Raw genomic sequence first — 70,277 nt, forward strand, 5'->3', positions numbered from 1 at the left:
TCCCACGTGTCCCGAATAAACAACCTCCGGGACGACTGTTCTCAGGGCTGAGCGGCCCGGCCCGGCCCCGCCTCCAGACCTGCACGAGGCCCCGCCCCCTGCCTCCCGGTGGCCCCGCCCCGCGGCCAACGCCGCGCCTGCGCACAACCCCGGGAGGGGCCCCGCGCGCGCAGCTTCCCGCCGCCCGAGCGCGCGCAGGGCCGAACCGGCCAGCCCGCTGCGTGCCTGCGTGCGTGCGTCGCTGCGTGCGTGCGTGCGTGCCGTGCGCTCGCCGGGCACCGCGGCCTCGCCCTCGCCCTCCGCCCCTGCGCCTGCACCGCGTAGGCCGCCCCCCCCCCCCCGCGCGCACCCCGTGGACGACCCCCGCCCGCATCCCGGCCGGCCCCCCCTTTCCAAATTTAAAGGGGGCGCAGCATTAAGGCCTCCCGCCTCAGGTGACCTCTTAGGGGTCTCCCCGCCAGAGGTGCCCCGCCGCTGAGGAACATGGCGAAGGTGGAGCAGGTCCTGAGCCTCGAGCCGCAGCACGAGCTCAAATTCCGAGGTAAGCCGGAGGCCCGCCATGTTCGGCCGCGGGCCCGGCCCCGCCGCCCCGCGCCCCCGCCCGCAGGCCCCGGCGGCGCGGCGGTGACGTGGGTCCCCGCGCGGCCCGCGGTCCCCGCCCCGCCCGACGGCGCGTCCGCCCCGCGCACCGAGCCCGTCGGGCAGCCGGGGCCTCCCCGTGCACGCCGTCCGGTCAGGGGCTCTTCCGGCCGAGGGTCAGCTGTTCCCCCCCCCCCCCCCCCCACACACACACCCCTCCCGCGGGGCCGACCTGCCCGGGGTTCGCCCACCTGTCGCCGCCCCCGAGAGGCCCGCTCCGACGCCCCCCTTCCCCCGCCCCGCGGCGGACACCTGCAGCCGTTCCCCGTCACACCCCTGCTCCGCGTCTGCACGGCGCTCACACCATCTCCGAGGGCAGTTTTACGCACTCGTGTGCTGCGTTCCCACGCTAGAAGGGAAACTCCATGAGGACAGGACTTGGCCGTTTCTCCGCTGCGTGCCCGGCGCTCGTCGGGAGCCCGGGGGACAGGGACGTCTGCTGCGCAAATGAATGAAAAGCCCCTCGGCGGTTCTGATGGGACGTGGCCCAGCTTGCCTGCCTCTGCCTTCCTCGTGCCCGGGGCTCACGTCCGTGCAGCGGGGGGTGGGGGGCAGGGGCGAGCCGGAGGAAGCCTAGTGCGCCACGTGTGCCTGTGGCCAACCGGGGCCCTTTGGATCGCCAGGCTTCACGCCGCCCGTGTGTTTTCTCCACTGCAGTGTAAGCGTCGTGGGGCAGAGGGGGCCGCGTCAGGCTTGCCCGTTCCTACTTTTCAGAGGTGTTGAGTAAACCGTGTGTGCTCGCTCCGTGCTGAGCCCCGGAGAGACCAGGAATGGACCGCAGACAGGTCCCGAGCTGTCATAGTGCTTACCTTCTCGCGAGGGGAGACGAAGCCGCAAAGCAAAACTCTTTTCAGGTAGTGCTGAGGTCTGGGAAGGAGATCCAGCGGGTGATACGGGGAGAGGACACCTTGTGCGGGGTGGCGAGGGCGCGGCTGGAGCGCCAGCACTCGGCCCGCGGTCGGAGCTCAGGCGGAGTTTGTGGAGCCAATGCTGACCGGAGGCACCCTGCTTCCTGTGCGTTGGCAGGAGGTAGTTTAGGGTCACTCTGACTTACCCAGAGAGACCCTGTTGGCATGTGACACATGTGAACTCAGACTTCAGAGCTTAGACTCTTTTCTTGATTGATTGATTGATTTATTATTTATTATTTATTTATCTAGAGGGAGAGCACGCAGGGGAGGGGCAAAGAGAGAGAGAGAGCATTCCAAGCAGGCTTCGCACTGCCAGCGCAGAGCCCGACGTGGGGCTCGAACCCACAAACCATGAGATGACCTGAGTGGAAATCAAGAGTTGGACCCTTACCCAGCTGAGCCACCCCGGTGCCCCCCAGAGCTCACAGTCCTTCACGATTATGCTGTCTGACCCCTGGGAAATACTCCCGAACTGTGGCTGTCACTTTGCCTCCCAAAATAACAATCGGAAACGATTCTAAATGTGTAAAGAACCGAAGGGTTTCCGGCTGAAAAGAACATCAGACAAAAACAAAAAAGCCCCACGAACCCAACGTGGATTGCCCTTCGGTGACAGTGCTTCGGCTTGCGTGGTGTTCTCCCGGCCTCATTCTAGAGCAGCCAGGCTGGGAAGGGAACCCGAGTAGCTACAGTGAATGTGGAGGGCGACGGTTTCCACTTGAATTGTCTGAGGTTCTGTACCCCAGAAGCAGGGGCTGGCTACTCCTGAGTATTGGCCCTTTGATTCATCTTGTTCACACACGTTTACTGAGTGCCTGTTCCACGTGTCAGAAACCAGGGGAGATGAGTCACCTTCTCCCTCAGCCCCTCACTCCAGGACTTAAGGGAAGGGGGCAGATGACAGAATCAACCAGGACAGTGCCATGATCTCAGGTGATCGTAGAGCTCCGAGAGCACCAGGGAGGTCCGCTCCTGAACAAGATGTCATTTGAGCTGAGTTGAAAGGTCAGCTGGAAGCAAACTAGAGGAAGAAATGGGTGGGGAGTGTGTCAGGCAGAGGGAATGCCATGTCTGGAGGCAGGAAGGCCGAGTGAGCCCCTTTGGGGTGCCACTGGTAGTTCTGAGTGACAGCAGCAAGCGGCATTCGCTGGGGTTGCAGGGCAAGGTAGGGCATGAGGCTAGCTAGGAGACAGGAGTAAGGCTCAAGGCCTGTGCGCAGACACAGCCAGGATCCAAATTCAAATTCTGTTGCTTCTCCTTAGGTAGTCCCTTGATTGATTCCCACCCCCCGAACCTGCCCCCGGTACATAACACTCCTGTAATGTTGTGTCATGGAAAGAGGCACTGATTTGAGAAAATTGAAGTTTTTGTTCTGGTTCTTTCACTTAAAGATGTTTGATATTGGGCTGGCAACTTCACTGCACGAAGTCTGGGGTGAACTCAGTCCGTGGGATGGAACTCACATCTACCTAGCCTCCCGTAGAAAGTTTTGTTGTTGCTTTGGAGTGATGTTATGGCTGTTCAGCAGCTTTGTAAATGCACAGTATTTTACAGAGCTTGGTGGTTGTATTTAGACAACTGGTTTCATCATTTCAACTTCTTTACCTGCGAGGTGTAGCTAGAGAAACAATGACCCTTCTGGCCCTAGGTTGGCCAAAGTCATGATGGCCAAAGTCACTGGATATTTGTGCTAGGAGAGTGGTCCAAGAAAAGTCAGGGTGTCAGATTGTTGAAAAAGCTGTTGGCTCATGACTTCAGAAAAGGCCATCTGCAGGCATATGTAGATACTGCTTTATGAGATTGGTTTATTTGCTTTAAGCTGAGGGCTAAGACAATTTAGAATAGAGACTCTGTCCTCTGGCTTGCTGTATACAGTTCATTCATTCCAGGATGAGAATTGCCACTTTTAACAGATGTCTTCCAAGTTACTTAGGGTAGGACTCTGACTTCAGGTGGTTTACTTCGATGACTCAAACCTGCAAGCTCACTTAATAAGGCATTAATTAAAATGCCTAAAATAACACAAATTATCATCCAAAGGAAAACAGTTAATTATCTTTTATTTTTATTTTTTTAAAGTTTATTTTGAGAGCGACAAGGAGAGAGACCAGGCATGGGAGAGCAGGGGAGGGGCAGAGAGAGAGGGAGAACGAGAATCCCAGGCTGTCAGCACAGAGCCCAATGTGGGGTTCACGCCCATGAACTGTGAGATCATGACCTAGGCAGAAACCAAGAGTTGGACGCTTAACTGACTGAGCCATCCAGGTGCCCTAAAAGTTAATTATCTTTTAAAGGAATAAAAGAATCATCTTTTATTTATTTTTTTAAAAATATTTATTTACTTAATTATCTTAGAGAGAACATGTGCACACATGTGCACGAGTGGGGAGGAGCAGAGAGAGGGAGACAGAATCCCAAGCAGGCTCCGTACTGTCAGCACAGAGCCCAGTGTGGGGCTCGAACCCACAAACCATGAGATCATGACCTGAGCCGAAATTGGGAGTCTGACACCTAACCAGCTGAGCCACCCAGGTGCCCCAAGAGTCATCTTTTTTTTCTTTTTTTAAATTTTTCATGTTTAGTTTTGAGAGAGAGAGAGCGCAAGCAGAGGAGGGGCAGAGAGAGAGAGGGAGACACAGAATCCAAAGCAGGCTCAAGACTCTGAGCTGTCAACATAGAGTCTGATGCGGGGCTGGAACTCATGAACCGTGAGATTATGACCTGAGCCAAACTTGGAGGCTTTAAGCAACTGAGCCCCCCCAGGAACCATCTTTCAGATTCAGCCTTAGATGATATGGGATTATATATGTTTGAATCTTTTTCATTTTGGACATTTTTTTTCTTTCTTTTTCTTTCTTTTCTTTTTTTTTTTTTTTCTTGAGTTTGAGAGGGGTGTGTGTGTGTGTGTAGGGGAGGAGCAGAGAGGGAGAATCCCAAGCAGGCTCCAAGTTGCCCGTGCAGAGCCTGATGTGGGGCTTGAACTCAAGAACTGTGAGATGATGACCTGAGCTAAAACCAAGAGTTGGACGCTGAACCGACTGAGCCATCCAGGAGCCCCACATCTCGGACATCTGTGTGATTATGTTGAAGTTAAGGATGTTACAGAGGAAAAGAGCATAGACTTATGTGACTTCTTGTTCAGACTTCCAGAAAGTGCCGGGCTGCCGGTGTTAAGTATTAGAAGGAGAAGGACTGCAGGCTTCCTGGAAGAAGCGTGGCACCGTGACATCTGCCGTGTTGAAATAGTAGAGGCTCATTTGGACTGGAGGACCTTTCTGAAAGAGTTGAGGGTCTTCGGAAACCTGTCAAGTGTGTGCTTTGCATCGTGGCTCTTTCTGTTGATCTCATTTCTTTCAAGGCCTAACTACTTTCCTGTGCGGCTCCCAACTCTGAGGTCCCACTCGTTGCCCAGCTCAGAGGCAGCTTTCTGAACAAGTCACTTTCAGGGCGTTTTGGTCTCTTATTTTCTTTCTGTTCTCTATCCCCTTCTATCGGATTCCGTCTGCGGTAAATAGTACGTCTTGTGTTTTTTTGGTCATTGTCCAGGACTCTTAATCCTTCACATCCTAGCCCATGATACCGTCACATGAGAGTGGTCTGTTAACCGTCCTCATGGGTGATTAGTTAAGGTTTAAACCCTCTGTGGATCTTTGCTTTAGTCTGAGACTAAACCCCTGGCCTTCAAGAAGTCTCGCTGTTGGTCAGTAGGGATGGTGCCAGTAGACTGGTTGGTTAATTACCACCTTGGGGAGAAAACAGGAACCTGGGCACAGTGGATGGAAGATAGGTTCGGGAGCCTGTCTTTTGTGTGAAGAAAGCATGCTGGGAATCACTAGTCCATCCCCTTAAGTTAATGTGTAATTCAATATTGTTTAGGAAGCCAAAAAATACAAAACCTTGTAGATATAGTCAGTTCGATGCAGTAATTATCTTTCAGATGCTAAGTACAACATTAGTTCTTTTGCTTTAGTATAGCACTGATTTCCTTAACATTTCTTGATCACGTAGAACAGACTGTGTTTTACAGCACAACAAAATGTCAGCAGTGTGCTTAAGATTCTTTATGGTCGTGGTTTCAATCCATCCTGAATAGATTATCTTCATTTATTTAATTATTAACCAGCTTGCTCATCAAAAGCAAGTGGCATTAAACTTACTAAGCTTTAATCAAACTTAAGTCTTCTTAGATTGTACTATTTACTTCTGACTTTATGTTCCTGGGGAAAAATGTGAACCAGAAGTTAACTTTCTTTTATTCGCTTACTTACCGTCTTCGTGGTTAACTCCTTAAGTGGAAAAAATGGGTAGACTTGGCCATGTCCTCGTATCTGGAAAATGGTGATAGTTCCTAGATGTGTGTGGTTGTAACTTGCATCATAGTTATCTTCATAATTACCTGGTAGCTTTGCATCTGTGTGTGGATTTATTAAAATAATTAGTCTGAGCTGATGCTTATTAAAGACATGAAATCTTAAACATTATTGTCACTGTCTGTTATTTATTACAATGGGATAGCGTCTTTTTTTCTAATGCTGAGGACAAAATACTGAGAACTTTGACCCTGCGATAGGACCACTGCGTAGTTGAAAATTAGGGGAAGAGTCAAGGGAGTAAACTATGTTGGTTACTCCTGGTAACTCCATGCAAACCATAATAAACTGCACATAACTCCATGGATACTCCATGTAACTCCATGTAAACTATGTTGGTACTCCCCTGAGGCTCGGTTTTTAAAATCTGAAACTTGAATTTTTACATAAGGAATCATCTCCAAAGAGCGCCTCATCCACTCCCCATCTGTACTTGAAAAATTTGCCGTCTGAAGGCTGACCATGATTTGGAACAAATGAGCGCAGCTTTCAGCAAGGTGACAAGAAAGAGTGCTGAGTTCCATTAGTCAAGACAAGGTTGCCATAGAGTGTCTTTAATAAAATAAAATAAAAGCCTTCCGCGCAGTAATTTTGCAGCAGGGATTGTGTTAAAAACAAAGTTACATTATGCTTTCTAGGCTCGCTTCCTCGTTTTCTATCCTTTTAGGCCCCTTTCAGGCTGTCACCAGCATAGCGTATCTGCGCTTGCTTCGGCCCTTGCTCAGTGGCTGTGTGCCTTCTTTGAAGTTTCTACCTGACAGACCTGGGCTGCTGGCTTTACAAAAACAAGAGTCGTTTAAAGAAGCTTTTTTTTTGTTTATGGAAACAAAGTTACCGGACTTGACAGACATTTTAAGATTTTTTTTTTTTTTTAAATCAGCGGGGCATTAAAGTGTCTCTAGAATATCTGTTTTTCAAAATGTTAAATGTGTTAACAGAAGCTGTTGATGTTTAGATACAACTTAAAGTGCTTTAGCGTTTCTTGCCTTGCCTGGGAAAAAAAGTCATTGAGAAAATGGCACGGTTCCGTGGGAAGCACTCCTGAAGTGCTTTCTTTTCATAACGCTTGAGACAGAACTGTAAAGCTGTAGAAACACCACCTTAGAGTTTTCCTTTATCCTCTCAGAGGGTTATCATCAGTCTTTGACTAGTAGGTTAGTTTTCCTTTTCATCGGTGTCAGATAATGTCTTCATCAGACTCTGTGGTTTATGGGCATGTGTCCACGTCCGCGTGGGCAGCCGTGTTGCTGGTGGGTCCACATTGTTGCAGATAACCTGTGATAATGTTTGAGTTTGTATACGGTTGGCAGGTCAGTAGGCTCCTGCAGCGTCAGCCTATCTGGGAAGGGTGGTTAGGGAAATACATATTTGGGGGAGAGATAGAGACTGATGTTTGTGCCTTTTGGATTGTTCTCCAAGGCAACAATGGACCCCGGGACCATTTACCTCCATGTAAATTGCTCGTGATGCGGCTTGGAACCTTTACAACTCTGAGTCGCTTGGATTGTCTAAGGCTTGGAGAGTGCCAGAGAACGGCGGAACGGAAAGCTGAACCTAGCGAGCGTATTTACTTGTAAGGGGCTGAGTGGGCGACTCCCCCTGCTGCCCCTCTGGGTTGGGCGTGGAGTCAAAAGCAGTGGCCGTATGCGGATGTTCATTTGGAAGAGCAAAGGTGGGGGAAGGACGAACATTTCTGGAAGGTGGATGTTTAATTTCCAGGAAATAGTGCACAGAGTGTAAGGACTGTCCATAGATGCTTTCTGTTTTCTATCTTGTTTAACCCGCGCCACAGTCCCGTGAGGTCAGTTACTCGGTGGTTAGACAGCGGGCCCCTGAAGGAGGCTGCGGTGGTAAATGGTGGTGCAGGGATTTCACCCTGGCGTGCCTGGCGCTAAAGCCCGTTTCTTTTCGGTACGTCCCCGTCAGCTCTTTAGAACGAACTCATAAAGGGATTCGTTCCTGGGGGAGGAATGCAGAGGATTCATAACCGTTAAGGAAGTGTTAGTAGCTGTCAGGATAATTTCTTAAGAACGTTAATTAATTAAAAATTATTCTTCGTGGAGTTTTTTATGGAGGATTCTGGACCGTACTTTTTATTTAAAAAGTTCATGTCGATGACTGTGTAGCATTCTTTGGTTTACCTTGTGAATATTCACTTTTTATATCAGATCTCGATGGTACTTAATGATTCTGTGTATGTAGAAAACATTAGCTTTCGAGTAATTTGCAGCTGTGTTATTGAGTCTTTGGATGGTAGTGTGAAATGTGTGCGTGATAGGGAAGTCACAGGTTTGCAGTTTTGCGAAGTGGCTTCATAGAAGGTAAGATAGGAATATCTAACATAAATGACCCTTCAGGTGCCACCTTCGGCTCTGCTGGTGGGGCTATAAACCCTTTAGTCCCGATGCTCCTGCTAGGCCCCTGCCTTCAGCCGGAAGCGAAAAGGTAAGTTAATAGATAACCAGAGGTTTCTCGACTGCCGAAAGCGACTGCTTCACGGGGTATAGTAACAGAAAGTGCTGTTTTATTCTGTACGAGGTGTGCTTTGGGAAGCCTCGCTCCCCCGCGTGATGACCTACACGCAGACACGTCCAGCTGGAGAGGGTTTGGAGACCTGCACGGATATGATGATTGTGTGCGTAACAGACGATCGTCCAGTTGTGAATATTTTGGGTGTCTTCCTTTTCCACAGCTCATCCTTTGAGGTTTTCTTCATGGACAGACCACGCCTTCTTGTCTGGTGGAAGGAACAGAACATGGCTGATGGAGGGTGGGTTCCACCACCACATAGTGAAAGCTTCCTGTGGACCAGGCATTGGGTCGGGGACTGAGGAGTCCTGGCTCACAAGGTTCCCAGCCTGTAGGTGGTAGAGGGCAGGGCAGACCCTGGAGACCGCGCACTTACGGGCCGTCTCCACCTGGGAGCTTAGACGAAGCTGTGCGGGTTCCTCTTTGGGGTTTCGATCTCACAGGGAAGGGGGCATCTGAGATTTGTGACTTGGTGGGCTCTTACTGTGTGCGAGGCATTTTTCTGTACCTGCTCATTCATGTAGTTCTTACAACAGCTTAGGAAGTGGAAACGGTTAGGATGTTCAGGTTCAGGAACCTGAATTAGGGGTGGAGCTGGGATTTGAACGAGATCTGCCCGCAAAGCCCGTGTCCTTTATCCTTATGTTGGCTGTATCTGTTCCCTTCGCGACCAGTGGGCGTGTGGCTGAGTAGGAAGGCCCTAGGTTTTCTTACTTATTATGTTGTTAGGAAGATGAAAGGGGGTCTGGAAGTAGGACAGTGGGCCTCGAGAAGGAGAATTGAAAGAGAAACGAGAGAAAAAGAAAGGAAAGGTGCTTCCTTGTAATCTCGGCCCGTAATGGCCTCCTTGCATGCTGACATGAAGCGCAGAGTTGTTCTGGAACCTTGGAGTGCCTGACTGACGTTAAACATACCTTTCTTCCAGTTCTCTTCTCCCCTAAGAACTCACGTTCTAACTCGATCACTTCTGACCGTGTCATTAATGTGTTAGCGTTAAAAATTGTGTCCTGGTATTATCACCGCATCTTCCCTTCTGCCACCCGTCGGCCTACGTGGAGCCCTTTATTTTCTAGTGCCTGCGACCCCCGTATGATTGTCGCTTAGCTGCTACTATTTTCCTTCGGTTGCATCATTCAGCAGCTATGGTAGAGTAGAAAAAAAGGGAAGGAAAGGAATGGTACCTGCCTGAGAAGTCAGTATCATCATCATCTCCGGTTTAGAAGTGAGAGGACCTAGGCCTGGACTCTGAAGAGGTGTAATTTGCACCAGAGTCTCTCAGCGGCACAACGTGTGTGTTTTGTATTACGAAGGGAGGCTTTGTTGCCTCTGGCGCTCTCACTTGGGAGACCCTCCGCTAATCTCACTGGCTTTGATTTCCTCTTCTGTTGGATGAGGGGGCTTGACCTGAACATCACTGGCTGTTCCATCCAGCTCTAGCCTTGAGAACGGGACATTCGAGTCTATTTTAGCTGAAGCAGAAAGATGGAAAGCCCCTTGAGGGCAGAAACTGGGGCTTGTGTCTCCCATAGAACCTACTCGTGCCTTAGTGGGCGCCCGGGTATTTAATTAACAAACCCTCTTGGTCCTGTTTAAAAGTTCAGTCAGTGTCAGGATTCTGTCAACCTTTCCTGAGTATTCTTAGACCTTTTCTCATCTAGCTTTTTTCTGCATCTCCTCAGATGGCACAGATTGTATATCATTTGCATATTTTATGTCTTACCCTTGGGTGCTTCATTTTCTAACTGCTTTATTTTCTCTTCTAGAATGCAAACTCCTGTAGGTTTTGTTTCTTTAGTTTTTCCAGCAATGACTAATAGAATATGCCTTCTTTTTTTCCAGGTACTTTTTAAGACCCTCACCTTTCCTTTTTTGTTTGTTTTTTTTGTTTTGTTTTGTTTTCTTTTTTTTTTTTTATGGAGCAGTTTTAGATTCCCGGTAAAGGTAACAGGAAGGTACAGAGATTTTGTATATACCCTTTGTTCCCACAGGCATAGCCTCCCCCGTTACCAACACCGCCCATGGGAGTAGCACATTTGTCACAATTTATGAACCTACACGGCTACATCATAATCACCTAAAGTCCATAGCTTGTATTATGGTTCACACTTTGGGTTTGGACAACGTATAATGATACGTATCTACCGTAATAATATTATGAAGAGTAATTTCATTGCCCTAAAAATCCTGTTTTCAACCTACTCATCCCTCTCTTCTCTCCAGCCCCTGGCAACTACTGATCTTTTTACTGTCTCCATAGTTTTATCTTTTTCAGAATATCGTGGAGTTGGAATCATGGAATATGTAGCTTTTTAGATTGATTTCTCTCACTTAGTAATGAATATATTCTTTTCCTATGGTTTTCTTCCACTAACCCCAAATAAAGGACACAACCCTGGACATGGTCATCTTTTTAGTATTCGGTAGGACCGTTTGAAATAGAAGCATACATAAGACTAGAAAGAGAGATTTGCTGAAAAACCAAAGGTTTGTCCTTGTGGAGGCTTATTTGAATTCTCATTCTGTTGGTTGAATTGATTTGTTGGCATATAAATGTATCCTGATGGACTGCTCTGAAAATCTAAGTCCATGCTTTTTGACCTTTTTAAAGTCAGACGCTGCTTTACTAATTGGATGAAGGAAAGCCATGAATCACTCCTTAGAGAATCTGCAGGTGTATTCATTCAGAACTTCTCGTGTAATTTGGGGACAGAAGGATCGCAGTTCCCGTGGGTGTCTCGTTGACCTCCGGTGTCAGAGAATGGCGAAGGGGGAGAAACGTGCGAGGTGGTCTGGAGAAGTCCCGAGGAACTTCGTCAGTTCATTTGGGTCTTTTTGTTTTCTCCTCTCGTTATTTTTTTAAACGAACGCGTCTGCTGCCTTTCTCCCGCAGAGATAGTTTCTGTCTTTCTTTACTGTCCGACGCTGAGCGCGGTGCTGGGTGCTGGCGGCTTAGTCATTTGCGGTGCGCACCTGAGCGTCGTCTCGTCCACCTCGGTCTCGGTTGCCCTCCCTTACTTGTTCCCCCTTCCCGTTCCTTCTTTTCCTCACAAGCTCCTGGATGTCGCGGTCCTGATGGCCGTTTCCCCGGCACCCGGGCGCCCCCCTGTTGCTGCCTCAGCACGCGCCCCTCTGCTCCCGAGCCCTGCTTCCGTCCCCAGCCTCGAACCCGCGGGCTTCTCCCGCCCAGGGGCCCACTTTTGCCCGCTCCCCCTGGGGTCCTGCTGCGAAGGCTCAGGGCGACAGGCGTTCTCCGCCTCTTGTCGCTTTTCCTTCTCAGCGTCCCGCACCGTCCTCCCTCGTCCCCGCTGGGGAGGTCTTCCTTGGCACTTGCGGGCGACCCGGTGACCGCCAGAGGACCGCAGGCCTGACCCGAGCCCGCACGCGGGGCCGCGGGGGCGGGGGGCGCAGTAGGTGCCGGGCCGCACCCCTCGCCCCCTCGTCTTTTTCTCTTCACGGCTCCTCGTCCCGCAGAGACCGCTGTGTGAGCGGGGCCCGCGTCCGCGCGGTTGACCAGTTCGGTGACTCAGGAAGCCCGCGACTCAGATCTGCCCCTTCTTCCTTGTTCCTCCGTGGCCGCCTCGCTTCCCCCGGGTGGCTGTCGTACCTCTTCGCTGGCCTTCCCGTCCGAGTCCTCCGTCTTGTCTCCGTCCTGGTGACGCTTTCACGTGCGCAGGTGCGGCTCGTCTCTGGCTTGCCTGAAATCATCGAACGTCTCCCCGTCGTCCAAAGAGTGAAGCGTACGTTTTTTAACAAGACCCGGAAAATGGTCCGTGCCGGTCGCCCTTGGTCTCCGGCGTCTTCTCTCCTCCACTCGGGTGCCAGCCGCTCCTTCTCCCCGGTGCTGGGGCTCTGCAGAGGTTGTCTCCGCCACGCAGAATGGGTCCATTCCTCCCCCTGTGTCGCTGCTCCCTGCCACGTACCTCAGGGCTCGACACGGCTTCCGTCCTTGAGGTTGCTTTCCTGTCGCCCTCGCCACTCACGCTGTCCTGTGTCCTGTGCTCCCACACTTCCATAGTAAGGAGTGTTTGGTTTCTCGACCCCCTTCCTCGTTGGCTTACAAGCCCTTTGTGTTTCGTCCCCAGACGCCGGTGCCCTGCACGGTGCACGGCCCGGGGCAGGCTCTCCAGGCGTTCGTTGATGGTGTCTGGGCTTAAGAATATTGAGAAAGGGGAGCAGGGAGAGGAGAAGACCTTCTGCGGGGAAGGATGGGGAGGTCCACCCATCAGCCAGGCTAGCCGGGAGCAGCTGGGCCGTGTGGACCCCGTGCCCTCCGCTCAGAAATATTTAAGGTTTCCTACCGTGCTGGCCTTCCGCCGTCTGCACGCTTCTCTTCCCACCCGTCCTCCCCGCCCTTTCAGAGTCAGAACTGCTCCCTCACCCTGTATCCCTTACCCGCTGCTTTCCCGTCGCAGATGGTATCTTGCTCGGTTAGCCAGCCCGTTCTGGTGTCTCACGCTTGTCCTCTACTTACCTCCTGCCCGGTGCCTGCAGACGTGCTTCCGTTGCCCTTCCTGAAAAGAAGTCGCGGACCCCAGGTCTTCCCCTGCGTACGCGGACGCCCAGTCTTCCGTCACAACTAAACTTCTGGAAACACTGACTCTCGGTCACTGGCTTACGCCTTCACTTCCCTGTCGGTTCTCAGGCCTCACCGCTCCACTGAAACCTCCCGTGCTTCACCGGGTTTCTCTCTGCGACATTTATCTTTGACTTTTCCCGTGAACTGCCCACCTCTTCGTCGTTTCTTTTAACAGCGCCTTCGGCTGTCCCTTCTGCACAGAAAACTTCCAAATTTGTATCTCCAAGCAGGTCTCTTGATCTCTGGGGTGTGCCTCCTGCCATCCCTGCCTGTCTGGTTGTCATGCAAGTGCCCAGACTCCACGTATCCCGCGCTCTGCGTGCAGAGTTCACCCACGTGTTCCCGTCCAGCGGGCCTTCCGCGTCTTGGGAATGGCCCCTACAGTCTGCTGGGTGATCCACAAGTCCCAAACTCCTGTCGCCCCGAGGCTCCACCTCGACACCCGCTCAAGCCGTCGTATTCAGCACCACGTGCCCCCCTTTGCTCCTTCGATCTCCACTGCCACATCCTGAGGATAGGCCCCTTCCCTTCCGGATTATTCCCCCTGTCCCAGCTCCGTTCCTGATTCTCCCTACTTCCTTCACCCTTCAAACTATCCTGTATACAGTTTTCAGAGTTATTTTTCTAAAATTGAAATTTGATCGTGTCATTTCTTTATTTTAAAGCGTTCATTGGCTCCCTAGATCACAGGGGTTAGTGTTCAGAATTCCTAGGCCAGGATCAAAGCCTTTCAAAATTGGGCTTTCGTTTTCCTTTTTTTGAACAGTGTCAGCTTTTATTTTCCATGTTAACAACTATAGTATTTATATGCTGTTCAGAATAAGAAGCCCTCAGACACGCACACGCACACATGCGCTCACACTCATATACATAGTCAAATATGTGCAAATACATGCCTTCTTATTTCTGGTTTATACTAAGTGCTGTAGAGGCAATGGAAACTTTCAGAGCCCCTGTCAGAAAAGAGAAGTCCATTTTTTCTTCACACTTACCTTCCTAGAATTATTTTTTTTTAATTTTTTATTAAAAAATTTTTTTTAATGTTTATTTATTTTTGAGAGAGAGAGACACAGAGTCTATCTGTGGGGGAGGGGGAGAGAGAAGGGGAGACACAGAATCCGAAGAAGGCTCCAGCCCCCAAGCTTCCAGCACAGAGCCCAGCACGGGGCTCGAACTCATATACTGTGAGATCATGACCTGAACTGAAGTTGGACATTCAAGCAACTGAGCCACCCAGGCGCCCCCCCCCCCCCCCCCCCGGAATTATTTTAATATTCTTCCTTTCATTTCCTCATGCAGAGCTCATTGTCATACTTGCATAGGGTTAAGGTAATTAGTTTTTACAGTTTACTTTTACTTAAACTGTAAGGTTTTTTTATTTTTTTAAGTTTATTTATGTTGCGATTTAGAGAGAGATTGAGCGGGGGTGGGGGGTGGGGAGCGAGAGCGAGAGAGAGCGAGAGAATCCCAAGCTGGCTCTGTGCTGTCAGCAAAGAGTCCGGTGCGGGGACTCAGTTCCACGAACCATGAGACCAGGTCCTGAGCCGAGACTGAGAGCTGGAAGCTCAACCGACTGAACCACCCAGGTGCCCTGAACTGTAAACTTTTTAAAGAGCATGTGTCGGCTTCATCCACTTCCCTCGTGCCGCCTCGGCCGTGACCCTCCGTTTTCCTCCGTAAAGACCCCACTTCAGTCACTTCACACTGCTTTCGCCAGGGCTTTCCTCCAGCCCCGAAAGCGTGTCGGTTCATCTTTTCAGACTCCAGCCCTTCCCTCGGCGTTCAGCCCCCCACTCTCCCCACCCTCCTGTGTTTCCGTAAAATGTTACGTATTACCTTTAATATAGCATTCAGCGCAGCGAGTGGTGATATAAAACCCTTGAGTTAAAAGAGTGTGAACTCTGGGGCCAAACTGCTTGGATGTGAATGGGTCATAAGATCTTTGGTAAAGTGTTTAACTTCCCTGTGCCTCATATTCTTCACTATGGGGCATGTTAGGATTAAATGAGTTAATACAGGTGAAGTGTTTAAAATAGACCTGGCACGTAGATACATTCATTTATGTATGTATGTATGTACGTTTATTTTTGAGAGAGAGTGCACGCGAGTGTTTCTGCAAGTGGGGGAGGGGCAGAGAGGGGGGACAGAGGATCGGAAGCAGGCTCTGCACTGACAGCAGCCAGCCCGATGTGGGGCTTGAACTCATGAACTGCGAGGTCATGACCTGAGCCAAAGTTGGACGCTCGACTGAGCCACCCAGGTGCCCCTATTCATTTTTCAGAAGATTTCCTATCTTAGTTTTTTAATATTATCTCTACCCACAACACGGGGCTTGACTTACAACCCCGAGGTCCAAGAGTCGCATGCTCTACTGACGAGCCAGCCAGGCATCCCAGACCTGGCACGACTGAATGTTAACTGGTGCCTGATCATTTCTTCCCCCTCCCCCTGCAGATATATTGCCCTAGAGCCTCAGTCCCACATTCCGGTTTCCTAATTCTGGATGGGTCCTGGAATGGTCCTCCCAGCATGCTTCAGGTCTCCCCGGGCTTCGGGTAGGAGCAGCAGAGCCATGTCTGTGGCTGGGGGCTTAGCACAGCTGCCAGGTGGTTCATTCATCAGTTCCTGTTTGAATGCCTGTAACGTGCTAAGTATCGTTCTGGATACTTGAGAGACCAAGGTGAAAAACTGACAAACCCTTGCCTTAGTGAGCTCATCTTCCAGTAGGGACGAGGGGCACTAAATAAATACACAAACAGGAAATGTGTATAACTTGGTGCCAGATAATAGTAGCCGCTGAGTGGGGCAGTGGGAAGGGAGGTGTTGTGCACAGGTCAAAGGGGTTTGGCAGTGGGTTTTCTTTTCAAGAGGCTGACTGGAGGGGCGCCTGGGTGGCTCAGTCGGTGAAACATCTGACTTTGGCTCAGGTCGTAATCTCATGGCTTGTGAGTTCGAGCCCCTTGTTGGGCTCTATGTTGACGGCTCGGAGCCTGGAGCCTGCTTCAGATTCTCTGTCTCCCTCTCTCTCTGCCCTTCCCTGATCATGCTCTGTCTCTCTCTCCTTCAAAAATAAATAAACATTAAAAAAAAAGAAAGAAAGAAACAGAAAGAGAAGGAAAGAAAGAAAGAGAGAGAGAGAAGGAAGGAAAGAAGGAAAGCAAGCAAGCAAGCAGTGACTGGAGAAGGCTGTGTTCCTGAGAAGGTGATATTTGAGCTGAGACCTGTTGGAAATGAGTGTGCAAGCCATACACACATCTGAGGGAAGAGCATTCCAGACAGGCAAGGGCAGGGGCAAGTGCAGGGCCCCAGAAGGCACCGAGCTTGGAGTGTTCAAGGAGCAGGAAGCTCAGGTGCCCGCAGAAAAGGAGTTCTCTAGTGGACAGTAGAGGAGGGGCTCAGAGAGGAAGGAGGAGCCCTCTGGTAGGCCAGCCACAGCAGGGATTTGGGATTTCGTTGTGAGTGCTCGAGACACCATGGAGGGTTCTGAGCAAGAGTCTGATTTCCTCTCCTCTCCTCTCCTCTCCTCTCCTCTCCTCTCCTCTCCTCTCCTCTCCTCTCCTCTCCTCTCCTCTCCCCTCCCCTCCCCTCCCCTCCCCTCCCCTCCCCTCCCCTCCCCATTTATTTAATGTATTACGATTTTAAGTAATCTACACCCCACGCGGAGCTCGAACTTACAACCCCAAGATCAGGGGTTGCATGCTCTACTGTCTGAACCAGCAGGCTCCCCTGGAGTCTGTGTTTAAATGGCCACGGCGTGGGGTGGGGAGAGTGGGCTCTGAGAGACGGGAGGTGTGTGGGTGATGGCGTGTACGGAAGCCGTAAGGCTACTACAATAACCCAGGCCAGGTGTACAAGACGGACTGTGGCCAGGACCAGGGAGGGCGGCGGCCGTGGAGACAATGTGGTGACAGGTGCTCGCGTTCCAGATGTGCGTCGTAGGTAGACCTGGCTGATGGGTTTCGTGCAGAGTGGAGCGTGGAGGAGAGGGAACTAAGATCCCTGCTTTTGGCCCGAGTATTTTGGCGAGGGGTGGTTCCTTTTCCTGAGATGGGGCAGCAGTGGGTTTGGGGCAGGGGAGTGGGACTCCAGAGGGTGGTTGGTGCCTGATAAACTTCAGATGCTTGGCGCACCTGCAGGCCAACATCCAGGGAGAGGAGCGGGCTGTGGATAGAAATTCAGCAGTCCTTAGCTTATTGTCAGGATGTGGTATCGGAAGGAATCCTTGGTTTTCCAGTTGAGAGATTAGGTAAGCCTTTCCAAAAGAGGAGGCATTTGAGCGATACTTTGAAGGGTAAGTATGATTCCTAAAGGCAGAGAAAGGGCGAAGTAGATATTTGTTATCCAAGCCTCACAGCCTTTTCCCCTGGTCTCTGCTTGAATCTGTTTAAGAAGCTGCTGACCTGGTTGGTAATCTCTTTCCTGGGGTCTCCTCTTAGGTTCTCTGTTGAAGAGGAAACCAGAGCAGATGGCACACTGACTGACAGAGCACGTTCTGCTCTCTCATTGTTCACCAACTGAAAATGCAAGGTGGACCGCGGGGGCGCAGAACGCCGCACAGGCTTTGCTTCACCCCTCCGTGTGTCTGCTGCCAACGGGGATGTGTTCGTTGTGGTGTGGAAGCCTTTCATGTGCTGTCATCTTCGCTAAAGATTGGACACTTCGGGGGAGTTTTTACTTGTGTTGGTATCTTACCCACTCGACTTGAACTGTTAATTTACATTTTTTTTTAATGCTTATTTATTTTTGAGAGAGAGAAAGAGCACGAGCGGGGAAGGGGCAGGGAAAGAGGGAGACCTAGAATCGGAAGCAGGGTCCAGGCTCTGAGCTGTCAGCACGGAGCCCGACGTGGGGCTCGAACCCACAAACTGTGAGATCGTGACCTGAGCTGAAGTTGGACGCTCAACCGACTGAGCCCCCCAGGCGCCCCTTGGACTTTTAATTTTTCACTTACTCAAATTAAAACCGCAACTACCACCATGAGAAATTGGGACCCCTTGTTCCCTTACCACTTATGTCCCTCACTTGGGCATAATGTCTGTGTTTTCTTTTTTTCAAGTTTCTTTATTTTGAGAGAATGCTAGTGGGGGAGGGACAAGAGAGAGAATTCCAAATAGGCTCAGTACCATCAGCACAGAGCCCCATCCCACGAACCGTGAGATCACGACCTGAGCCGAAATCAAGAGTCAGATGCTCAACCGACTGAGCCACCCAAGGCGCCCCCATAATGTCTGTCTGGACTCCTATTGCTTTGTGTGAAAAAAATGAGTCACATTTCGCACTCTCCTGTTGAGGTAGAATTTTATTTGGAGTGGCATATTGCTTATCTTCTTATTTTTGAAATCACTGTAATCACAAATTTTGGTCTTCTGGTAGGAGAAAAGTGACTAGATGTTTGTTAGTCAATACATAAAGATTGTGCTTTGAAAAAATTCAGTTAAATTAGACCATTAATGGTCTAAGACACTTTTAGAACTGATACATAAAATTCATACTAGTCAGGTGTGGTGTTATTACCTTAAAATACTCTTCAACTGTCTGCTCTTGTCTTAGTACTGAGTATAGATAGGATTATAAAGCTTCAGCCCTTATGTAATACTTTTAGCTCTTTTTCTATTTAGAAAAAAAAAGTGTTGCATTAACGGAAAGTAGTGATAGTACTTAATCTCTAGATGGGTCAAGGCTTCCAGTCTTCACAGTTCTAATCATAGATTTTGTCAACATTTTAGGTTTGCATCTTTGTCTTGAATTAATGAGACCACTGCTACATTAACCATATTTTTAAATGATAACCTTGATTTTTTTTAAGGTTTACTTATTTTGAGAGAGAGAGAGAGAGTGAGTGAGTGTGTGTGAGGGGCAGAGAGAGAGGGAGAGAGAATCCCAGGCAGGCTCTGTGCTGTGAGCGTGGAGCCTGATGCAGGGCTCGAACCCACAATCTGTGAGATAAGGACCTGAGCCGAAATCAAGAGTCCGATGCTTAACGCCTGAGCCACCCAGGCACCCCTAGCCTTGATTTTTATAAATGACACAAGAATGGCTGTTGACGTAGGTATTTCGGTTTTCAGCAACTCCACAATTCAGGATTCCAGTGTTTTTATATATACAAGGCATTCTGGGCAAGAAGAAAATGATTTCAAACATTGCCTAGATCTGATGTAAACCAAAGGTAGCTTTCTTTATGTGGAGAAAAACTTAAATACAGAAAAACACAGATAATGTAGTAAACAGCCAAATACAGAACAGCAAAATGTTAATAGTCTGTTACAGTTGCTTTAAATCTTCCTTTCTTTAATAAGTAAACTTTACTAAGAATTTGAAGACACTCCTGCGCATTCATGCTCCTCTCTTTTCTTTATTCTCCAGAGGAGTTTGCTGTGAACCGCCTCCATTTTTGTCTGCGTGATTTTCCGTGGCCTCATGGCACAAGTATCACTGAGCGTGCTTTTGAGAACCATCTCCTGTTGAAATACAGGTCTGGTTCATTCTTCTCAGTTGGTGTATAGTATTCCTTCATAAGAATGTAGCGTATTTATTAATGAGTCCTTTGTGTAGTCTGAATAATAACTGGCTATCTTTTAACATCGGCTACAAAGAGTTTTCAGTTTCCTCAGCTGTTCCTTGCTGTCTAGCCGTATGTCTTTTTTGGGTAGCTTTCCTGAGTTTGATCTCAGGCCTTCCACAGTACTTTTCTCTATTGAATTCTCACACTATGGCAGACTGCCTTGCGGTCTCTTTTTCCCACCCATGGAGCTGGTGGCAGACTGACTTTTAGTTCTTTCTGCTCCAGAGGAGCTAGGAAGCTAGTGAGTTGAATAAACAGCCTGAAAGGTTGCTGGAGTCTGTTTCAGTCGGGCTGGCTTCTGGCGTGCCTTTGATGGCATCATTAGTATTCTTGGTGTTGATTTCTCTTGCTCTAATAACGGGTGTGATGTGTTTGTCTCCGGAGGATATTTTATTTTATTTACTTTATGAATGTAAAGGTTAATTTATTAATTTAGAACACTTTGCATTCTAAGGTTTCTTCAGGAAAGGGATGTGTCTATGCAGGGTTCTTTCTGTGTGGTTATTTCAAAATAAGACCTACACAATTAGGCTTTCTGTTGATATGTTGGAATCCAATATCTGCATTAAAAATATATTGGTTGCAAAGCTTTATTTTTGTTTCTGAAGCATTGATTTAATGCGAGAGCTAACAATTCAATCAAGAAAATAGATTAAAAAAACACTTTCTCCCAGTGTCCTTACTGTTGAATTCATAGTTATTTAAGAGCCTACCCTCTTTGAGTATCTGTTACTATGATATCTTTTTTTCATTTTTTTAGAGGGGGTGACTGTAAACAAAATTATCATAGAATAATAATGATGAAAACATTATTGACTCAAGCCAACATTTTTAATACCTTCAACCTGTATGTGAACAGCACAAATTCATCATGACTTCAGATCCCAGTTATGGAGTAGGCATCTGTTTATAGGAAACATGCCAGGATCAGAGTCGAGTTGCCCCTAAGGAAGTCTGGAGTTCATTCATGTTGTACACATTTATTGAACCCCTTTACTACTTGGGATGTCTCTTCTAGGCTCAGGGCATCCGGTGATGAATAGGACAGACACAGCTTCCTCTCACATGGGGGTTTACTCTAGGTAGGAAGCAGTCAGGAGAGGAACAAATGTAACCATCAGGTGACCGGGAACAGCACAGTCCTGTGCTGATGGTGAAAAGGGTGATAGTGCTGGGAAGGGAGCAGCATCCGTCTCGACCTTCATTCACCTGGAGCCTGGTTGTGCATACAGGGGAGGCATGCATGCAGAGTAAACCTTTGCTTAAAATAGCTCGTCTCGGGGCACCTGCATGGCTCCATCGGTTAAATGCCTGACTCTTGATTTCAGCTCGGGTCTGTGGGTTCGAGCCCCACCTGGGGCTCTACACGGACAGTGTGGAGCCTGCTTGGAATTCTCTCTCTCTCACTCTTACTCTCTCTGCCCTGCTTGTGCGCTCTCGCTCTCCCTCTCCCTCTCTGAAATAAATAGATATACTTAAAACAAAGCTAGGGTCATGGTGTGACCGTTCATGCAGAAAATTTACTGAGTATTTTGCTCTGTGTCTGGAAGTATTCTAGATGCTGATCATCAGTAGTGAACAAGAGGGACAGAAATGTCTCTGTTTTCATGGAGTTTCCATTTTGGAAGGGGAAGACTTACATAAACGAGGGAAAAACCACGAGGATCCGTGCACTGCAGATGGTTGGGGAGAGCAGGAAGCAGCAGGGTGCTTTGAGGAAAATACACCGTCAGAGGGTAAAGTTTAAAGACCTCCATAAGATGTCCAACAGACTGTACTTTAGAGTGTCCATTTCTCCCCATTGTGATCTACTTTTCCCAGGCACAGAGTCCATTGTATCGAAACCTCAAGCATGATTTTATTGTCTTAACAAAATCTGTCATCAGTCCTAGGCTTCTGGAGACGGATTATTACCTTCCCAGAAGGTAATCTTTTCAGAGTGGAAGTGAAATATGGCAAGTTGTTTTGGAAGGGTTGAGGAAAGGAGAGATACAGCACCTAAATTGTGTTTGCAAAAATATAAAACAATACAGCTCTTTTTATGCAGAGTGAAAAAAAAGCTGTTTTGGAGCTAATAACTTTAAGTTTGTATCTGGAAAGCTGAGACTTGATAGATTATATATCAGTTTGGTATAGAAGTTATCTGGCAACACATACAGTTTGAATTTCAAAGTATTGTAGCTACATCAGGAACATATTACAAAGGAAGGATGTGTATTTCTAACACCAGAATTTCATGAACTCCAGAAGAAGGAAGAAAAGCAGTTTATTTGCAAAGCAAAGCATCTTTCTTCGTGTATACGTGTGTGTGTATACACACTTTATTCATTTATGTGTATACATGTAACATACATAAATATTTCAAAGTCACGTTAATATTTCATATCAGAAATGTTGGGAGTGCTACCGAAAGTGAACTGATAGAAAGTCCAAGTCCAAATACTTTTTTCCTCTCTCTTGTTTGTTTGTTTGTTTGTTTTTGGAAAAAATAAAAAAACCTTTATTTTTTAAAGCAGTTTCAAGTTCACAGCAAATTTGAGCAGAAGATATAGAGTTCCCATATACCCCTGGCACCACAGGTACCCAGCCTGCTCAACTAGCGGCATCCAGCACACGAGTGATACATTTGTCAAAACTGATAAACTACATTGGCATGTCGTTATCACCCAAAGCCCGTAGTCTCCATCAGGGTCCGGGCTCGGTGTTGTACTTTCTGGGGGTTTTGACAAGTCTGTACACAGTGATAAGCATCTGCCCTTACAGTCACGGATGATAGTTTCACTGCCCTAACTAACCCGCTACTCCCTCTGTTCAGTCCTTCTCCCTGTTCCTGGCAACCGCTGGTCTCTTAGTTTCCATATTGTTTCCATAGTTTCGCCTATTTGCTATCTAATTGAAAACATACAGGATGAAGTCTTTATAGATTGGCTTCTTTAACTTAGCAATATGCATTTAAGATTCTTCCATGTGTGAATTTTGGTGTGATAGCTCATTTTAGTGCTGAATACTATTCCATTGTCCGGACGGACTACGGTTTATCCACTCGCTTACTGGAAGACATCTTCATTCCTTCCAAGTTTGACAGTAGGAATAAAGCCGCTGTGAACATCTACGTGCAGGTTTTTGTGTGGACGTGAGTTTTTGACTCTTCCAGTGAAAACCAGGGCATGCAGTTGCTGGATTGTGTGGCAGGAATATGTTTAGTTTTTGTAAGAAACAGCCAAGCTGTCTCCCAAAGAGGCTGTACCATTGTTGCATTCCCACCAGCAGTGAGTGAGAGTTGCTACTGCTCCACAGCCTGGCCGGCGCTTGGTGATGTCAGCGCTTTACCTTTCGGCCCTTCTGATAGGTGTGTGTGGATGTGTCACTGTTTGATCATTGTTGTAATTTGCAGTTTCTTTCTTTCTTTCTTTCTTGTAATTTGCTGTTCCTTAATGACATGTAGAACATGTTTTTATTTGTATGTTTTTTCCATTTGTTTGTCTTTCCATCTGTAGATCTTTGGTGTGTATCTGTTCAGATCTTCGGCCCGTTTCTCGTGTTGTTCGTTTTCTTGCTGAATTCCCAGAGTTCTTTGTATGTTTGAAGTGTGTCTTCTGCACGTGTTTCCTCCTGGTCTGTGGCTTGCCCGTCTTCTTACTGTCTCGACACTGCCTGTTGCCAAGCAGGTACTTTTCCTTTTCACGAAGCCCGGCTCATCAGTGATTTCTCCCATGGGCTGTGCTTCTGCTGTTGTGTCTGAAAAGTCACCGTCAGACCCAAGGCCATCTAGAGTTTCTTCTGTGTTGTCTTCTTACAGTTTCTTGCGATGTCTGTATCTACAGATTGATCTATCCATCTATCCTTCTATCCATCTATATGTGTTCTAGTTGAATTGCCAAGTAAAAATGAAATGATACATTTACCCCTTAAAAAATTCCATGTTGCTCTTTACAGATGGGGTGATAAGATGTGCTGGAGGTTACACAGAGAAGTAAGGCCCAGATGGAGTTTTGAGTTCACTTGGAGCTTTCACTCTTACCTTATACGGTTGTTGGGACCTGAACTCTCAAGTTATCTTTTATAAAAATGGTATTTGCATTTCCTGAAAGGAAGAGTTTTATTGGTCGTTTTTTCTCTGGGTCTCTGAATGAACGAACGAACGAGCGAACGATTACAGGAAAGAGGTGCAAATTCTTGTACTGTACATAGATTGGTAAAAGGTTTAAAGATTTAATGGAATACTTTTTCTACAAAATGCTCCTGTGTTTCCTGCTTGATAAGTTTATCCAGACATTTTTGATGAGATTTTCAAGTTAAAAAAAACTTGTTTGAAGTTTATTTCTGAGAGAGAGAGAGAGACAGAGAGAGCGAGCAGGGGAGGGGCAGAGAGAGGGAGAAAGAGAGTCCCAAGCTGGACTCGAACCCATGAACCCTGAGATCATGACCTGAGCCGAAACCAAGAGTTGGATGCTTAACCGTCTGAGCCACCCAGGTGCCCGATGAAATTTTCAATACTTGGAACCTGACCTCTTACTGTTGAGAAGTTTGCTGGATTGTGACCTCCTTTCCTTGACCTTTAAACAAGCGCTTTATAATTCCAAGGCTCCATTTTTGTAAGACTGAAAAATGAACTGTTTCTCCTTTCACTTTCGATGCCATGCATACTTCTGCTCGCAATGGATTCTTTGTCGTATTTGCATTCTAAGACAGGTGAGTTCCAGATCTCCTTACTGTCTGAGAATGTACACTTGGGAATGACTGTAAGTCACGCCTTGGTGGATGAAATCGTTTACACTGTGCCAGCTTCATCTAAATACCATTGAGAACGTGTCAGGGAGTCCATACTCCCTCGTGAGCATCGACAGACCCAAGACTTTTCACAGATGAATATACATAATATAGGATGTTAAGGTTATTATTCAAATTGTTAAAAAGGGAAAAAATGTTAAACATCATTCCTGTTTTCTCCCAAATTCTTATTGCTTCATTTATTTGACCTTCATCTCACATTTTAGATCCTTAGTTCCTAGTTTTATGTAAACATTATTTGAAATAAAGAATAGAAAACTGGAAAGAAAAATGATTAAAAGTATTTGCTGTGGTCCTAGAGATACCAAATCATTTTTCCATTTCTTGTAAGAAAAAAGTCTAACTTTGGAAGGAGATTTCATTTGTAAGCTTGACTCTGTACTTTATAAGCAATGTTTAAATTCGTTCGGTGATAAATGTGCATGTTGGGACAGTAAAATCCCAGTTTTTACATAATGCTTTAATGGAAATGGCAGTTTTATGAAATGAAAGTGACTAGGAAAAATCTGAATGATGCTCATAAGCCCTTACATCATTTTTATTGAGGTTTTTGTATATTCTAATTCATTAATACAGGGGAAAAGGAGATCACTAACATGGTTTATTTCCTATAATTACTCAAATTGAATATAATTTATTTTCAATAAAATTCTTAGAGTACATTGCCCAGGGTGGGGAGAGGAGGGCTGGCGTGGTTTTACAAAATGTCTGGATTTTTACTCGTGAGACTTCGCTGTTTTAACGATGTTGTTCACTCGCATGTATTTTTGGCATAGTTCCCTCTAGATTTCTACAGATAAAAACCTATGTAAGCCCAAGAAATCCCAAACACTTAAAGGCCCAAGATTGAGTGTTGAGAGAGAAATCTGGGTTATTTATTTTATCCTGCTTATTACTTACTATAAATAGGATTTGTCTTTTAATAAGACTACCTTTTATGTGATTCATATGGGTTGAAACATTTAATAAACTGGGGGAATTTCCAAAAATCATTTAGTGTTTGCAGTTAAATCTGGTTTATTTTGTGGGACACCTAGAAGAAAAGGTCAGTGTAAGGGATAAACAAATACTTAAATTTTGGTGCTCCCTCCCCCACCCCCAACTTCATGAGGTAGGGCGCACAGGAAGAGACGCTACAAACTGAGGTGGAAAGAGTAAATATTCTTAGTTTCATCACAGTGAAATTTTGCCGGCAGCCCTGTTTCTGCTCAGTATACTTCAGACCACCTTAGAAAAGTCTCTCTTTTTTTGGATGAGATTGTGACCCGTTATGAATTCTTGGCATTCTGATGTGAAGATGCTCCCATGTTCTTGAGACAGAATTTTATTGGAACTAATAACTTTAAGCTTCTGTCCGGAAGATGTGAAGGCCTGATAGTTTTATAAGTCACCTTCAAATTGCCGGTGCCTACCGGCTCCCGGCCCCAGGCTTTATATTTGAAAGCTCACCCCTTTTCGGGTGTCTCTCTGTGTTGACCTGTGTCTTGTCTGTTTTCTCCTCCTTTGCCCCAGTGGCAGCGTCGGGGCGGGAGCCGTGCTCATGTGGAGGTTTTGTGATTGGCAGTCCTGGTAAAGGCCAGGGAATGTGCATATGTGGTGATTATGCCCATGTAGGGGTGTGTGTGTGTGTGTGTGTGTGTGTGTGTGTGTGTGTGTGTGTGTGTGTATTTAGTTGCTTTCTTAGACCCCAGAAAAGCAGAGTGGCGTTTATTAGCTTTTCTTTTTTCCTTTTGCCATTGCTGCAGTGATCTCCACTCTCGGGCAGGCAGAGAGGCCTATTTATGAGGGATAAGACTTTCTCCGTCTTCGTCATGAGTCAGATTGTGCGCTTTGTGGGGGGTGAGCCACAGAGAGCTGCTGCCTCCATAATCCCCCAAACACTGTCTCAGTGTTTCCTGTTTCTCAGCACCAGGTTTCCTGTTTCTCCCTTGATGTCAAAAACTTGGTGCAAGGATGGAGCGTTGTCGGCATGTGGCTCCCTCTCACCGTAGCTGAAAATCTTAGGCCACAGGGTACCTGCCCTCTTGGGTAAGCTTTTAGTTTTCGGTAAGGAGATGACTGGGGCGTAGCGAGAGGGTCGTTTGTGATGGGGGTCAGGAGGGGAGTTGCACTAGCGAAGGTGTTTTTGCCCACACCTGGCTACAGCTGGTGCTTGACTTCCAGAGGGCCAAAGACATGGCTTATTGGAAAGGTAATCAAATGGAAGAATTCTCTTTCGGCCTTTCATTCTTGAAGGTGTGTCATTGCCCATGGAATGAGCGTAACTTCTAGTGTAAGTAACTACAGACAGTAGATGATCCAGGAGTGTAGTCGATTCTGCTGTAATGCAACATACTCATTCCTAAAAATCACCGCGCTATATAAAGTAGCACGATAAAAACGACACGGGTCACAAGAGGGAAGTGAGGTTGAGTGCACAGCATTCAAAAACTTTTGTGGGTCACACACACACACGGATCGGAACCTAATAAGTGAAGTAACATGGTTTTTCACACATTAAATGGGTGGGAAACACATTAATACTTAAGTAAACATGGCACTTCACCTCGAAAGAGACGTGGAGTTTGCCTCTGGAAGCAGCCGTAGGAAGACGTGGTGTTCGTGAGTCGCTGTTCGTTGGGTGGAGGAAGGACGGCAGGTGTAACACCAGGTTCGGGTGGGTGTGGCTGCCAGCCCACAGGTGAACTGAGGTAGCTGCTAGGGGGTCGAGGTGTAAGTAGGGGTGTATTTTATGTATTTCTAGGCAGCTTGGTTCAGCTGGCTGCAGTTTTCTGTGTTCGCATAGCATTTCTTGCAGACAAAATCATGCCTAAGCAAATGTGAAATTTGTTTTATGCTCAGATTGTCTCCCTAATATGCACATCAATCACATTGGAACAAATTCACGTTTTCAAAATAAGCTTTATAGCAGAACTGGCTGTAGTTTATTTGATTTTGGAATTGAGTCCCTTTTTCTTTCTTCCTTTCCATCATTATTGATTTCTTAATTTATATTTAAGTTAAGCCCCTATCGAATTGATTTTTTATACCCTGAGCACTTTCGGAGGAGAGAAAGCAGCCTGAGATTGTAATTTTGCTAGCGCTTATCCACCAGGTAGTTTTCTCCTTGGTGGATATGCTCGCCTGCCTGCTTGTCTGTCTCTCTGTTTGTCTGTCTAGATAACGACCCTGAGATGTTTACTAGATGCCAGGCACAGTGCCTGGAAATGCAGAACGTATTCTGTATTCTGGAATTGAGAACACTGGTAAGGTATCATCCTGAATCTTCAGGAGCTCAGAGTCTCACTGAGAATTTTTAAAGACACAAGGTCTTGGTCGGGTCTCCGTAGGGAACAGATGGACCAACATTGTGTATTTCTTGGTTTTCGAGCATAGGGGCACACAGACCTTTCCACCCCATCGCCTAACTTCTCTGCAGGCACAGAGATGGGAGTCAAGAGCTTGCTTGGAAAAAACACAAAGATACCCTTCATTTACATGGCGAAAAGGTGGCAATTTAAAAAAGGGCTGAAAAGGACCGAAGAGGTGTCGGAGTCAACCCTCCCACTAGACTCCTTAGTGAACCTAGTGGTCAGGTGTCCATGGTGGAGTGGTGAGTGGTAAATGGGAAGAAAACAGGCTTCAGAGTCATGTGAATGGTAAGATCCCCTTTGGTAGTTCCCCTCTCTGTACGTGTGTGTGTACTGTTTGTATCAGCATAGATGATGTGAAAAGATCTCCCATATTAGTTACCTCGGGGGACAAGGGAAAGCTTATTAACTTCCTCTTTATACATCTTTTATTGTTTGTCTTGTTTTAAGAAGCATGTTTTACTTTTTTAATTAAAAAATCTAATAAAGTAGAAAATGAATAAATAATAATAATAGAGAATATCCTCAGGGCACTGAGCTTTGTTTCAATCTTCCCAGTAGCCCGAGTAGTTATAAACTGAACGTGACGTTTTAGGTGTGGGCTGCCTGGCAGGACTCTGAACTTGCTGTAGCCTAAGACGCCGTGAACTTTCCTGGCAGCAACACCATGTTGTTAGGGGGTTCTGTGTTTATGGACCATTAACACCTCACAGTCTTTCCTACATCTGCTACCCTTGGCACACTCTGCCCTTGATAATCATTTTGGACTCCAGTCTGGTCCTTCACATTCTCCTCATTAGAGTTCATCTTATTATCGTGGAAATCAGTATTTAACACAGGTTGGTTAAGAACCGGCCTTGGATTCAGGCTGCCTCGTTCAGATTCTGACCACTTACCGCTAACTGGCATGAGCGCCTAGATGGGAAATGCGCGTTCCTGAGCCTCCGTTTTCTCGTCTGTAAAGCTGCAGTGACCGTAGCGTTGTGTGATTTCAAGGAGAGCCCGGATGCTAGCACGCTTCCCTAGGTTGCCTGGTGGCGTGGTGACAACGTGCTGGATTTCAGATGCTCCTGCTGGTGCGTTGACCTCAGTTCCTTTCTCCCATCCAAGAGGGTGAGCTGGTTTGGGATCTTGAATCTTCCCTTGCCCCGTTCCATAGCCCTTCCCAGCCCGGAGCATAAATCGGTCAGTCTTCTGAACTTCCCTCACAAGATCTCCAATGTGGCTCTGTCTCATTCCACAGGTCCCTTCACCGATGTCGTCACCACCAACCTGAAGCTTGGCAACCCAACAGACCGAAACGTGTGTTTTAAAGTGAAGACCACGGCACCACGTAGGTACTGTGTGAGACCCAACAGTGGGATCATCGATGCAGGGGCCTCGATTAATGTATCTGGTAAGTCCTGAGGCCGGAGGCCAGTAGGGTGGCCTAAAAAGTCCCCCTGAAGCCAGCGGGAGTTCTTAAAAGCTTGCCCTTGGTCTAGCAAAACCAGGCGATAGCCGTCTCCCTCCACCGTCCACCCTCTGATTGAAGAGCTTAGTGGGTCCCACTCACCTGTTGGTTTTTCCACAATTAACGCCTCTTTGCTTTCGTGCTTACAGCCTTCTGCGCCTCAGTGGTTAGAGCAGAATTAAAGTGGTAACTTCGGACTTTACTTCAGTATGAGTTTGGTCTCCACTCCCTTGCGATTCAGTCTGCCCTTCGGCAATAAATAAAAAAGGGCTCAACAAACTTAATTTTACTTTGTGGGAGAATGCTAAATGGAGTTATTTTCTTATTTAGGCCGAATGGTTTCTGACATTAGGCTCATGTCATTCCCGATGATCGGTAACTGCACTTTACTGATTGTGAAAAGCTCGGGGAGATGAGAGCCGGGGAGACTGGAATATATTCAAGGGCGTAAGTTTTGTGCGTGTCTGATGGGTGTTTCTTTTCCTGTCTGAGGATGCGTATGTTTTCCAAAGTCCAACTTCTGCAAAGATGCCGGTAAAGTGCCCGGGTTGAGAATTAAGGACTTGGGAGCGATGGATTTGAGTATAAACGTCTCTTAGGAATGGAATAAACTCGCAGTGAGCGCATCACAACTTCTGGATGCAGCGTGCCTTCTGTCTTCGCGGCGGGGCTGGCGGGGGGTGGTTATCCTGCACGTTTCAGGAGACTGTGTCACCGAGGCTCCTGCATCATTAGAGGCTGCTGCTCGTTTGAAACGGGTACCTGACTGGCTTTTTCCACAACAGATTTTGATTGTGATGCATTTGGCTATTCATTTGATACCTAAAAGAAAACAGTTCGCCTCTTTGGAGAGATGTAAGGTGTTTCGTTATCTGATCATTTCTGCAAGCCCTCATTCCCCACATCCTTTGGTCTTTCTCATTATGGTGCTCCAACGCCAGCTATCTCCCTGTGTGCTTCTCTCTGAGGCTGCAAGACCTGATCGGGACTCTTGAATTGGGTTGTTATCCAGGAAGTCGGGAGGGTGAGAGCCAGGTTTTGTCGAGGGTCTCCTTTGTGCTGGGCCAGCACACACATTATCTCACGCAGTTTCTGTTGTCCGCCCTGTGAGGAATGCATCGTTACCTGCCTTGTACTGAGAAAGAGACCAGTGGCTGTAGGCTCATGAAGCTAGCAAGGGACAGAGCCAAGGTGTGGATCATTCTGTCTGGCTCTGCAGCCCAGACTGGACTTGAGCACGCTGGGGAAAGGAAGGGGTCTGAGATGTTGGCATTTCTGTACCCCTTGGATCCATATGGTTTCGGATGGTCTGTTGAAATCAAGGGTAGCTGAAATCTTTTATTCCTTTTTATTGACTTACTCTTTTCCTCTTCGTTTCTTTGCCCATATCAGATTTGAGCCAGGTTGTCAGTAGATGAGAATTACCAATTTTCACAGTAAATAAGGGGGCAGCAACATGGTTTCTCAATAAAATAGCCTCAACGGGTGGTTGTACAGCGTAGGTGTGCTTTCCAGTATTAAATATAAGAGTGTGTGTGTGTGTGTGTGTGTGTGTGTGTGTATTTCAGAAAGAGTCCTCCTTCCCCCATCACAGGAATGTTTTTTAGAGTGATAACCCTGGGCATTTGTTTTGATTTATAATTACCCGCTTAAGGAAAACCCAAGATTCTGTGGTCGTGGGCTTTCTCTTGCACACAAGAAGGTAAGGTATGGAGAGTGGGTGTGATTATCTAGCGTCATGTGGGTGATTAGTGGCACAGCTGGTGTTCGAAACCAGCCTCGCTCCTGATGCAGTGACGCTTCTGTGATAGGCAGCTGCCTCCACAGCGTCGTCATGGGTTCTCAACACGGAATGTATCTGGGGGGACGTTATTGAGTCCTGAAATACCCATGTGTCTGCAGGCCTTACTCCTAGATGAATCAAGATGATGTCCGCACACGAGAAAGGGCTCCCTTGTTTTTGTTCGGTGTGTGTTTATTCAGTGCTTGAGGTGCCCGTGGGTGAAAGCAGATGCCATTGCATTTCTGGGTCGGCGTCTCCAGTTGGCAAAGGAGGCTTGTGCCGTTCGCTGCAGTTTTATGTGTTGAGGGGCCATTGTGTCATCTATTACACCTTCGTATCTTGATGTGAAAAGCCCTGGGCTCCTCCGAGGTCCTCTTAAAATGCAGCTATATGATGGCACCTCAGTGAGTACCTAGAGTTTCTGGGCTCCTTTGGGAGAGGAACCATCCTCAGGACCAGAAAGACACCTGCAGACAGGCAGCGCAGAGTGTCCAAAGGCCAGCCTTCCCTTTTCCCCAGGTGTGCGCGTGGCCGGGCTTGGTGCCACCCGCTCTCCTCAAAGCTCACTAGATTTGGGAGCTGGGAACCTGAGCAGGAAGCGTGGTGGTGCTGTTTAACCTGTTGGCTGATCTTTGGCTGCTCCACTCCTGTCTCTAGCTGGTAATTTTCTCATTTGTAAAGCGGAAGGAGTAGCATCTATCTCACAGAGTATTTCCCAGGGCTGTGTTAACTGATTGCGTGGTGCGAGAGTGTGATGGCATCATCTTCCCCCTAGTTTTGACGAAAACTGGCTGGTTTTTGTTGAAGGGGGATTGTACCTATTCGAATGATACCTTTCTAGAAATAGATTCATTCCATACATTTTATTAATCAATGGAGTTTTTCTGATTTTCAGAAGAGAGACGTGGTTTTTTTCTTTCTATGGTACGCATTTGTCTTCTAGTGAAATCTCAGATACAGTCTGTAGAAAGGTGGTCATCACATCGGCTTCAAACATCACTACCAGTATTGCCCTGTACCACACGGAGTGTCACAGCACGCCTGGAGAGGACATGCCTAGTGCAAGATTTCTCTCCCATTTCTGAAAACTCTTGGGATGCGCTCTCAGGGAAGGTTATAAATCATTCTTTGAGAGAGTGGGGCGGGAAGGAAAGAGGAGGAGGAGGAGGATGTCCACCCAGGTAGCTGGCCAGAGGGAGCGAGGTTTTGAAGGCACACAAATCGGGGTTGTATCGGGGGAGGAGGCGAGACTTTGTAGTTGTCAGATGTCTTCCCAACACACCCCGTGAAGCTCTTCTCGGCTTTCAGGTAGGCTTGATACTCAAGGGAGCTTACGCTGCGCGTCAGAAGTCCGCACTCTGACCTATCACGTTATTGTCTTCAGAAGATGGCAAATTACTTATTGAGTCCTGAAAAAATAACAGTTCTGTTTTATAAACCTAGGTGGGAAAGTAATGGTTGGAAACAGGCATGACAAATGTTCTGGAATGTGTTGGAAACACACATAACAAATGCGTGGATTTCTCCAAGGGATGATTTGCGGTCTGGTCACCTGGGTCTAGGGTGGGAGTCCTCTTCTTTGTCCTTTCTGTAGATGCTCGTCTCGGCCCATTCTCCTCGCGGCCCGTTCTGGGATCTGTGCCTGCTGGACGAGGCAGTGTGGCAGGTGAGGGGTGCGGAGGGCTTTCTGTTGGCGTGAATTGGCCCCGAAGGCCGTGGTTCTGGCCCTCGCTCCTCGACACACACCGTCTACTGGAGATGGTTTTGAATTATTCAGATCTGGACCTCAGCAAAATAGCTACACTTAAATGGAGATTGCAGAAGAGGAGATTGGATTTTTCCCCCCCCTGAGATTTTAAATGCAAGGAAAACAGAACTTTTTGAATTAATGAATTGTTTGAAGCAGTGGGGGGTCTCCCCATTTGTTCTAGCTTTACAAAATTAAATCTATTTTCTGAACTGTCTGGTGGGAAAATATTTTTAAGGGAGATAATTTCTGAAAATGTCTTTGTGGTAAGCTGTTAGTGGTTGTGAATTTTTTTTTTTTTCATACTGCAGTTTAATAATGAGGGAGTTTTCCATTAATATTCCAAAGCATGTTTGCCAGCGGATACAGCAGGTGAAGTGGTAAAATTATGGGCCCATCAAAAATACTTATGCTTCCTGTAATATGATATTAAGTTTAATATTTTTATAACCTTCACTGAATTCTAATTCCACTAAAGTAGCGAGCATGCTTCCATTTGCAGTTCAATTATGCACATTGGTTGCCTTTGTACCAAGCAAATTAGAAATGCAAAATATCTGTGGTGGGGGGGGGGGCGTTGGAAAGAGTCATTAAAGATACCAATATTTAGGTACAGATACACTTTACTAAGTGTACCCTGGGAATTGAAAATGGATTAAAGACAAACAAATTTAGTGTCTGCATCTGTATTTTAAATTAAAATTCAAAGAATTAAGGAGCAGTATTCACTCCTGACATACAGCCCTTTTCAGCACTTATTTCAATCACATTTTAAAGCATAAAGTTCTTCCAGTAAAATCCTAAGGAGAGAGAATGAATATCAGCAACTCTTCTTGGATGGAAACATTGGTCAATTAATGTAATTGGGTAGTATTGCCATTGATAATTAATCCTTTTAAGGTTTTGCTGACTCAGTTTAACGGAGCTGCTTGCTTGCCCTGGACCCGTCAACCTTGGGCTGCGGCTTTTAGGTGATTAGCACCAGCATATAAGCGCACTGCCCTTAGAGAGAGAAGTCAGCCATTCATCTGTCAAGTGCTGATAGTAGGAGCTAAATTTGGGGGATTTGGGCATCTTAACAGCAGCATTCTTCTTCGTTTGATCATTTGCTTTGGAAGTCTCTGATAAGCGAACTCTTTTATAAATGGTTTTCATGAACCAAGTTTATTGCTCTCAGATAAGAACAGCTCACATTTATACTTAAAAGATGTCTTTAATCTTTTTCACCAGATGAGAGATTCTGGTGTTTTACAAAAGGAAATTAACAAAAATTCAGCCTAATTATGTTTTTTAAGATTTGTTTTTCAAAGTTTACTGTACTATTTAAGTTTCTTAAGAAGAATCCTGTGTTTCTCTTTTTAGGAGTATGACACGATTTATTTGTTCTTTACATTTTCAAAGAGCAGGATCAAGAGGACCTATCAGGGACACTGAGTCTGCCTCACTTCGTGGAAGGCAGCTTCAGCTTTCTGCAGAGTCACTGAGGAGCCAAAAATTAATGAGCAGCCAAAAGTAACGTTCTTTTTACTCATGATAGTTTCTTGGGTATTTATACCCCTGAGCGCCTCATCTCGACTCTCTTGTTTACTCTTACTTTAAACTCGCCGTTAGCCTTGTCCTCGTGTTCAGCCCATCACAGGCTGGAATGAGGTCAGAGGGCTTTGGGAAGTGGCCACAGTGAAGGGCTGGACAGGAATACCACAAAGAGCAAGTGGGGGAGAGGATTTGGAAACCACAGCCGGGATCTGGGATCACTTAAGCTTCAGGGCAGACCGTTCTCCGTATTTCAGTTAATCCATCTCAGGAGCCCTTGTAGGTCTTTCTCAGATTGTATATAATGGGTGTTCATAATCCCCAGAGGAATCACGAAAAGGCTATGTTGTATTCCATCGTAAAGTATTATAGGAGACAGGAAAGTATGTTGGCGTTTGTAAAAACCATGTGTATTTTAAAGGATATTTGTAAAAAAGAGTGAACGAGCCCTGTGTTTTGGCCAGTGCCTGCATCTGACACATCTCATCTTCTAGTGACGCCGAGGTACATTTGTACTAGTCTCTGCACAAATAAATTAACGAGACAATGGGAGTTTGTTATCTGAGATGCGCTGTGCTGAATTGGAAAATCCTGTAGAGAACACAGAGACAGTTCAGTGTTAACTTATTTATAAATGGATAAAATTATTTATCTGCTAGATTCCTAGTTCCATCAATAGTTCCATCCTATCTGTGGATAGGCAGAGTCCCAGAAAGCAGTTATGGTTTCAAGACTTTGAGAATCCTAACAGAAGGATACATTTACTCATGATAAGGGTGCTTAAGTCTCTTAAGCTGATCGTGAGCTCTGACTTGTTTCTGATTAGCTTAGAAAAGCAGAGCGGTGACCACTTTACTACGCCACAAATGCGGTTTGGGAGAGAATAGCCTTGTTTGTGTACAGGTGATACGAAAGGAGGGAGAGAGGGAGAAGGAGAGGCGATGGGGAGATTGGGAACTATGTCCTAACCCATGGGTACGAGGGTGACTGGCTCCGGGAGGTAGGAGAGAAGGGAAGCCAGACGGTTGAGGGTTGAAAAGGGCTTTCTCTCTTTGTGCTGCCCCAGTGAGGTTTCTAGAGGGAACGCGATTCAGGTGTGCTTTGAATGTTGCAAGGGAAGAAGGTGCACACCCGGAGCGTGAGACACCAGAACAGGGAGTCCTGCTCCCGGTCTAATTGGGTAGAAGGGCAGACGCATGGGAAGGAGCTTAGGCATCTTCATGTCAACAATGTCCACTGGTAGAATAAGGTTCCCAAATAAGAATGAGGGTGTGAGATAGCATTCTGGTGGCAGCCCCAATGTTAGGCGATGTATCGAACATGCGTTCACGGGGTGTGGTCCCTGGGCCGGCAGAATCAGTACCATGTTGGAAACAGAATCAGTACTATGTTGGATTCGCGGCCCCACCCCAAGTCCGTTGAATCAGAAGCTCTGGAGGTGGGGTCCTGCCACCTGTGTTGTAACAAGAACTCCAGGTGATTCTGAGGTATGCTGAACCTTGAGACCCCCTCATGGCCAAGTCAGATTAGTGGGTTCAGCCCTGGCAGGTTGGTATATTGAGGTGTGAGTAGGGCAGGAAGACCCAGAGAGACATGCCAGGTGCGGCCAACGTGATAAGAAGAGGCTGGGGTCATGACAGAGCACCCTGTGTGGGTGTGGGCACATGGCCAACACACGTGCACCCATGTTGTGGGTTCAGACCAGGAAATCTGAGGAGACCGGGAGGAGTTGAACTGCTTGTCTCTTACTTGGGAGAGAGGGTTGTTCTGTAGGAGGGTTTTGCTCTGAGGAATATGGTGAGGGTGAGTAGGGTGTGTAGGGGGGAGATGACATTTGTAGGGTTATAGGGGCTGTGCAGGGTGACTTGATTTGGAAGAGAAACTGGGAGGAAGGGAGAAGATCTCTTAGGTGGAGAAATCTAGATGTCCGTGGAGGCCTGAGCTGAGATTTGGTCACATAAATGAGGAGAGAGACATCTTGATGGTAGGATGATGAGGTCAGGGGTGCCTGGGTGGCTTAGGCGGTTGAGCGTCTGACTCTTGGTATCAGGTCAGGTCATGATCGCAGTGACGATGGAGCCTGCTTGGGATTCATTCATATTCTCTCTCCCTCTCTCTCTCTCTCTCTCTCTCTCTCTCTCTCTCTCTTTCTGTCCGTCTCTGCCCCTCTTCCCCGCTTGCACTCTTCTCTCTCTAAAGTAAAAAAGAAAAGATTCTGAGATTAAAAAATAATAAAGCGTGTGCCGTGGTGCTTGCAAGACTTTCATTCGCTTGCTCTGTTCGCACCGCGATGCGGACGAAAGTGAATGTGTAACTTGCCTGGCTTCTCCTGGGAAGCTTTTGTCCTGTGCTCAGTCAGCTCGTCACTTCTCTGAGGGGTGTGTGTGGTAAGTGGCATATATTCTGCATTTCTTCTCTTCTGAAGAAGGTCTGATCTTACTGACCCTCTCTTTTATGACCCCCGAAGGCCCTTTCCTAGCAGGACCCTGCTTTTGCCATCTGTGACACGGCCGACATTGTTTCATAAAGCGTTAATGTTGGTGAATGGTGAGCGGTCTCCTGGTAACCGGCTTCTTTTTAATGTAGTATCAGCACATACATTTTAAAAGTAGGATAGATGGTTCGTTTAAGAGGGTTTTATCATCAGTGTCTCCGATATTCAAGTGAAATAAATTAAGTTAATGGGAAGCTCTTTTATAGCCTGTCACGGAAAAAAGTACATAATTTCTGTCACCATTTGCATGTATGGAGCTGAAAGAACAAACGATTAACAACATTTATTCTGTCATGTTCTCATAAAGTTCCAGCTAATAGGGAGTAGCAAACTGAACTGGGCAGGACATGGTGGTAGCTGAGAAATACAGACTTTCTGGCGTGAGTTGGGGGCAGCGGTGGACAGGCTGTGCGTTCTGGGCACAGCGAGGGTTTACGAAGCTTCTGGAGGTCTGGGTGGATACTTGCTGTCCTCTCCAGCTGCTGATCGCGAGCCCGCGAGGAAAGGAGAGCTGGTCGGTGGCAGGTGGAAGGGGGACCGTTGCCGGGGGGGAGGGGCTGAGCGCCACTTGGACCCCGAGTCTCCTGGAGGCCCGCCAGCAGGCCGTGGTTTTCACTCACGGTGTCGCGTTTTCAGCTTGCCGGCCTCGCTAGCGCGTGGGGCACGCGTGTTTCCATTTCACGAGTCCCGCCCTTCGGAGGGGTCATCTGGCCTGCTGCCTGCGGCTGTCTCCCTGTGCTCTTTCGAGGCGATTTGCTTACCGCCCGTCCCCGCTGCTCTTGTCGTCACGTTCGTGTTGAACTCGGGTCCGAACGTCAGGGATACCTTGTAGCGCTTCTTTCAGACCGCACCGCGGCGGCTCGGGAGGCGGGATGTTCTCTAGGCCTGCGGTTGTGCTGGTGACGTCTGTGACGTCTGAGGGTGGCGGGGGATCTCCGCACCCTTCTGCAGGGGTGGAGCGAGCAGCCGCGAGGAGGTTTGGTTAGCGGAGCACGGGGGGCCCCGGACCCCTTCCCATGGTGGGTGTGCTCGCGTGGGCGCTCCCGTCTCCACCCAAGGCCTGGGTACATGCTGGAGCTCACGGCTCGGTGTGTGGGAAGTGACTTTCTCTTTTATGTACTTACTTGTAAGTAATCTCTACACCCAGCCTGGGGCTCGAACTCACAACCTGGAGGTCAGGACTCGCACGCTCCGCCCGCTGAGCCAGCCAGGCGCCCGGGTTGCTTCTCTCTTTTAAACCGCACTTTCTCCCAAGAGGCACGACACAAAGCTGCCGGTGCCTCACTTGAATGATTTAGCCAGATCATTTTCCTGCTGGAGGGGCACGTGAGGCAGCTTGTGTAGAATACTAGCACTCAGCCGTTTGGTCTCAAGACTCTTTTATACTCCTGGGAACTGAAGACCCAAAGAACTTTTTCATTTGTGGGTTGTATCGGTATTTATCATATTATACGTTGAAGTGAGACATTTTAAGCGTACTCATTCATTTAATAACATCAGTGAGTCACTTACACGCTAAGAGTGACATAGTCAATGAAAAATAACTTCAAAAATTTAGTGAAAAGCCTGGCATTATTTGGCATGTTTTGTAACTCTCCTTCATGTCTGGCTCGGTAGAGGACGGGCTGAACTCTCCCATCTGCTTCTGCAGTTAGTGTGTTACAGCGTGTTGTTCTGGTGAATGTATGTGAAGAGAAACCACTCTACACACATCTGTGGTTCAGGAAGGGAGGAGTATCTTCAGCAGCCTTTCCAGATAATTCTGGACATTGTACTTCTAATACTACACCAAAACTTGACAAGGGGCACTTTTCTTCAAGTTTGGTGTAGTGTGGAATCGGAAGCCATGTCCGTGAGCTACTTGAACTTTGTTTCACTGAAATGTGTTGGTCTCTCCTTGCACTTGGAATGGGCTTCTGAATACTGAATATCAGAGGAGTCACGCAGATCTTCCAAATGCTGACAGACTTCATGACACAGCGTCAAAAAATTGCCGATCTCATCAGAAAAGTCTTGAAGTGTTTGGGAAACTGAGCTCTTGATGGCAGCTACCAGCTTTCCAAGAGTCTCATCTTTGGTACAAAGCTTGGATTTTCTCGTTGGCGCCAACTATTAAAAGTCGTTTTCTTGAAGGGACAGGCGCACTTCGTTTTCGAGACGATGTCTGCCGTCCAGCCAGGTCTGCGTGGCCGTGGTTTTTCTGTCGGTTGTTCTTTCGAGTAAGTGGCGTTCCGTGACAAAGTCCTAGCTCCGCTCACGACCCAACAGCTGTACGGCCGCTTTCCTGGGACAGCGGGTGCTGCGCGCGCGTTCGCATTTCATCGCGCCGAGCGTTCGGATGTGTCGTCAGGGGTCGAGGTTTAGTAAAATTAGTGATGGTTACGGCTTCGTCCAGGATATTAATAAGGGAAAATGGCCTTTAAAAAACCCTGCCGGTGTGCAGGACACCTGACACGGAGACCCCGCCCCGTGCTGCTTCTGCTCTGCTTTTGGCCCGGCCGGCCCTGCGGATCTCAGCATCTCCGCACCGGCACGGGGACGGACATCTTGGGATTACCGCGACCACGCCGTTGATCTGCTGGATCACCTCTGGGGGGGGGGGGGGGGGGGCTTCGGTCTGTGGAAGTGCTTTGAGCAGTCGGGTGTGGAATCTGACTCTGGAAGCGAGGCCAGTGTTGAGTGTTGGCGTGCCGGCTCCATCGTCAGTCTGCCGGCCGTGGGGTCCGAGGGAGACCGGTCAGCCTTCCTCAGCCCTTGTCTGGGGGGAAGCGCGGGCTTCTTGGGTGGGTTGTCGCGAGGACCGGATGGGAGAAGTAATGCAAGCGCGCCTTCTGCGGTGCCCGGTAGGGAGTAGGCACCTGCGCGGCCGTCTTTCTTTCCTTCCTGGGACCTTGTGACGCCACCGGAGCGGTGGGGGCGGGGAGGTGGAAAGGTCAGTCTTGCCCTAGCGCAGGCCTAGAATCCACATGCGGGTCTCTTGGCTCTTGCTTCTCACTTGCCCTGTTTCCAGGACTGGGGAGAAGAAGGAAAGGGAACAGCAGGTCTCTCCGAGGCTGTTTGTGGGTGGAAGGGCGTTCTCGGGTTCTCTGGACCCGTCTGTCCGTTGTGTACGTGTGACCCACTGGAGCTTGAACTAAAAGGCCAGCTTCTCTGAGATGAGCAGTGTCTTCTGAGTGCTGTCGTCTCCTGAGCACTGCGGGCTCTTTACAGATCATTCTGGTTCAGCCTCATCGGTCTCCGTGGTGGAGGATGATGGGGGGCCGTTCACAGCCGAGAAAGTGCCGTCTCAAGGGCGAGGCAGTTTTTGCTCCTGGAGCCTGTGAGCTGCTGGAAGTCTGAGTGTGGTCTAGGACACAGTTCTCTCCCTTCCTGTCCTGACAGAATAGCAAAGCATGACTTTGTCACAGCCACGTGAAACCGGAAATTCTCAAAACCTGATTCACGTTACTTTTTAACAATGAACATCTGACAGTAGTTTGCAGCCTGACCCAGCTTCAAAAAAGGTTGACAGCCCCCGTCCAAGAAGGATGACGGTACCTGTGCAGACATTGGCTCCTTAGTTGATAATGTGGGTTTTCCTCATTGTGGTCTTGGGGGTGGAAAAAGCATGATGGGAACTGAACTTTGAAGAGAAGAGTCTGTGCTGTTGACCCGTTGGTCTGGTCACTTGTCCCTTAGGTTAAATGTCAAGCCCACGTGTGGACTGACCCCCCCAGGTCTGTCCTCAGGAGAGCCCTTGCCAGCTCAGTGGTGCCAGGGTGGGAGTTAGCTGCGTCCGGGCCCAAAGCCACCAGCGAGGACTGCTCTTTCGCGAGGGAACCGTGCGCCTACACCTCAGTGGCCTGTGTTTTAAGTGACCTTTTGTTCTCCCCGCTGATGGTCATGCTGAATTTGGGGTACTCGGGACAACTTTGTTGGCTCTAGACTTGATGTCGTGTGTGCGTAAGCCCTGACTTTTAAAAAGGTTTGCACGTTTATCGATTTTTGTCCTGAAGAAGTTTCCCGGTAACGCCTCCTGTCGCTCAGAGCACTCAGATGGGTGATGCGGGCCGCGGGACCGTCCGGGTGACCGCCCGTGCTGTCAGACTGCAGTGGACTTTCTGTGTCCCCAAGAGGGAGGGGACTCTGCCTCCGCAGCCTGAATGGCCGAGCTGTTTGCGTTTCTCCTCTCCGTCGCGGTCCTTCGCGAGGTGCGTGGCGGTGCTCCTGGGGTGCAGGGTGTGCGTCTGCCTCATGTTGGAGCGACCGGTGTGGCCGAAGGGGGTGCTGGCTTGCACTTGGCCCCTCGGAGAAGTTGTGCTGCTTCCTGGCACCGTGGCTTTGAGGAAGTCGCTTCCGTGTGTTGCTCTTCCTTTGTAAGGTAGGGTGGAGGACACGGGCCCCCTCTCGGCTGCAGGGGCGGTTGGTCATGGCACTTCAGAGGGGGGCTCAGAGGCAGGAGGACACCGGGGAGCGTCGCACGGCAGAGGTGCCGGTGGAGAACGACGGCGGCTGGCGCCCTTAGTGGGTGGGGACTCGGTCGCTGGCGGAGGCCCGCCCGCTCTGAGCGTCCGCCCCTTCGTGCTGTGACCTCGGGCGAGTCGGGTAACCTTTCTGTGCTTCGGTTTTTTCGCCTGCAACGGGCATTAAAACAACTTCCGGAGCGGTACCTACCTCGCACAGACTAAATGAGCTAATAGTAGACCTGAAGTACAGCCCGGGTTCCTGCGCGTGGGAGATGCCGAGTCCACGTCGGCTCTTAGCGGGGTGCGGATGCCTTTTCCTGCGTGTGAAGAGGTTGTGTGTCGGAGAACTTAGCCAGGTGTGTGCTTTGGCCAGAGCCTTGTAGCAGATGCTGTATTTTAAAGCCGCTACTATTTGGGGCGCCTGGGTGGCTCGGTCGGTTGAGCATCCGACTTCATCTCAGGTCACGATCTCACGGCTCATGGGTTCGAGCCCCGCGTCGGGCTCTGTGCCGTCAGAGCCTGTTTGGGAGTCTGCGTCTCCCCCCCTCGCTCACGTTCTGTCTCTCTGTCTCTCAAAAATAAACATAAAAGAAAAATTAAAACAAAAATAAAGCCGCCACCATTTAACGAGGAGGGTGGGTTCTAAGGAAGCCAGTGGGAACGGGAAGGGGCCTCCTCAGTGCAGTGGGTGTGACGTAGCCAAGGGAGCCTTTCTGGGAGGCCCCTCCAGGTTTGGGGAGAAAATGTGGGGTGCACCCAGGTGGTGTTTGCCCCTCGCTGTGAGTGTGCGGGCCGTGAACATTTCCTGACGTCCTATCGGCCAGATCGTATTTGCAGCGCTACCTTGAATGCCTTATACGGGAAATGGGGCAGAGAAAAGCTAAAACTCAACAGTCACTTAAATGTCTTGGATTATCGTTTCACTTCCTGAAGAGATGGTTTGGGCGTGTTCCCCGGAGCACCACCGGCAGGTGCCGTTTCCGCCGGTTCACCTGTCCCGCAAGGGCCGTGGCGGACGCGGCGCCAGGCGCACGGTGGGGAAAGGGCGGCGGACTGGGGGTCGGGAGGCCCGAATCCCCCGCCCGAGTCGGCTGTGCCGCTACCCGCCGCGTGGCGTGGGGCGAGGCCCCCGGCCTTTCTGGATCTCAGGCTTGAGCCCAGAAGAGCCGAGAAGACGCCGGTCGTCTTGCCCTGCTAAGCTCACCTGGGTGTCGGGAGGCTCGGCGAGAGCCCTGGTAAGCTGCTGTACGACCGGAATGCGGGTTTGAACGTGACAAATGGCTGCTGCTAACCGAGCTCTGACCCTCCTAATGAAATATTTTCTTTCCCAGTGATGTTACAGCCTTTCGATTATGATCCCAATGAGAAAAGTAAACACAAGTTTATGGTTCAGTCTATGTTTGCTCCAACTGACACTTCTGATATGGAAGCAGTAGTAAGTACCGAATGCTTCTTACTTGTTTTCTTTTGTTTGTCAGTAATGCAAAGAAAATGATGAGGTGCAGAATTTTGGGTGCATGCATTTCAAAATGTGTCAACATTGCTTTTAAAGGGGAGTGTTGTTTTCAAGGAGGTTTGTACTTTGACTGCCTTTCCGGTTTTTCTCAAACTTTGATTTTCACCTTTTATGGAACTTTCCAGAATACTCTTCTGACTTTCACATCCGTTAGCTTCAGCACTTCCTTGCTCTGATGGATGGTGTCTTGAATGTTTGAGGACTCCCTCCCCTTTATGTGTCTCCCCTCCCATCCCCCACAGAAAAGGATACCTCTCATTATACGGGACATTTCTTACCGTGTCTTCCCCATCACTCCCCCAAGAACCCAGAGGGACGTGAGAGAGTGGGATGCTAAATGTCCTCTGATGCTTAAGGGTTGAGTTTTTGCTTGTTTCTGGTAAGCATGGATTCCCCCCCTGCCTCCCTTGTTTCCCTCATTTCATTTTCCTCTGCTTCAATACGTGTTAAACTCTGTCTCTAATTTTGGTAAAAATAAGATGGCTTTGTTTTTATAAAACAAAGAAGTGATACTATATTACTGGGTTTTCTGAAAAGATTATAATGGGAATTCTCCTGAAAATAGGCTCCTTATGCATTTAAATGAATCAGCAGGCATTCTGGTGCCATGGGAATCATGTGTGGATAACCTCCTGGGCCACCGCCCCAGCTAGGCCAGACTGGCCAGTCCTCACGGATGGGAGAGAAGGGCAGGGTTCTCTCAACGTTTCCATCACTTTCCAGCTCACCAGCCCAGGCTAGGAGACCGGTCACCCGAGGTGTGCCTGCAGACGTGAGACTGCGGTGGCTCACACGGCACTGTGGTTTTTCTCTTCCAAAATTCTGTGCTGAGGGCTTTTTACGCACAGCTTCCCGCCTCGTCCCAGTGTCACCGCTCGGCCTTTTCGGTCAGTCTTAGAAAAGCATTACTGGCCATCCTGGTGGATGTTCACGTTTGGGGCAGGAAATAAAGGGGAAGCCAGATACTTTGAGGTTCGAGAGAGATTGGTGATAATAGGCGATCTTCCCCTTTTCCTAAGAATGATTGTTGAGGCATTCACTACTTTCTCTTCTGTTTCCCAGAACGTGATGTGTCACTTCACGTTGATTTGTGTGAGCGAGGAAATACGTGGCAGATGGGACGCTGGGGACTCCCAAGAGTGTGTTCTGCTTGGCTTTGGCTGCATGGCTCAGAGACCAGAGCGTGGGCTTGGGCGTCTGTGGTGTGGAGCTGAGTCCTGCCTTTTCCTACCGTTGTGGCCGCGGGCAGTTTTCATTAACTCTCCCTAGGGTCTGGTCACCTGTAAAATGGGGCTAAAAACCCAACTGACTCCGTTGCCGTGGGACCCAGCGTGCTGTGTGTCTCCGACACCGGGCACGGAGTCCAGAGTTGCCGTGTCTGAGGGCCGTCGTAGGCCAGGCCCCCGTTTCGCTCCCTTTAGGATGATTTTTCTAAGAGTTAAAAATTCTTCTAGGGAATGTCCATCGTAGGAAGCCGTGGAAATACACACATAAGCAAAACTAAAACCAAAAGTAACTAAAACTAAAAGATTTGCTTATGCTTGACCTAACCACTGTTTTTGAGAGCCTTGTGCCATTTCTTTAAACTATTTTTTTGTGTGTGTTTTGATGTACAGGAAGTAGAAAAAATTATATCGTGACTACTCATATAAACTTTGCCCAGATTTACCATCTAACACTTGGCCACATTTGCTTCATTTCTGTCGTAAACTCTTTTTTCGCTGAACCGCTTGGTTGTAAGATGCAGGCTTCACGACTTTTCGGTCGTGCGTGCTTCAGGGCGGGGACAGTCTCTGGCGTAGCCACAGCACTGTCCCCCTGGCTGAGAAAATTGGCGTTAATTCAGTCATATTATCTAGCAGAAAGACCCTGATGCAGCATTTTCCAGTTACTCCAGACTGGCCTGGAGTTGTTCTTAGTCTAGTAGAGTACTCTCAACCTTTTTTGTTTTCGTGGCTTTGAAGTTTTTAGAGTCCAGGCCAGTTAGCTTGTTGTACGCCCCACATTCTGGACTTGTTTGGTTATTTCCTCACGATCACATTCAGGTTAAATGCGTTTTGGCAAGAATATTCCGTAAGTAACATCCTGTACGCACCGTACCAGGAGGCACGGAGTACTGGCTCGTCCCTCTATTGGTGATGCTAAGTTGGATCACTTGGTTGCGATGGCGAGGTGACTGCCAACGTCCCCGCGTCCAAGCGCAGTTGCCCCTTGGGGAATAGGTACTCTGTGATACCCTTGAGTAATCAGGTACTTGGAGACCATGTGAACGTCCTGCTCGCCAGCAGTCTCGCCCTCACCCGGTGGTTGCAGCGTCCAGCGGTGATCCTTGCTTGATGCTCTTTTGACACACACACACACGCACACAGACGTGTGCTCGTGTGTGCGTACAGAGGAACAAACTTAAGATCTTGTTTCTGGCTTCTTCACTTAATGTTCGGTGCGAGCAAACACTCTCTGGTATCATTTGAATGGCGTGCGGTTCCACTGAATGGACCTGCCCCGATGCATCTGGCCGCTCTGATGTTTGGCGCGTTGCTGGCTCTTGCGACCACTGTTGCTCTGGCTGCCTCCTGCATGGTCCCGGGTGAGGGGGGAGTAGTGTAAACGTCCTGCTGTGCTGGCCTGCACTTCTCAGCATGCCCTGGGATTCCCGTCCTCACTGCCAGGAGGAGGGGGATCGAGCCAGGAGCACATCATGCCAGAGCATGGATTTGATTTAGCCAGCAAGGTGTTCCCACCAGCAGGCTGGAGGGAGTGGGGGGCCACCCGGACACTGGCTTGCTAGCTGTGCCCCGTTGGTAGTGGGCAGTGTGGTTCTAAGTCCACTCCCAGGTAGTGTACGTTTCCTCTCTCTACGAAGGGTGTATCCCGCAAAGTCCATTTTATCTTCCTAAGGAGAGCCAAAGTTGCCTCCGGTCATTCGGACGTAATTTAGACAATTCCTCTTCCTTCGGTGATGGTCAGTCGTCTCTGTTCCACGCGCTTCCCATAGAGCAGCAGCAGGGAGGAGCATTGGTTGGTGTGGAGGGATCGGGCGGGCGGCGGGACTGGGCTTGTGAAGCGTGATAAGCGTTCGGGGAAAGCTGTGTGTTTAATCTTGTCGTTAGAACTACTGAAATCTCTGCAGACCTAAGTTCCTTATTCGATACACATCAGGGCTTCCTCATTGAGCGTGTTTTTCTGAAATTGTCAGTTATAGGAAGAAAATCATTCCTCCGGCAGCTTTGTAATATCTTGATTATTAAATTTAAATTGTTTTAGTGGAAGGAGGCAAAACCGGAAGACCTTATGGATTCAAAACTTAGATGTGTGTTTGAATTGCCAGCAGAAAATGATAAACCAGTAAGTATGTTTACGGTTAACAATAATTGAATGTTGCAAGCTGATGCTTATTTGCATACCATCTCCTACAAAACCAAGATTTAAGTTGGCAAATTATTTTCCTTCCTCTGACGTGTGATGAAAAAAATAAGCTGAAGTCAACAAGTAAGCGGGCCTCCAGGAAATCAGCCTTTGAGAGGCTTGCAGAAAGACACCTAATTGAAACAATTTTTTTTTTCTTAAAAAGTGCAACCTGTTGGCCGTTGCAATGTCCTAAATCCTAAAGCACTTCTTTGACTTGGCAAAGTTATAGGTTGCTGTAAAACAGTGGGTGAGTCTGAAACAGGGAATAATTTGCCGTTGATCATGGTGCTTGACGGACAGGCTCTCGGGTTCTGTTCCACAGACCTCCGTCGCGGGTCTCCCTGTCCGTCCGCTCTTTCCCCTTCCCCCTCCTGCCTCTTTAGGGTTTCTCAACCTCAGCACTATTAACATCGGGGTGGGTCCTCCTCTGCTGGGGGCCCATCCTGGCCCTTGTAGGCTGTTCAGCAGCACCCCTGGCCTCTGCTCACTAGATGCGAGTAGTCCCCCCTCTCGTGTGACAACCAAAGGTGTCTCCAGATGTTGCCCGTTGTGCATGGGTGGGGGCGGAATCATCGCCTCCATTGGGAGTCACCCCCCCCCCCCCCCCGTGTTGCCGGAGGGGGTCGCTGAAAGGACCGGCTTCCTCCAAGCTGTCGACTGGCTTTTCTCTGGGAAGTCAAGGGACAAGCCTGTCATGGCCCTTGCCTGTGGCCAGTTGAAGAGAGAAGACTGTATCCGAAGTGCTAATTTGGACCTTCCTTCAACCTAGTCAGAAAAGCTTCAATTGTATTAAAAGCACTGTTTGAAACACACAGAATATTCAACTGCCCTGGCTGTTAATAGCTGGAGTTGGGAAATCGAAGCGCTCACATTGTTAACATCGTCCACAGCAGCGTCCAGGGATGCTGTTGATAACGTGTCACCACTGCTTAGTATTTTCTTCCTGCTCAGTGACTGACCACTGCCGTTATCCTGTTTCTCGGATGGGTAGTGGGCTGTTTTGTTGTTGCTTTTTCCTCTTCCCGCTGCACATCCCGGTAAGGTCGGCATCGCTGTTCGGCTCCCGGCCCTGTGCCGAGCCAGCTTTGTGGAGGCGGGGGTGGGGGGGCGCCCTGGCAGGAACCCCTCCTCTCCTCTGGAAGACGAGGGGTCGAGCCCGAGGGTGCGATAGGGAGAGCCAGTCGTTTTCCGGGGGCCGCACGGAGCCCTCAGCACGCTGGTCCCCGCCTGTTCTATTTTCCCCGGCACACCTGAACATCCCCGCCCCGGGCACTCTCCGGAGGCCGTCGTGACCGTCTTGGCCGGGACGTGGGGGACGCGCACGTCCCTGGATTGACATATCACAGACGCCGAGCTCGTTTCACCTGCAACGCAGCTTCAGAGTTCTGAGTTCGTGACATAAATCGCCCTCGGTGTCACGTTCTCCTTGGCCTCCCCCGTCCCCCCTCCACCGTCCCAGCCCATCCTGGGGATGTTCAGGGCTTCCTGGTGACAGTAACTCGTGGCCAGGAACCCCTGAGCTTGTACGATTACGATACGCTACTGTTTGCATGGCGGGGATTTGCTAGTGCGGTATGCACGGCCCTTTTCCTCTTTCTTTGAAGTATTAGTCTCAGCCGAACTTCATTATTTGCCCTCATCCATAATTTCTGGGGCCCCGTTGCTTTAGATTATTAAGATACTAGATAAAGTGATCCATTTTTAAAACAAATGTGGCATTTTACAGTGTGGATGAAACGCTACCACGTGTGGTGTTTGCTGAGAACTACTTTACTTTGCATAAAAAAGTCCTTTATTACATAGTTGGTGACACTTGGGCTTTCATTTATTTCTGAACAGCATGATGTAGAAATAAATAAAATCATACCCACAACCGCATCCAAGACAGAAACCCCGACGGTGTCTAAAGCTCTGAGCTCCTCTTTGGATGACACTGAGGTTAAGAAGGTCATGGAGGAGTGTAAGAGGCTGCAAGGTGAAGTTCAGAGGCTGCGGGAGGAGAACAAGCAATTCAAGGTAATGGCTTTTTCTTCTTTTTTCTTGTCTTGTCTTTTCTTGTCTTTTCTTTTCTTTCTTTTTTGTTTTTTTAAAGAGTTTATAAGTCTTTTAAGTAATCTCCACACCCAACATGGGGCTCGAACTCAACGACCCCAAGACCAAGAGTCGCATGCTGTACCGACTGAGCCAGCCAGGTGCCCCAGTGGTATTTTATTCCTGACAATCTGCAGAAAACAAGGGCTTTCCTCCTGTGGTCTTGGGTGGTGAAGTTGATGAATCCCTGAATTTGTAGAGTTGTTTTGTATTTGCACATTCTTTCCTCAGGGAGAGATGTCTGTGGCTTTCATCAGGTTCTCAAAAGAGCTCTGAACAACCAACCCCCTGCCCTGTAATTAACCAGCGTCCCTTGAGCAGAAGTTTCTCAGCTATTCAAATTCTTGTTCCCTTGTACTTTGTGTGTTATAATTTATTTGATCTTCTAAACCCTTTGGTGAAGTGTAGGGATTATCATCATCCCCACTTTACAGATGAGGAAACTGAGGAACAGAGAGGTTAAGTGACTTGCCTGAGATCACACGGTCAGTGAGATGAGAAGCCGGGCTGTGTGCCCCAGAGTCCCCATCTTTCCCATTCTCCCGCTTCAGCCTGCAGACTCTTGTCCTCGTGTTGAGAAACAAAGCCTCTGTCATCCTCCCACTAGTATAAATTGAAGATAAATTCTGAGATTAAAAACAAAACCGCAGTGGGTATCCTGACTTCACATTTTCAAATCCTACTCCATCCCCACTGGATGAGAGCCCTTTTTTAGGAGGGTAAATACTGACCTGTACTCTGTTTTAACACAGGCGTCACTCTGGATTTTGGAGATTCTACGTGGGTCTGGGCAGTAGGGTCTCAACAAACTACTAATGTGGTGAGGAGCTCGGAGACAGGAAGTTGTCACGGCAGACAGGTGGAGCCCACAGAAGGAGACCCCCGAGTCTCCGGCGGGCGGATGCTGACGGAGGGGTCGGCACTGGCGTTAGAGGGTCGGGCTGCACGGGTGGGGGAGGGGGGAGGCAGGGCGTACCTCATTTGGCCCCGGAGCCCTCACGTGTTGTGGTAGTGAGCGCTCACACTTGACCCGCTCTGAGTCTGTGGTGGTCACGGCGTCTCCTGGGCCTCCACTCACAGAACGTGTCTGAGGCCCCTTCTGGCTTTAAGAGTATGTGTGTTTCAGACGGGGTCTTGGGTCTTGAAGAGGTTTCTGAGCATCTGATCCTAGGAACTTCTGTTGCAGCTTAAGTATGAGGCCGGCCTGTTGTCTTCTTCTCAGTCCTGCTGCCCAACCAGGCCCTGGACTGTCGCTCTTTAACTACCGTGGCACCAGATGCACATGAGAAATTCAGCTCAGTTGACTTTTCCTTCTTTCATGCTGACAGTGTAGTACATACAGGAGAACTGACAGTGTCTGGAAAATGGCATCATCTTCTTTCTTTGCAGGAATCTTGATGTGCCTCATTCAGTAACTTTTAGTATGGAGTAAATTATGAAGCTGACACTTTACTTTTTCGCTAAAAATCTAAGATCTGCCTGAAGCTTCTCCTTGAGTGTATTTCTCTTCAGAAACGTTTAAAGTGATAAATAGGTAGAAATAGCTTCTATATAAACCCAATAAAATAAATGCTGTATTTTGCTGTGCCCATTTTTTTTTTTGAAGTTAATCGAATAACGCCGCTCATTCATCACTGTGCAGTGGTGTTGGCCATGCCCCGTGAGCAGAACATCTTCACAATACTAGCAGACCAGTCTTGACGCTAGAAGATTCTTTATCCTGCCAAACACCGATTTCTTGTTTTGTGTCCTTTCCCTCTGTCGTTTGGCCAACACATCTCTCGAGGCCCTCCCCTGTACCCGGCACTGCGGGTGCATACGTGAGCTGTCCCTGCCGTGGAGGAGCTCCCCGTTGACCGGGGTCGCTGGGGAGACACGGACACGGGTCCCGGAGACCCGACTGATGAGTGGTCCCGCAGAGATGGCCGCAAGTGCCTGGAGAGTCAGCTTGGCGGGCTGGCTGCCTGTTGTCTCCAGGACCTACGAGTCTGGGGATGAGCAGACGGGGTCGTTAGCCGGAGGCACGCCGGGGACCACGTAGAGAGACGCATGCCCTGTTGAGGAATGTGCACTGGGCCTTGGGATCAGTGAAGAAAGAAAGGGTTTCTATTCTGTGCATATCTACGTAGTTGAGGGAAAAGTGTGGCCTAATGTCTGTAGAGATGTGAAAAAGGATTGTTGCTCCTTTGGCGGGAATTCCTTGCTTTAAGTCGAAAATATTTGAGATGCATTGATCAAACTGTGTCACATTTTAATATTATTCCAGATACCATTGTTTTCTATCCAGCAGTCTCCATGTAACTCATCAACTACAGAGCTCTGCACTGGAAGCCTTGTGGGCCCCCTACCTGTGTAGCTTCTTGTGATTTTTTAGATTTGTGCTTCGGGAAATGCCTGTCGTTCACACATTGATGACCTGAGCAGGGAAGACTGCTCATCAGAGGAAGAAGGACAGAGAGGGTTGGGGTCGGGTGTAGAAGGGTGGCCCGGAGACGCGGCCAGGACGGTGGGTGGTCCCAGGTCTCAGATGTGCCTGGCGGACCCCGTCGGGAGCTTTTTCTCTGTAAGTCACGGGGAACCGAGGCCCTGCTTTAGATGTGTGGTATAAAAAGGTACACTGGCAGCCTCGTGTAGGTGGGTAGAAGGAAAGAGGGGCCGGCTGCTGGCAGCGTTTTCTCCCTGGCCTCAAGCCAGTGCCTTCTTCTCTGTGGGATTCAGTTTCTCCCTTTGAAAAGTGAGGAGGCTGGACCACACCACGTGATCCAAGTCTGTGCTTAAAAGCCCACCCTGCTCTGCTAAACTGTACAGCTGACTTCTGCTTCTGGGGCCTTGGGTTGTCTTTGAAAACGTGCATTTGCTTCCGTAGGAAGAAGACGGACTTCGCATGAGGAAGACGGTGCAGAGCCACAGCCCCGTCCCCGCGTCAGCCACGGCTGGGAAGGAGGAGGGCCTCAGCGCCCGGCTCCTTGCTCTCGTGGTTTTGTTCTTCATTGTCGGTGTGATCATAGGGAAGATCGCCTTGTAGACGCGGCAGGCGGAGGGTGGCACACTGCGTTGACGGGCCCGCCATTCTGTGGGGTTTGAATTTATCATAACCATGTGTCAAAAGAAGTTAATGTATGATGACATCTCACAGGTCTTGCCTTTAAATTACCCCCTCCCCACGCGTGCGCACGCGTGCACATACACACACACACACACACACACACACACACACACACACACACAAATTATAAAGTAACAATCTTTTAGAAAGTTAAAAATGTATAGTAAGTGATCGGGGGAACATAATGATCTTTGTGAATGACAAGGGAAACCGTGATTAAACCATGATGGCATGTTGGAAGTGTCATTTTAAACATTTGTAGCCTTGGTACGTGTGGCTGGACTGATTACCTCTCTTAGAACGAGACAGTCTTCCTGCCGGTTGGTGCTGGCCCTCAGGGGAGCCGGAGCCCGGTGCGGTGGGGGTGGGGAGGGCCGTCCCCTCCCCAGAGCAACCCCCCACCTGCCCCCTCGCTCCCCGGGCTGCTTCTCCACGTTCTGCCCTGGCCGTCGGTTCCCTGGGACTGACGAACAGGGTCAGAAGCCAGAAGAATTGTGCTGTGGCAGCGTCAGATCTGCCCGTCGGGAGCGGGAGGCGGACGGTGACCGACTGACCCACCACTTTGGAAATTAAAGTCAATGCTTTGTTCTCTTAAAGGGACCAAGCTGAATTACTGTTGGTTCATGTAGTGAGATGGAATTGTTCTTCAGAGATGTGTAATGCATATTTAACTTATTTAATGTATTTCCTCTCATGTTTCCTTATTGCCACGAGATCATGATTAATGCTGTGGCCTCCAAATCACCTGTGCTGCCGGAGGGCTGCGGGCCCCTCCCCCCCCGAGGCTCTGGGCTCTGCGCGTCGATGCAGGCGGGGGTGCTGTGAACGTTGGGGAACAGCTGCCACGAAGCGTTTCTCTGTGTAGACGAACGACAGCCGTCACCGAGAGGGAATTTTTCTTAGTATCAGCGGTCAACTCTGTCACCCTTTCTGATGGAGAAGAGTAGCCGACGTTCTTTCTTGTTCCTTCGTTGTCCCTCAGCCACCACTTACACTTCCAGCACGTGCGCCCCGAGTCTGGTCCTGACCTTTCCTGCGTGGCCCTGGCCCGAAATGGGGCGGCAGGGTGGTGGCGGAGAGGGAGCCAGCTGGGTGGGGGCCGGGAGAGGGGCCACAGGCTCTTCAGATAGTTGTCAAGTAGTTATTGAGAGTTTGACTGTAAATTAATTTTATGCCATAAAAGACCAATCCAATTCTGTTCGACTGTGTAGCATCTTAAAAAGAAAAAAAATTAAAATAAAGCCCCAGAATTAAGAGTTCTTTTGTCATTTTGTCACCTTTGCTGTAGAGGGGAAATTATTATTTTTATGATCCTCGTTATTATTTTGTTATTGGAAGGTTGGCTTTAAAATGAGCCCTATCAATGAAAATACATGTTTAATGATTTAAATATAGATATAGCTATATACGTGTGTGTGTGTGTGTGTGTGTGCGCGCGCGTGCGTGTGGCGTTGGCTTCAACTGAAAGTATAAAAATAAAACTGTTGAAAATCTTAAGCAACTGGTCACCCTCGCCCTTCCATTACCTTGCCCTTCGGGAGGAAAAGAACTCTCCTTTGGGTCAAGGAGCCAGGCGGGAAAGACGAGTGAAAGGCAGGCTGAGTGCGGCTCCAGGGAGTGGGTGGGTTTGAAAAGACAGATCCGTCAAAAGGAAGAAGGTCGTTAGAAGTCATTCGCTTGAGTCACATTGCTCCTGAACTTGGCTGTGGCTCCGGGGGTCTGGTCAGGGACCTAAAGCCTGGCAGCTGGATGCCTGTAGGCTGAGTAAGTAAGTAGCTTCTGTCTTCACGAGAAGTTCCTGTGCGTCCCGAGTGCTCATGGTGAACACGGAGTGGCCCTGCTTCTCAGCCACACACCTGTTGGTCAGACCGCGTTGAGAGCGCCCGACGTGGAGGGCCACCCGAGTGGAAGTTAGTGTCCCGTCTTCTCTCGTGCGTGCGGATCCGGGGGCTTCCGGAACAGAATGAGACGCTTTCTGCCGTGAGTTTTCTGTAAGCGGACTCCAGTCTGTCCAGGTGCGGGAGCTGCAGCGAACCACTCTTCGTGGCTGGCAGCACCCGATGGCCTTGACGGGAAGTGACCAGCAGAGTCTCCAGCTGTTCCCGTTTCTCTAGAGCAGAGGGCTGCAGACTTGTTCGCGAAGGGCGTGGCTGTGCGTTCCCACAAAACCTCACTCACAGGAACGGCTGGTGGGATTTGGCCGGTGAGGCTGGAGTCTGCCCGTGCCCATCCTGGGGCGAGTGAGTTCTTGAAAAGAGTGCCTCGGATATCCGTTCTGTTTTGGGTCTTGCAAAGCGATTTAGTGTCTCATGTATATGTAGGAGCCAGCATTCAGCTTCTCAAAGATGAGGGCATTTTGCTCACAGCTGAAAATCTGAATTTGAGATCCAGAGTTGTCTTCTTTCTGACTAATCATCCTGTAAAATCTCTTTCTCCTTTGGAGGTTAAGATTTGGTGAGCGCATGTTAGTTTATGGAACTTTCTGAGCAGAAGAAGGGAACTCCCCGGGGAGAGACGGAGGGTGATGGTGGGCAGACTGGATGTCCTGGAACCATGCAGTTAGTGAAGGGCGTGTCAGGAGAGGGTGAGTGTGTGGGGGGCAAGCACTGCCAAGGGTCTGGGACCGTTGCGGGAGCCACAGACAGTCAAGATCTGGAACCTGGAGGAGTACGCACCTTTTGAGTGTCTTTTGCTCAGATGAGAATGACAGAAGAGAAGGAATGAGAGGAAAGGCAAAGAGGTGGATGTGTGTTCCCCTGACGTGGGTCTGTCCTGCCCCAAGAGGAGGTAATCAGAACAAACTGGCCTGGCGCGGGCAGGGCTGATGCCGGCCGGGGTGCCAGCCCGGAAGCAAGCCACCCCTGCCCCCCCCCCCCCCCGCCTGCCCTCGGGCACCGCTTTCCAGCCCCTCTGGGAGCGGTGCCCTCATAGGGACCTGCCACCAAGCCCACAAATACATAAGCAATGTAAGCAATAAGAGAGTCCTCTAAATTTTTATTGATTGAATTTTTAAATTGATAATTTAAGCTCTCTCCACACAGTACCAAAATACCTCTTGAAGACAGCAGGCTGTGTTATTTGTAGGTATGAGGACCCGGCTTTAATTTTTTTCCTTCTCCTAGTTTGCATGTTTCGTTTCCCTCCCTAGTCTTCTAAATTGCTGGCACCAGCAGTAATAAATACTGATAAAATCAAAATTGATTTTTACCAGTGGACAGTTTATGCCTAGAGAGACGGCTTATACCTACATAACACAGAAGGGGGAAAAATGAGGAACCTCCAGTGATCCGTGAAAACCTAAACGCTTTCAAACAAATCCCAGGAACAGAATTGCTATCGAAAGATATCAGCGCGGACTTGCAGGCTGTGTTGAGTCAGATATAACTGAATGCAGTGATGGCTCAGAGCTAAATAGCCTTTCAAATTAATTTGAAAACAAACTGGTGTGTGTGTGTGTGTGTGTGCGTGTGTGTGCGTGTGTGTGTAGCATATGTACCATATGTAAGTAGCTTAACATTTTTCAAATGGTGCCTATATTTTTTGCACTCACAAATCTTTATATTTGCAAACTCAGAATCCATGCCAAAATGCAACAGCGTTTGTCATTTTCAGCCCCTTTCTCTAAAGAACTGGACCATTTACAAGTTTCTGGTTACGGTTTGTGGAATTCTTGGTTTGAAAAGGAAAAAACGAGAGAGATGGGACCTGGGCGTCAGTCACCTTGAACCCTTGAGTAACGCCCCTCTCCCAGCCCTTCTCAGGTGAAGAGGCCGCTGCGCCCCCTGCTGGCGATGGCAGCTCACTGAGGGCGGCCTCCCCGGCCCCTTTCTGTTGAGTCCGGCCGGCTGGAGGCGGACCGACTCAAAACTCTGGAGTTGTCAGAAGCGAGCACCCTGGGCAGCCCTGTCTCGGTTAAGCTTGGGTGTGTTTGCCGCTGGCTGGAAGCGAATGCTTCCAAAGACCAGCAGAAACGGACTCGTATTTAGAAAGCCCCCCGAACAGTGGACGGATGTCCCTGGTCCCCGTGCACAGATCTGGCGCGGCCTGCGATTACTCTCCGGTACCCGAAGGGCAGCTCGGAGACCACACGTGCCGCACGTAAAGTGGGGTCCCTCAGGGTGGCCCTGGCCTGATTGGATCTGTAGGTGGCTTCCCCCTCCCCTCCCCTCTTTGTAGCCTTCCTCAGAGCCGCTTTGATAGGGGCCTTTTAGAGAAAGTTGCCACTGTTGCGACGCTCCCTCCGCTCGGTACATTCCGCCACGGAGCCGAATCCTCCCGACTGCTGTGACCCAGGGGGCACGGGGGCTCTGTTGTGCACACGAGGAAATGGAACCTCCGAGAGGTTGAGTCGAGCGAGTGCTTAGATCCTCCCATTTGGCACCAAGGCTGCCTCTGAGCGGGTCCCACTCGGAGCAGTCGTGTGTAAGGCTGCTGAGCGAGCTCTCCCTGCCCCGGCCGCTCCGACCGGCCGCGCACCTCGATGTGTTCGCCTCCGTAGCTTGTGCGCTCATTCTGAAGACGAAGCGAGCTTCGCCGAGATGCGTTTTATTTTTCCTTTTGAAACTAAACACACTTCAGGCGGTGCAGAAATGCGCGTGTTTCCATTTTCTCATCGCCTGAAGATCTCTGCCTGATGCTCCTGGGGAATGAATTTGGGGGCCGTAGAAAGAAAATTGCCCGTCTGTCTCGGCGAGGCAGTGGCGAGGATGCTTTTCTGCGGAGGCTTTACATAACTTGTAAATTAAATGCGGAGCGAGGGCAGTTCATTAAAACTGGCATCCCGGAAGTGGCCCGCCGGGGTTTGAAAACCGCCGAGCTGCCAGGCTCAGACCTCTCCCCGAGTCAGCGCTGCCCTTCTCCGGGAAGTCACGGAAGGGAGCGAGTCACAGCAGACCCTGATGGGGGGGGGGGGGGGGCAGCAGCCCAGAGGCAGGCCCGGAAGGCTGTGAGCATGCGTCTCCAGCGAGACCCCCAGCCGGCTCACCCCTGCGCCCGAGTCCCGTCCACGGGGCTCAGACTCCCCGGGTGTTACCTGGGGTGCACGAGGCCTCCCGCCCCTTGCCGGGGGGGGGGGGGGGGATCCAGACCTCCCTCCGTGGGGGTGTTCAGCTACATCGGTGCCGCTGAAAAACAAGGTTTCGTTTTACTCGCTTTCATTACAGAAACATCCAGGAGACACGAACGCACACGAACGGTTGCGTCTGATAGTTAGAAGGGAACCCGTGGAGGCAGGTGAGACGTGGTCTCGAGTCATACAGTCACTTCCGATGTTTTCCCTAATGGAATTAATTCATCACAGAATGTCTGCATCGACTCTGTAGAAGAGGCAGAAAAAGCCAGCAACCAAAATACAGCTATTACCTAACTTGCCGTAGATATTTGCAATTACGATACCTTGGAATGTTGCCACAATATGGATTGCTTTGATTAAAAGATGTCAGTTGAATAAAACAGTACCCTGGGATAATAGTTTTCTGCTGCTAGATAAATGCTGATGTTTATTTTGAAACCAGGAAACATTGATCCTGTGACAATGCCCTATTAGAATTACTTTATTATATAGCACAGGGTTGACGTATATTTAATCATTTGGCTAATGGACGTGGGTGCAGGACTGACGGACACTCACTGCATCTTGACGAGCGGCAGGAGCCCAGCCCGGCCTCTGCAGGCCCGGCTGCCGCCCCAGCCTTTCATTTGACTCCCACCCAACGCCTTGGCCCGCCGCAGCCAAACAGGTTGCCTTTGACTTCGCGTTTCCCTTCAGTGCACACCGGCTAGGGCAGACACAGCAGATATCTCAGCACGGTTTCATTACGGCTAACAAGGATGCATCGCTTTTTGTGATTTAAAAACGAATGTAGATTAGCATGCATGTTTCTCAACGTCGTCTCCGTGGTCTTCCATGCGATACGAACAAGGTCTGGTTCTTTTTTGAAGAGCCGGATGCCTGCATTCCCATCTTTCTTTTGTTATCTTAGAAGTAAACTCCACTCAGCTGTTACCCTCTCCCGCGGCATTCATAGAAGGATATTTTTTCCCATTGACTCTTTTACTTGGATTCAAAGGTCAGAATTTATTGTCTGCGATACTGAGACCATGTGTACAAGAGCCGCCCGCTTCCAACAGTCACTCATCTGGCAACCACTCACCCGTTTACCTTGTGTGTGTTAGATACTGTAGGAGATGCGGAGGAGGTAATCAATGGGAGCGATTTGTTTTTGTGTGTTCCGTTTGTAAGCAGCCTCGGTAAGGTGCTGCAAGCTTCTGTATACACGCAAGACGGCAAAATGCATTTGGCTCTCGTTTCTGCGGCTCGCATTTCCTTTCTTAAAGAATTTATAAACTGCTGCCATTTGAAACTTCCTCTGAGAAACTCAGAGTGGTCTGTTTAAAGGTCCCCCTCACCTTCCCCTCTCCTCTGTGAGCAAAGAGTCATTTCGATGGCACATGCCGTCCCTGGTCTGCCTTACGTCTTTCTCTCCGCAGTATGTGGCGTGTGTTTTTGCCCTGACTTCGATGTACAGGAACGTCTTGGGAATCGAGTATTTTAAGCGACGTCTTAGAATGCTTTCGTGTTCTTAACGTTTCTTTTCTGTATTTTAAGTTGTTATTTCCTGTTTTGACATAGAATCCATTTTAAAAGTTTGTGCAGGAAAGGCCTCTTTCCCATCGTACGTTTTGGTTATCTGATATGTAATAAATTCATGGTTTTATGGCTGATTTTACGTTTCCCGGAGGGAAGGAGATGTATTTCTGCAGTGGCCTGATCGAAGGAGCCATTCACAGCATGTTCTTACATGTTCCGTGTCAGCCTGATGAGACCTGTCCGGCCGAGGCATAAACTTTTGTACTAGCTGTCTCCGTATTCTGTTCAATAAATTCTGTGCTCTGAATATATTTAAAGGATGCTTCAGTGTAAAATTATTTTGAATGGATGGCTTAAGAGCATTCGGATATGCTTTAGAGAACACACTAGAGCCCGTCGCTTTATTCTTTCACCGACTCTTAGGAACATAAAATCCGTGTAAATGGAAAATCATAGATACTTTGCGTGACGGGAGCCGACTTAAGGGGTGACTTAGGTCAACTTCCTCATTTTACTGATGAGGAAACTGGTCCAGGGAGACTCAGTATGGGGGCCAGGCACGCATTCCTGCACTTTCCTGGGGGAGCGGGGTGGGGGGCATTTGTCACTGATTGTATATACAGAGTCCTGGCTGGTGTAGATGGCTTCCAAGTCTGCGAGGTGGGGCGACTTCTGTCTTTCACAGTGGTGGACGGTTCTCCATCTGACGGTATTTTTAAGACGCTAACGAGGACATTTTAACTACTCTCAGGAGAGTGACACACGCAGACTGTAAGACTTCACGCAAGTCCAAAAGATACCACAGAGTCCCCCCTGAGGCCCGAACCCACTGCCCTTCTCCAGAGACTCCTGGAGTTTCCAGTTTCTTGTTTGACCCTTTCCAGAGATCGCCCCTGCCCGTGTGTCTGTGTGCACATACCCTGTGCGTTACACTACCTGCCCTGCCGTGTCTGTTGCTTTTTGACTTTGTCATCTGTTCGACATCATGTTGTGTCCACACGCATTTTCTTAACGGCTCTCTCGTTTCCCTCTGTGATGTGCCCGGAATTAACTTACTTGGCCAGCCCTCTGTGGAGGTGCCCTTAAGTAGTTTCTAGTCTTGCTGCTACAAACACGGCTATGGCAACACCCCTTTGCGTGAGCAAGAGTAGCTTGGGACGGGTCTGGAAGAGGAACGTTTGAGTCAGAGGGGGCTCGTGTTTTAAAGTCTGTGACTTCCACGTCGTCTTCCAAGGAGGATGCTCCGGCTCGTGGTCCCGGCACTGCCCGCCTCCCCCTGCCACCAGCACGTCGCGATGTCTGATGTTTCGATCCTTGCTCGTCTGGAAAAGGCGCACGGTTTCTTAGTTTCGGCCCACATTTCTTTGCACGAGGCTGAGCTGCCTCTCCTACGTGTAAAGGCCCTTTGAACAGGCTCGTGAAGATCTGGGATGGTGGAAATTCAAAGGAAGTAAAGGCTTACCGTGCAAAGGGCCAGTCGTAGAAGAGCAAAAATGAAGATTCTAAAGGCTTACATGTGTGAGGGTGGAAGCAGAAACGTACAGTATTTTACTAATGGGAAAATCACTTGCTGCAGAGTGCATAGGAACGGATTGGGCAGCGGGAGATAATCCTTTATTGCCAACTAATGGAGCTCCCATTTGTGACCTCTCCTAGCGGCGTCACAGTTGTGTTAGTCTAAATGAGCTTCTCTCCCTGCTTCCCAGGGGTCCTTTTCACACATGGCACAAATGAGGCACATTTCAGCAGCCCAGACCGTGGGCGGTCCCGTAAGGGGCTCAAAACGGTGGTCACCCTTAGACGGTTAGATCCAGGCTGTGGCAGAGAGGTGTGTTCCAGCCAAAAGTCGCAGGAGCCGTTCTGGCATATTCTCTCTCTCACTAGTATCCCATCCCATCACTAGTGCGTCAGGAGACACATCTGCCACGGGGGAAGTTGCCAGGGTCCTGGGATGGGAGAGACCCAGCCAACCCCCCAGAAACGGAACCCCCCCCCCCCCCCCCCCCGCCGCCTCGGGAGCTGCGCTTAGAGCCGAGGCTTGTCCGAGCCCGAGTAGAACTTCTGTTTCTGTGTTCTTAGCAGCGTTTGACAAGCAAAATCACTTCAAAGAAGAAAAGCAAAAACTTGGAGAAACACAACATTCGTGTTATGGACTTTTTGAAAAATGTGCCTTTAATGCTACTGCAAAAATGTTAGGAAAATGTGTATAGAAGGCAGGAGGCTTTTGAAAGTCAAGGCAAGACCCATTGTTATATTTCAACCTCCCGCCCCCCCTGCAGTCACATTGTCCAAGGTCCTAAATGTGACTCCCAAGCACAGAAAGTATTTTCTGTTCGTAATGATAAAACCATCAAAGAGGAGGGGCTGGCAGCTCGGGGCTGGTGCTTTGGGCATTTTCTCCGGTGTTTCCCTCAGTCTCAGACACTGAGGATGAGTCTGATTTGTACAAACGCAACTGCTGTCCCCCCCCCCCAGCTCAGAGCCCGGAACCTGCTTCGGATGCTGTGTCTCCCTCCTCCTCTGCCCCTCCCCCGCTTGCACTCTGTCTCCGTCTCTCAAACATAAATAAACGTTAAAAGAAATTTTTTTAAAGTCTGCTTCTTGGTTTGTCTCTCCCTCCCTCCCCGCCCTCTGCTCATTGGTTTTGTTTCTTCAGTTCGACGCGGGAGTGAAATCCTGTGGTATTTGTCTTTCTCTGCCATTCTGCTTGGCATTATACTCTCTAGCTCCATCCCTGTCATCGAACCTGGCGCGATTCCCTTCTTTTTTATGGCTGCGTAATGTTCCCTCGTTTTACACCACATCTCCCGTACCCCTTCATCAGTCAGCACATGCTTGGGCTGTTTTCGTGACTTGGTGCTTGTAGATGCCGCGGCCGTGAACACAGGGGAGCACGTACCTCTTTGAATCAGTGTCTTGGTAAATACCCAGTAGTGGGATTGCCGGAGCACAGGGTCGCTCTGGTTTTAACTTTCTGAGCAACCTGCCTACTTGCCAGAGCGGCTGCACCCGGTGTGGGCGGGTCCCACTTCTCCACACCCTCACCGACACCTGTCGTTTCTTGTGCTCCCAAGTCTAGCCATTCTGCCAGGTGTGAGGTGACAGCTCATCGTGGGTTTGGCTTGCATCTCCCCGGTGATGCGCGATGCTGAGCATCTTTTCACGCGTCGTGCGTTTCGCGGTGCTCTTACCTTGTACCAAAGCCCGTCCCGTGTATAGTGTCGCATGCAAAGCAGTTCTCACAGGCTCGCAACGAAAGCCGGTAACCCTCATGGCCCTGCTTCCCGCTTGTCCAGGCAGCAATCTTATTAGCATTTGTATTTCTTTTCTTTTTAACTTTTTTTTAATGTATGTTTATTTTTGAGACAGAGAGAGACAGAGCATGAGCGGGGGAGGGGCAGAGAGAGAGGGAGACACAGAATCCGAAGCGGGCTCCAGGCCCCGAGCTGTCAGCACCGAGCCCGACGCGGGGCTCGAACTCACCGACCACGAGATCACGACCTGAGCTGAAGTCAGACGCTCAACTGACTGAGCCACCCAGGCGCCCCTAGCATTTGTATTTCTTAATCATGGGGCTATATTACTTTTTCTTGAGTTTTCCTTCTAAGGAAGGTAAGGATTAGTTCCAATATAACCTTTCTCTCCACCCCCGTCTGAAACACAGTCTCTTTCCCTCCCTCTCATAGTGTTATGTCACAGTTTTTGGCTCTGTCGGTATCCTTTTGCTTGATAAAGATTTAAATGTTGTTCACAGCAAGGTATTGTCTGTTCTACGATTATATTTCCCATTTACTTATTTATTTATTTATTTATTTACTTATACTTTATTTATTTATTTAATTTAAATCCACATTAGCTAACATATAGTGTAGTAATGGATTCAGGAGTAGAATTTAGTGGTTCATCCCTTCCATATGACGCCCAGTGCTCATCCCAACAAGCGCCCTCCTGAATGCCCATCCCCCGTCTAGCCCATCCCCCCACCCACCTTCCCTCGGCACCCCTCAGTTTGTTCTCTGTGTTTAAAAGTCTCTTATGGGGGCGCCTGGGTGGCTTAGTCGGTTAGGCGCCCGACTTCGGCTCAGGTCATGATCTCTCTGACCCTCCCCCGTTCATGCTCTGTCTCTCTCTGTCTCAAAAATAAATAAACGTTAAAAAAATAAAAGCAAAAGTCTCTTACGGTTTGCCTCCCTCTCTGTTTTTATCTTATTTTCCCTTCCCTTCCCCTGTGTTCATCTGTTGTGTTTCTTAAATTCCACATATGAGTAAAATCCTATGATACTTGTCTGTGGCTGGCTGACTTATTTCACTTAGCATAATACACTCTAGTACCATCCACATTGCTGCAAATGGCAAGATTTCATCCTTTTTGATCACCAAATAGTATTCCATTGTATGTATAAACCACATCTTCTTTATCTATTCATCAGTGATGGCCATTTGGGCTCTTTCCATAATCTCGCTATTGTCAATAGTATTTTTTTATGTTTATTTATTTATTTATTTTGAGAGGGAGAGAGAGAGCAGGGGAGGGGTAGAGAGAGAAGGAGAGAGAAAATGCCAAGCAGGCTCCGAGCTGTCAGCACAGAGCCCGGTGCGGGGCTCGATCTCATGAACTGTGAGATCATGACCTGAGCCGAAACCAAGAGTCGGAAGCTTAACCAACTGAGCCACCTAGGTGCCCCCATATTTCCCTTTTATATATAACCTTTATCCCCCTTCCCAAGTTACTAAATCCCAGTGTTTTGTTTGCTTAGTTTCCTTCCTTCCTTCCTCTCCCTCTCTCTCTTTCTCTCTCTCTCTTCATCTCTTTCTTTCTTTCTCTCTCTCTTTTCCTTCCTTCCTTCCTTCCTTCCTTCCTTCCTTCCTTCCTCCCTTCCTCTCCCTCTCTCTTTTTCTGTCTCTTTCTCTCTCTCTCTCTTTGTCTCTCTCTTTCTTTCTTTCTCTCTCTCTCTCTTCCTTCCTTCCTTTCTCTACGCCCAGTGTGGAGACCAATATGGGGCTTAAACTCACAACCCTGAGGTAAAGACCTGAGCTGAGATCAAGAGTTAAACACTTAACCGACTGAGCCACTTAGTTTCTTTTTTTTTTTTTTTTAATGTTTATTTATTATTGAGAGACAGAGAGACACAGAGCGTGAGCAGGGGAGGGTTAGACAGAGGGGAGAGACACAGAATCCGAAGCAGGCTCCAGGCTCTGAGCTGTCAGCACAGAGCCGGATGCAGGGCTCGAACTCACAAACTGCGAGATCATGACCTGAGCCGAAGTCGATTGCCCAACCGACTGAGCCACCCAGGCGCCCCTCTTAGTTTCTTATATATCTTTATAATTAATTCAGCCCCAGACTCTGACAGAAGTGTAAGAGCATTCACATGTCAGGTACTGTGTAATTTTTTTTTAATGTTTATTTTTGAGAGAGAGCACAAGCAGGGGAGAGGCAGAGAGAGAGAAAGAGAGACAGAATCTGAAGTAGGCTTCAGGATCTAAGCTGTCAGCACAGAGCCCGATGTGGGGCTTGAACACATGAACTGTGACATCATGACTTGAGCCAAAGTCAGATGCTTAACCAACTGAGCCACCCAGGTGCCCAGGTACTCTGTGATTTTTATGTATTTTCTCAGAAAAGTCCCGCCTGGAGCCCTCCATTCTCTTGTTGCTCTCTGGACTGATTGGTCTCTAGACCTGCTGCACAGCTCTCATCCCAGGAAGTCCCTTCCTTCACCGTCATCTTCCTTTGTTCTCTTTTGGGTTGATCCCGTTTTCCAGATCTCTAGCTTCCTCTTTCTTGTTTTACATCCTCATTGTGGTGGAGCACATCCTTAAGCTGGTTTCTGAGAAAGGAGTATGGGAGATAACTTTTCTGAGAACTTTACATATCTGAAAATGGTCCATTCTGCCCTCACACTTGAGTGATAGTTGTACTGGGTATAAAAATCAAGGTCAGAAATCATTTGGAGGGTTTTGAGAACGTTGTTTGCTGATTGCCGGCTTCCAGTGTTGCCCTTAAGAAGTCTAATACCATTTTAACTCCTGATCCCTTTTTTTTTTTTTAATTTCTGGGGAAATTATTCAACTTTAATTTCCAACTTTCTCTTGATTTTTATTTGCTATTGTATTTATAATTTTCAAGAGTCTTTCCTTTCTAATTACTATTGTTTGCTTATAACAGCCTGCTCTTGCTAGATATATGTGTTCTTTTCACTGAGGATATTATAGTTACTTTTTTCTTGTTCTGTGAATAAGAGGGACTAGATAATGGCGATGGTCTTTAAAAGGTTAGCATTGTTTTCACTGAGGGTGGTATAGTTCTTTTTGTTGTTGTTCTGTCCCCTGCATTATCTGCTTCATACTAGTCACTTTGGACCAGGTTTTATTCTCTGTCATTTTGGAGACTTTCCTTAAATGTCTGGTGATCCTTGACTGTCCTTTAATATATTTACGAGTTAAACACCAAAAGGCTGATGGGAAGCTGCATTTGTGTAGGCGGGCTTTGCCGAATGGTAGGTATCCATGCAGGCTTACTGGGCAGGGACCTCACAGATACCTCCCCGGGGAACTTCTGGCTCTGGAATCTTCCTGTCTCCTGCCTGGCAGCAGAAGACTGACCTCTCAAGGAAAAAAAAACAAAAACAAAAACTGTGAAACCCAACAGTTTAATGTGTAGACTTTTATTTGCTACCTCTGCTTTTAGCATGACATCTTGCCCTGGAGAGTCTCTAAGTCCAGACATCCCCTGATAACACTTCAGGTTTCATACAGGGGTTAGGAAGAGAATCTGGGGCTAGACCTCCTTTGTAGACTTTGAAATAGTCCTGTTTTCAGCCCCAGGGCTCTTTTGCTTCTGAGGTTCCTTGGGCCACCACTTGCTAAGACTTTGGGGGCACGAGTGGACTTGCTTCTGACCCCTCCCCCTCAACTGGCCTGGCAGCCCACCTTTTCTCTGCTCTCTGTCACCTGCTGTCAATATGTTGCCCATCAGACCTCCAGACTCCAGAAGGTTGCTGCCATCTCTCGTTGACTGTGTTCTCTTCTCCTTTTCCATGTGTCCATGTGATCTTGTGCCTTTTTGTTCTCTTTCTGTAATTTATTGGGATTTCAGAAGGAGGTAGATGTGAAGGTATGTGTTCTGCCTGGCCCATGTTGGGTGCTCAGTACGTACATGCAGTTCTTAATAAACTGACGGTTGATTTTTTTTTTTATGTTTATTTTTGAGACAGAAAGAGAGAGAGCAGGGGAGGGGCAGAGAGAGAGAGAGAGAGAGAGAGAGAGAATCCTCTGACAGTGCAGAGCCTGATGTGGGGTTCGAACTCACGAATCTGTGAGATCATGACCTGAGCCAAAGTTGGGCACTTAACAGACTGAGCCACCCAGGTGCTCCCTGACAGTTGATTTTAACAGAAGTAATGACCACCTAAGGTTTTTTTATTAATTATTATTCTCCTGGGGGATTAAAAAAATACCAAGTGTAGGAGTGAGAGTAGGGGGTTATTAATAACCCTTAGGAAGTAAATACAACATCACTTGAAGAAGACCCATCCTCACTGAGGTTTTTGTTGAAAGCCATTCCTCTTAGAATGTGTCCCTGCTTCCTCTTGAAGCTCTCACCAGGAATGGTCTTTCCACATGTCTCAGCTCATTCTCCTGACGAGGGAACTGAACCAGGGGCTCCACAGCTAAGGGTGGAGAGTCTTAGGTGCCTGCATGATGCTGAGCATCTGTGACATCTCTGTGACTATGTGTGAGACCTGAGGGGGGCTCCCAGGGGACCCCATCCCATGTCAGGCTGTGTGGCCCCCCCTATTCTGGGATAGCAGTTGGCCCCACCTGGGTAGGAAAAAACAGATTTCCTCAAATTTGCAGTTCTGGGCTCTTATTTACTTATTTATATTATTTATTTTTAAAATTTTTTTAATGTTTTTATTTTAGAGAGAGAGAGCAGAGGAGAGGGGCAGAAGGAAAGGGGGAGAGAATCTCACACAGGCTCTGTGCTCAGCTTGAAGGCCGACATGGGGCTCAATCCCACGACCCTGGGATCATGACCTGAGCCAAAATCAAGAGTCAGATGCTCAACCGAATGAGCCTCCCATGTGCCTTCTCTGCCCATCTTATTAAAAAAATATAGCAACATGAAAATTCGGAACCAGATTTAGGGGATGTGGTTCGTCGGTTTGGAGCCTCCAATCAGCACCCAGAGCGTTGATTCATTCAACCAGTGTTTACTGAGCTCCTACTATGTGCCCACGCACCTTCCCCACCCTGGGCACGTGGTGGGGGGGCCAGACAGACAAGGGCCTGCTATTCTAAACGAGAGAGGCCGACAAGAACTAAGGAAACAAAGCAAAGGCTCCTTACAGTGAAGGGTAAGGCGGTAGGACATTCCAGGCAGTGGGAGGGGTGAGAAGACCCTGACAGGTGGGGGCCCAGGTCGGCCCTGGGCCCTCACGTCCACCCAGCGGGGTGTGTGGGAGGAGGAAACCGGTCACTTAGGACCATCCGGCACGGATTACAGGTCTCCAGCTGCTGCCAGGCTCCCCCCGCAGTGAAGCAGAACCTGCTCCCCGGCCGCCGATGGCCGGGAGGCGGCCTGGGCCGCGGCCCCGATGCGGCCCTGATGCGCTTCTCTGCCTCCTCTGCGTCAGGAGCCGCCATCCCCGCCCTGCCCCCTGCAGCCTCCCTCTCGCCTGAGTCACCCAGGCCCCCCGAGACCGGCCGAGTGCGGGCGGCAGAGCCCGCGTCACCGTGAGCTGTTCTTTCCCAGGCCGGTAGCACCGCTGGGAGATTAAACACATTCGCTTAGAGAAGGCAAAGAAATAGCTTCTTCTGATAACCAGCATCTGGTAGTTAATGGGCCTCTGAGAGCTGTATACAATTTAAACTTTTTATTAAAAAAAAAAAAAAAAGCTCATTTACTCTCCTGGGAGCTTGCACTATGAAATTATAAACTGCATGGGTTTTTTTTTTCCCCCTTTTAAACGTGACTGAACATAGAATGGAGAACATTAATTTTGTGTTGTTTTGTTTTGAGCTAGAACTATAGGTTTTACTTTCCCCTCCGTTGATTAAAGCCATCCTGGGTTCTATGTGGAGGGTATTATAAGGAGCCAAGGAAGGAGCCAGAAGGCTGGAGTCTGTGGGCTCCTCCCCAGCCCCCTCGGGCCGCCCGGATGACCCCTCCTTATTTCAGCCCAGAGTCTGGGAAGCACGGCCTCTTGCCCAGGAGAAAAGGCCTGTGGTCTTTCTCTCCGGCCATGATATTTTCTACCAGCATCAGCCGCTCCAGAACCAAGCGGCCCTGGGAGAGAGGGCATCTCAGTCCAGTCCGGAGAGCCTCCCGTTAGAAGTGGCTCATGCTGTGCCCCACAGAGCAGCTCTGACTTGCTTTCCCCAAATACAGTCAAGGAATCCCACCCCTGTTTGGGACTGGAACCCCGGAAGGACACCCCAAGACAGAGACTTAGCCCTCGGGTTCTGGGGAGCAGCTGGGCAAGGCCCCTTCTCCGGCCTGTGCCTTCAGCATCCCCCCCGAGCAAGATACAGTCACCCACCCCTCACCTAGCCTGTTGCCCGCCCCCCCCCACCCCCCCACCATGAGGGACGCTATGCCTGGCGTGTGTCTGTGGCCTCTTCGCACGTCTTGGTGTGGGGATTAAGCAGGACCGTCAACGTTTGTTTACTCGGCTGTATTTACTGAGGTCGCTAGCACGTGGCAGGCACTGCCGAAGCTGCTGGAAAAGACGGCAGAGACCCTCCCCATTCCCACGGAGCTCACAGCTGCGGTAGAAGAGGCAGAGAATAAACATGAATGCAAGAGGTCATTTCTGACGGTGATCCGTACGCATTATAAGGAAGAGACGGCATGATGGAACGGAGGCCGCTGTTCGGGGTTACTGATGGTTGGCCTCCCTAAGCAGGAGACTAGAAAAAGCCAAGCTTCTGAGGATGGAGGTGGGGGTGGGGGGCGGGGAGGGAAAGAGAAACGGCAATGACACATGCAAAGGCCCGGAGGTAGGGCACGGTTTATTGTGATCGAGAGACAGAAGGAAGGCCCGTGCAGCCAGGATGTGGGCATGCACAACAGCCAGACCTTGCGGACATCAGTGGCCGAGGAACTGGGACTTGATTCTGAGTGCGCTGGAAGCTCCTGGAGAGTTTTTAACAGGGCAGGGCGGTAGCCTGAACCAAAGTAGCATGACAGAGAGCCAGAGTTCACCTCCACTGCTTTTATTCTCTTTCACACATTCTCTGGGAGACACTCACTTCGCTTCCTTTCTTTAGAACCATAATCCCCTTGGTTGACTTTAATTACCAGCAGGAACATTTTTCAGGCTGTTTAATTTTATTAAAAGATTCAAATTTGATGATAAATGGTGTCATGGTTGCCTCAAGCCTCGGATACAAGACTTGCTCAGCCATGGACACATTATCGCCACCCACCCCCCTCCCCACGGGGAACCGCACCCCCCCACCCCGAGGCAGTCTGAGACCGTAAATAATCTTAATTACTTTTTGTACTTCGGTAAATACACCAGGAACTCTCCTAGCTTTGCGAGACCTACAGAGAATATTAACTTGGTGGGGTTCTTTTCTTTTGTATTTTTGTTGTTGCTGTTGTTGTTGTTGAAGAAGAATGGGTAGATAAGTCAGAGCAATTTCAGCGGGCTAATGGAACCCCACACAATCTCACGGAAGACAGGGGCTTGCTCTGAAAGCATCATTAGCCTCACAGACAATTGTTGTTCAAGATCTGTGATAAGAGCCAGAGATAGGAATCGGGGGGAGGAAGGAGGGGGCGTATCACAGGCACAGAGTCCGGAAACCCCTGAGCCCACCAGGATGCTAGTTAATTTCGCAGTAGACAGACGAGGCCCTGGGAACACAGGCAGGGGCCTTGTGTCCTCCCCCCACCTTGATGACAGCCCCCCCCCCCCCCCCCCCCCCCAGGCAGAGGAGGACATCACGCGGCGAGCAGGCTGCCTCCTTCTCCAGAAGTTGCCACGTAGCCCGGTGACCCTGACCTCTCCCTGGGATGGTCCCCAAAACACACTCGGAGGTTCCTCTCCCTCCTTGTCAGTTAAGCACAGGGAGCCTTGAGAACAGAGGACGCCTGTGCGGGGCTAATTACAGAGCAGGCCGGTGTTACCGCGATCATTAGTATTAATTACTCTCAAAGGCTGGAAACCGGGTTCCTCCAAAGACCTGCCCCCAGCAGCCAGGCTGGTGCGGGCGCGGGAGGCGCTCTTCTGGGCCCCGGGGAGCGCTGGCCCCGGAGGGCTGCGCAGTGCGGCCGGCTCGAGGCCCCGGCTGGCAGACGGAGGGGCAAGTGCAGGCAAGCGCCAGCAGTCAGAGCCGAGGCGCCCCCAAGGAGACCGGCCCTCCTCCAGAAAGCTGCGACGTACCCGAAAGCCCGAAGCAGCATCTTGAATTCACGGCTGCGGTTTGAGTTTGTCTCGCTAAATTCGGATTAATCGTCTTTAGCCCACAAGCCGCGGGCCCGGCCGAGCAGCGCCGGCCCCGTGCAGAATGTCGCTCCCGGTCCCCCAAAAGGCCGAGGACGGGACAAGGGGTGCTGTCCTCCACCCGCCGGGGAAACCCCGGAGCGAGCGCTCAGAAACGCGGGGCGCTTGCCGCGGCCGCGCCCAGGTTCGTGGTCAGCGCTCGCGTCGAATTGCCCGCCGTGGTGTCCTCGGCTTTGCAGGTGCGCCTGGATTCGGGTGCTCACCCCCCCCCCCCCGCCCCGGGGGGCAGCGGGGCCGCGTCGCTCTCCACGGCGGCGGAGACACAGCCGAGCGGGGGACGGGCACCTCCTCACCGATGGATGGAGGGGTCTGCGCCCCGAGGGAGTCCGCCGGGGCGGCGAGGGGCCAGAGGAGCGGCCTGCAGGTCACACGTTAATTTCATAGCCACTCGAGGAGGGCCAGCCCTAGAGCAAGGGGCAGGGCGGGGAGAGGGGCCGCTCGGGGACATGGCCCCGCGCCCCTGAGGTCGGGCTTCCGCAGCAGGGGCCCGGACACCCCGTCGCAGAGCACCAGGGGCGCCTGGTAGGACGTGGGGCGCTTCTCCGGGGAGTCGGGACTCGACCCGTCCGTGGGCCTTTGTCCAATGAAGAGCAGGCTTTGCCCGAGGGGGTCTAGCTCCATCTTGAAAAGCTCGTACTCCACGTGGGGGAGCCTGATGCCCAGCGGCAGGCACCCGTTGGTGGCTGTGACGTCCCGCTCGGTCCCCAAGGACCAGGCCCCCGGGCCCCCGCAGCTGCTCGGCTCCGAGAAGTTGAGCATGGCCGTGGTGACCTGGTCCATGGGAGTCACCCGGGCCCGCGTGACCTGAAACACCAGCTCGGTGCCCCCGAGGACCTTGTTGGACGGCGTGCCCCTGGTGTAACGGCCG

The 70,277-nt window shown here is 49.3% G+C and overlaps 2 protein-coding genes across 2 annotated transcripts in view; one reads left to right on the forward strand and one right to left on the reverse strand.

Moving 5' to 3' along the window:
• The first annotated feature begins 238 nt into the window (after nucleotides 1–238).
• On the forward strand, nucleotides 239–52,563 carry VAPB (VAMP associated protein B and C). Its single transcript, XM_060621086.3, has 6 exons — nucleotides 239–541; nucleotides 28,972–29,124; nucleotides 42,515–42,618; nucleotides 45,964–46,044; nucleotides 47,947–48,123; nucleotides 51,065–52,563. Exons 1-6 carry the CDS (start codon nucleotides 484–486, stop codon nucleotides 51,221–51,223), a joined length of 732 nt encoding a protein of 243 aa, XP_060477069.1. The 5' UTR covers nucleotides 239–483; the 3' UTR covers nucleotides 51,224–52,563.
• A 15,812-nt stretch (nucleotides 52,564–68,375) lies between these two features.
• Nucleotides 68,376–70,277, reverse strand: part of APCDD1L (APC down-regulated 1 like) — an 11,499-nt gene continuing 9,597 nt past the window's right edge. The window contains exon 3 of the mRNA XM_078443795.2: nucleotides 68,376–70,277. This exon is cut by the window's right edge and continues 257 nt beyond it. Within this exon, the coding sequence (XP_078299921.1) occupies nucleotides 69,788–70,277 (490 nt within the window). The 3' untranslated portion in view covers nucleotides 68,376–69,787.

The sequence above is a fragment of the Panthera onca genome, chromosome A3, assembly GCF_046562875.1.
Source record: "Panthera onca isolate mPanOnc1 chromosome A3, mPanOnc1 haplotype 2, whole genome shotgun sequence".
In the NCBI taxonomy this organism is placed as follows: Eukaryota; Metazoa; Chordata; class Mammalia; order Carnivora; family Felidae; genus Panthera; species Panthera onca.

Coding starts and splice junctions, on each gene's coding strand:
- VAPB (XM_060621086.3), top strand. CDS start 484: ATGGCGAAGGTGGAGCAGGTCCTGAGCCTCGAGCCGCAGCACGAGCTC. Junction 542..28,971: donor GCACGAGCTCAAATTCCGAG/GTAAGCCGGAGG, acceptor CTCATTCCACAG/GTCCCTTCACCGATGTCGTC. Junction 48,124..51,064: donor AGGAGAACAAGCAATTCAAG/GTAATGGCTTTT, acceptor TTGCTTCCGTAG/GAAGAAGACGGACTTCGCAT.